Source organism: Phalangium opilio, unplaced genomic scaffold (genome assembly GCF_054372755.1).
Source record: "Phalangium opilio isolate 3A_F unplaced genomic scaffold, DU_Popi_V2 ptg000077l_1, whole genome shotgun sequence".
In the NCBI taxonomy this organism is placed as follows: domain Eukaryota; kingdom Metazoa; phylum Arthropoda; class Arachnida; order Opiliones; family Phalangiidae; genus Phalangium; species Phalangium opilio.
In genome coordinates, this window is record NW_028324185.1 from 1,735,942 (window position 1) to 1,808,030 (window position 72,089).

A 72,089-nucleotide genomic window follows, 5' to 3' on the forward strand; every position below is an offset into this window, starting at 1 on the left:
TGAGCTCTGATTGATCACAACGCATTTCATGAATTTGAAATTGAAACATCCATTGTTAATCTTAACAAGTAAATAATTTTCCTTAGCCCTATCGGCGTCGGAGAGATCATTTTGTGTTTTTAATAATCGTAGATTACATGCTGAAATTAGCGACTCTTTAGCGCCACCCAAAACGCTCATTGATAAAAACAAAATTCCGCCACTCAATAATGGTAATATATTGTCCAATATAATTATTAATTCTGTCACTACATCAGAGAATCGCATTTCTTCTAAAATTAGCGGTATATGCAAACAGAAAACGGATATCCATTCAATCAGCCACAGAAACAGGACATATTTCAACGTGAAGTTTAATCCTTCCAATGCAACCAAAATCTCTGTATGCTTTTGACTAAATACATGAACATCATGAATATTAACCAAATCCAGCGACAAATATTTAACCCTCATTCGAATACACTCGACCGTAAAAGATAAAGCTCCTTTAGCAACCAGGGTTAATAATAAGTTAAAGTTCCATAAGAGAATATCTAAATTAATTATTAAATAGGTCAGAAACCAAGAGGGTTTTAAGTATTCCAAATTCTGCAAACACTGTTCAACGTAAAAGATGACAAATGGTTGACTGATCCATGCATTCATGAATTGCATTATTGTAAAAGAAATGAAGCCTACTATTTCCAACGCGAAAACAATGCTGATTAAATTTGGCAACTTCATTTCGACATTGCAACAGAGTTGAATTACATTTAACCATTTTAAGATTAATGTTTTGCCAAAAAAGCATGCATTGACAAAATAAGTTATGGTGTATAGTCTCATTTCGTTTCCTAAAGGGCAGAGAAAGTATTTTAATATACCATTGTTACATAGTTTGAAAGCGGCAACGAGACATAGGTACGTTTGAAAGCCGCAATAAGTGTAGAGCACTAATAAGGTGATGCATTTTATCACACTTAACTGTTGATTTAGTTTTAATAATCCGAATATATTAAGGTACTTGAAGGCTAAATTGAACCAAAAGTTGTTATTCACAACTTCTAAGCGTCCTCTTGTTTGGTGAAACTTCCTTTCAGGCTTAAGTTTATTCTTGATTTTGGTCAACATTGTATATTAAATTTATTTTATTTCCATCCACGGTCGAACACCAAGAAAGCGCGTAAAAATATCATTCAAATTTGAGCATTTAGGAGAAAATGAAGGTAACAATCTGATAAAAATATTCAGTACGTGGCTTGAACGTAATTACTGCCTCCCACCTTAATGTTCTATTGAGTGCACGTGCACTTGTTGTATATTCGATATTGCATCACATCTGCTCCATTTCTGTGCACTGTAGTATCATGAGTAAAACTATGCAAAAGTATGACCTTTTCAATATATTGTTTCACCGCAAAACATGATGGACCTGTTCCAAGAAACTCTAAAAACTACATTAAAAAATAGTATTTACGCCTACTGATCGTCTACATCACCAGTCCAGCGGTAACTTCTTTAGGCCTAAACGTTTTAATAAGTTGAAAGTATGCAGATGGATATCATGTTTAAGTAGGAACAAACCTTCATTAACGTGTTTGAGTTTTATACGTTTTTCTATAATGTTACTTTTGATGTTAGATATAATTATTTCTCTCGACAAGTGTTTTACTGAGAACGCCTTTCCCGGCTGGTTCAGAATCTCACGGTATGCCTTTACTAAAATATTGAATTTGTAATTATGTAGATACTGGAGGTCGAATCGATTTTCCGAATTTCTAGGCATGGTACAAAGCAATCATAGAGCATATGTTTCACAATAGTCGATTATAAATGCTTACCATAATTGGGTCTTTTTACTTAACCAAGAATGTGTAAATAATAGAGCGTAAAATTGGATATCATGGCTCAAACCTTTCAAATGAAGGATCGAAGAACGACTGGACTGGAGCAATGTCAGACGATCATGAAAATTTAAGTTTAACACATACGAAAATGTCACAAATTAAAACCCCGATATCTTGAAGCTAGGATCTCTTTTACTACAGTCATTGCTGCCTGTTACTAGTATCAATAAATTAATAACCTAACCAATTAAACCAGACTCTGTGCAAACTAATGATACACCGACACTCTATTCCAATATTACCGGTACATTATACCAATTATACCGGGCGTCTATATTACCAATTTTTGTGGTAACTGAAGCTTCTAACTCCCACTATTCTATGGAACCAGTTCTTTATTGTCTCGGCCAATCGGATTATCCGTTTCATCGAGACGACAGGACTCAGCGCAGTCTAGCCAGCTCGGGGTGCACAATATACCTTTGGTATCGGTGCTTGACATGGTGACGCGTCACCATTTTCAACATTAACATTAACATGAAATCCCACTTTAAAATATACATCTGAAATGTCAATAAAGTAAAAGTACTGCATTTTACTCAAAACACTTTACAGGGTCGTAACAAAATGTTTTTGGTCCATCAATTCAGGTATTCTCAAACAGAATTCGAAGAGAAATGTTATTATAAACACGAAGGTAACCTAATAATATGAATATCGGCAGTAAAAATTTTTTTGGGTCATTTATATCTGTAACACAGGAAATATAGAACAGAATATTATTTAAAACCAACTCTTGTAGGATCATCTCACGAAACGACAGAAACTAGTAATAACATGTTGTAAATTGATGGTGAATTAAAAAATATGCATAAAGCCTTAACGCGTTTGTTAGCAAAGTGCTTTCTACTTCCATGGAATAGATCTAGCCAGGCAATAATTTATTTTTCAAAATCCTAATAAGTATAATCAAAAGTAAAACATTGATGAAATATTGTTCCCACCATATTGTAGAAAAGCCAAGAAACCAGATTTACACGCAAGAAAAATACAATTTTCACCCTTGAAATTAATATAATAATATATTTTCAGCATTTCGATTAAGGTACCGATTCAAAATTTAGTATCATTTTACACAGGTGTAGTGAACATGTAAAAGTTGTTTTTAATTTTTTTGTTGCTATATAATTAATTTTATTTTAGTCTGACTTTATCCCGTAAATCATAATTAAAATAAACCCGTGATTAATCAGATTTTTTAGAAACTGTGAAATGTGATTTCTTCTGAAAACAAGATGCAAAATTTCCAATTGTTAACACTATGTTATAGTAAAATGGCCCCACAATCAAATTCACAACAAAGAAGATGACGATTTTCGCCAATGAAAAATAGTCATACTTCAGATACAATGAAAATATCCCAGCGTAAAGATCGTAAGCTAATATAACGCCCATTAAAGTTATCCCCTTGAAATATAAAATCAGCAAATAAGGTAATAAATAATGATAATAGATAAAGCACATGCCCTTGAACGAATGTTCGAGATAATTGAAACATTATCCAGTACTTTCCGCGAAAAATGTGATTCTTCTCCAAGCAAGTGAACCCCATACTTGCTCTGACCTTTTGATTTTGAAAATCTTTGACATCAGTTAGAGTACCCTGTTCGAGAATTTTACCTTCAACCCATCATTTTCGGTAACCCTTAATGTGAGTGTTAAAAATAAAATATATGAATTCTATAATGGAAGAAGATGGTCCTCCATCGAAGGAAATTTCTTTTTCAACGCCATTGTTACAAACAACGAACGAACCCTTACCCGCAGAAGGTAGCACGTTTAAAATTTTAGAAAATATTCTTACATGACATATACCCTATATCACCCTATTAGCTACGAGCATTTGCGCTAAAGTTTCGCTTAAATTGTCCGGATCGTACAATATAGCCCCTTCTCCAACGAAATAATTCCCGTCGTGAATGAAATTGACGATTCCTTTCAGAGCTTCGGAAGTTAGAATACTGACCTCATCCAATGCACAATCCAGTCTTCGGCCGTAAGACAACTGACACCTTCTTCTAAGCAGTATTGAAGATTCCGACCTAGATTTGGATAAAAGTTTAATAATGTTGAATTTTATCAAAATAATCTATATTAAAACAAAAGGTCTTGATCAAGCAGGCGAAAGGGTGCCAGATCATACCAGTTTCCCTCATTTCCTATCCCTTTTAAGTCGTCCTACTTCGAATCGTAAGAGTGCTACGCCATGGGTAAAACCAGGATAGTCGACTTAATGCTTTTGCCTATGTCATCCAATTTTCGATGGCGGCCGTGGTGCCCCTTATTTTCGTAAGGAAAAAAAGGGGGATATTAAGATTGGGAAACTAAACCTTTACCCCATACATCTAATTATGTTCCGTAAGAATACTAGAGGTCGCTAGAAACACTAGTTTCTGCAACGCTTCTGCAATGCCTCTACCGGACGGTAACGGAATTTGCCAGAGTCGACTCTCCTGGGCCACGTTCAGCAGGGCTAAGCGTTGAGTCAGCGCTGTTAGTCATGTCCTACTAAACGGGATTTTGTTTTGGATTTTGACGTCACGCAGCTCAGCGCTGAGCCAGCGCAGTCACCAAGAAAGGGTTGGTTTTTGGGATCGCGTGACGTAAAACGCTTAGTTCTCAGCTTGGTGAAAAAAGATCATGGAGGAATTATTACAAATAGCTGTTGCTGAATCTGATGGGACTACCTATTTAATTGCCGTGAACCCAGTTGATCAGGCGAGAATTTTGAGAGATATGTTAGTGTTTCAAATTTTAATTATTAAAGTTGTTCTTATTTATCTCTATAAATATGTTTTCATACACGTTTTGTTAAGCCCTGGTATGTTGCACACTTTATTGCGCTACCGTCATTTTTAAAACACCGATAACTGGAAAAAAGTGTTCAACAAAGCTATGATGACATAGCTCATCGGTCAAAGTTTTCCAAAATTCGCTGTTTTGCTTGGTGAGCTCTGCTGAACGCAGCCCTGGTTTGAAGATTAGGCCTAGTTACTGTACCGGCGGTGTCTCGTATTTCGCTCATACTAATGAGGAAAGTGGTAACATTTTCGCCAATATGTAGAGAAAGACCGAGCCAAAAATTACGGAACCTTTGGACTGACTGCATTCCGAACATCTTTGACAGTGGAGGCATTCCTCGGCGATGTCCTCGGGGATACTGCGGGAATACGTCTCGAGTTGAATTGCTCTGAGAGTTTGCTGAACGCCCCTGTTCTTCGAAGCGCGCCAGAATTCAGCGAGCGAGATCAAAATGGCAAGCATGGTCGAAGCGGCGAACACCAGAAACATGACGCTGACGTCGTGGAAGGAAGTCTTTGAAAATTCCATCACTCGTTTTTGATTCAGATATTTTGAACATGCTTTCTTGTTAATGAGATCATTTGCTAGGATTTTATGTCCAGTCTCCCAAAAATTCATAATCCTACAAAAATAATGCCTTGAACTTCACGATTTTTTTACAGATTGATCTGACTTGAAATCTAGATTTAGAATTGTTTGTTAAAAATTTTAACAGGCGGTCATTGTTATTTTTCTTTTCTATAAAAAATTTTGTTTCATTTTTCAAATTTTAAATTGAATATGAATAATGAGATACCTGCAGATATATTGTTTGACAATATTAAAATTTATGTTATTATATAAAAAAGTGGCATTTGTCATGGCCCCTTACTGAAAGCCACTGTCCACTCAACGAAACTTTTCTGGCTACGGGCCTGATACCGACTCTATCCTTGTTCTTTAACACACTAAATTGAGTCAAAATGTAATTTTTACTAGAGGTAATATAGTAAAATTTTTCAAGTATTGCTTTTGTGGGTAATTAACGCTAAAGCTTACCCTACAGGCTCAAATATTTGTGCAATAAACGTGGGGTCCGTTGTTTCAGTTACAAAGTATAAAAAACCTTCTCCAGACTAAAATTTTTGCAAATTTCAAATTTAATGAAAAAATATGGTTTAATAAAATGGGACATCGTTCATTTGTGGTAAATTGTGGCGCAGTTTTGCGTGAAACAGTATAAATATATATTGAATGAGGTTTTATTCCAGAAACTTATATTTAAACAATTGAAACATATTTTAACGTTTAGCGTCAGCAATTAATTATGAGGGTGTTGCGTACAAAGTGCGCTATTTTTATTTCCAGTTAACGTAGTGCCAGAGGAATTGGTTCTTTTTTTAAATATTTTAAATTATAGAAATTTACAACACCTGGCACTTGTGTGGTGGAATTCAGCTCTGAGCACTTGGACCATTATTACGCGTATATTGTTCGGGAAAACAGTAACTAGGACATTATTATACCGGGGGGAAACAGATTTTTATGTACTCACAGCTTCAAGAATAGATGGAAAAGACTTTACTACATTGAACCACAAAATAGCTAACAGAGTTTCAATACCATGTTTCTAGATAACTTCTCTCTCTCGGTTGTGAAACGTCATGCCCTGTCAAAGATTTTTGGAGCCAATTGGAAAATGTTTTCAACAAGAAAGTAGAGACAATAAAAATTTACAATGAAAAATTTAAAGATTGGGTAGATGATGATATAAATAAAGGCTTTCCTCCTTCATTGTTAAAACTTTTCATGGTTTTTAAAGAAAAAAGTTGAAAAGAAACGCCTTTGTAAGTAATATTGTGTATTTAGTTCATTTTTAGGTAATGCATGTAATTTTTAGGTCTAGTAGTAGTGCTGTTACGTCGTCCCAATCGGATTCGTCTGAACCCGATTTATTTGAAACAACCGAAGTGGCGGAAAGTACTAAATCAGCTTCGACTTCAAGGCAAATGCCGCTAGTGTACAAGGTGCCGGATCTTCCGCCAAAGTAATGAAATTAATTCATGGAAAAGACAATGCCGTGTTTCGAAAAACTTTCCTCAACAATTCAAAACACGCTATTTGAGGATATGCTACAGTGAATTTTTTTATTAAGAATATTACTAATATTAAATGAAAAAAGAGGTTTAATGAGCAGAATAATGACTCAAGTGTTGTATTAGTGAGATTTTACAGTTTGATTTTACAAAATTTGTTTCGTCCTTTATGTTTAGGTAGTTTAATTTAAAACAAAGAAATAAAAAGAGGTTTCAGAATAAAATATTTCAAAAATTCTTGCAAATAATTTACATTATTATAGTTCTTCATTCTTTAAATTTCTCTATTATTTTTCATTTTCAATTTTTCAATTTTAGCACGCATACTTTCAATATATCTAAACTGCTAAAATGTTTATTAAAATTTTCAGTCACTCTATTTCTTGGCGTATATTTTGTTGGAACGGTTTGCTGAAACTAATTCTTTGGTTAGGTGCATAAAATTTGCTTTTTCCCAGAAGTTCGCTGCAGTCAATTTTGTTTATTATTAATTTGTGGAGGAATATTATGTCCATTTAATATGTATGATTTCCATTGTTTACAGAATTAATTCTTAGCGATCTCCAACATGTTTTCTTAATTTTCGACATACCAACGTAGCTCTTGTAGTTTGAGTTTGGGTTTTTTTAAAGGTGTTTATATTACGTGTTTAATTAAATGACATAAATTTTCTTTAATGTTAAATATGTAGCACACTGTTCAATGGTTCTGCTAATAAGCCTTCCCTAAAAAGTCAAAGTTTATAAAATTATTGGGAATAAATGAACCCTAGACGCAAGGTTCTGAAATTATCAGAGCTAAATATCCAAGACACGAATTAAATTTCTCTTTTCAACATAATTGCAACCGTATAGATCCATTCATTTAATAACATTTTTCTATATTAATTATTTAAATTCAAAGAGCTGTTTTAAGTGTTAATGAACAAAACCATTGCTTTTCATTGTATTTCTAACATAATTTTCTAGTTTTGAAAACGAACAACGAAAATAGCTCTGGTTGTTTGAGGTTGCGTTTTTTTTAAAGACATTTATAACACTAATTTGTTTGATAAAATGATATAATTTTGGGGTAGGTTAAATATGTATTGCACTGTTTAGTGTTGCCTTCTCAAACAAGACAAATGTTTTGAAAATTAGCGTAAATAAATATCAGAGCGACTTTCAATCTTGGGTCGTGGTTCTGGTTTTTAAAGGGATCACATTCTTGAGCTTTTTGTTTGTTAAGCTTTTTGGGTTAAAATAATTAGAATGAATTTTGGGAAAATAAGTAACACACATCATTATTAAATTTCTGAAAAGACGAAAAAAAAAATAAGTTGAAATATTTTTTTTTTTTAATTTTAAAAACAAATATGGTTTAGAAAAAACTAGCGACAAAACTATGTCTTATAAAGTGTTCACAAGATTCGTTCATTAATCTCCATAATTACTTCGTGTTTTACAGTAATAAAAATTTGATTTAAGTCAGCTGAATTGTCTGAAGCTGCTCAGCTAAAATGATCAGCCTTAGAGAAAACAAATACCGGGCTGCCAGGCTGTCTCTTAAGGCTCATTTACACAAGCGCGAGGTTCTCAAGCTAAAGCGGAAAGTATGTTCCGAAGTATGAAGTCGTATCTCGCGAAAAAAAATCGGTTTCGGCGTAAGCTTGTTCTCTACGCGAGGCCTATCGTTTACGTAAGCGCTTCAAGTAAGCGCGTTGTTGGATACTCTTGCGAGAAGCCGAAAAGGTAAACATTCAAAATGGCGACGGGACTAGTTACGACGTTATCATTTAATATAATATTAATTACCTGTAAATTTGATTTCCCTGGCAATGGCTTTCCTTTGTAAGTTTTGCAAGTCCCTTTCTCAATAATTAATGTTGGACTTGTCCCAAATCTCCGAGTAATCGCGAATCATATTTATTAAATGTTCCTTTCTATCCGTGTACTTTTTCTTTTGATGGCTTTTACAATTTTTTCGTGTTCTTTTTTTTTCATTCAAACACATCGTTCTTTTTATTCTGTCAAATTTTACTCTCAAAATCAAGAGTGAATGTCTAGCAGACGAAGACAAATTAACCACCAACCATGCGCCGACTATGTGTTTGTCATTGGATAGCAAAATTCACATGACATTCCGATTAAGCTGAACTCGTGCGAGAAAATCTACCTTGGCAGATCGCGAGCTTATTCGGAAAATCAGTTTCATCTCTAGGCAAAAGCTCGTTCAAGTGATATTCTTGCGGGCATGTGAATGGTCACTCGAGAAACAGAAACACGGGTCAGCTTCATCTCTCATCTTTAAGCTTCATATTGTCGCGCTTGTGTAAACGAGCCTTTACACAACAAAGTTGGCCATTCTCGCTTATAAGAAATGTTTCCTTGTCATATACATCTATCCTTTGGTCGACGTCATTGATAACGTAGGTTTGCACAGGCATAGCTTGACTAAGTCTACTAAAGGCCCGTTCACAAAAGCGCTTTTAGCTCAAGCATGCTGAGAGAGTAGGCGGAATTTGCTCTCGGCGACTTCCATGACTGTTCTCAAAAGAGCTTAGTCGGATTTCATAAGGGCGTACGAAGGTAGCAGAGGCTGATTGTCGGAGTCAGCCTCGATCTATCACTGCTAGATATATAGCTGGTCAGCGTTATTTTTTTCGTCTGCTAAAACGCACAGAAGCGAACTTTTCGTGCTTGTGCGGGTAACGTATGTCTCTAAAATAAAACAAGGGTCCCAAGAGGGCCATTACAATTTTGCGCCACATCTCGTATAAATTAAGCACATATTATAAGTCCTATCTCCTATTATAATAAATCAATAAATATGAAATAAAATTAAAAATTAGGTTATCTCGCTGGATTAATTAATGTAGAAATAGCATTAAGTGAGATGGAGTCTCATGGAGAAACCGCTTTATATAGCCAGTTCAGGGCCGGAATTAAGAACAGGACACGGGACATTGTCCGATAAAAAATCCTTATTTCCAAGGCTGTCTGAGCTTGGTCTGAGAGACTGAGACTCGATTCTCGCCAAAAACGGACCTTTTCGCCGCAAAGTGGAAACACTGGCGACATCTCGTATATTTTAGCGAAATCAACACCTGGCATTTTCCAAAATATATTTAAAATTATATTTCAAATGCATTTTCCAAAATATATTTAAAATTATATTTCAAATGCATTTTCCAAAATATATTTAAAATTATATTTCAAATGCATTTTCCAAAATATATTTAAAATTATATTTCAAATTACTATTTAAAATATTATTTTTTCATATTATTTAAAATAAATAATTTATATAATTTAAAATAAATAATTTATATAATTTAAAATAAATAATTTATATAATTTAAAATAAATAATTTATATAATTTAAAATAAATAATTTATATAATTTAAAATAATATTTTGTAAATGAATTAAATAGCTTAAAATTTCAAGGTAGGCTCGAACGCGCGGCCCTCGGTTTTAAAGCAATCCACGAGGAAAAAACAGTCAAGCGTTTTACCACTGGGCTACGACTAGCTCTGCGATTTACCTTCTGTTTGCGTACTGTATACATATTCTAAAGCTAGATTTGACTGACAGCTGAGGGTGAAAATTGAGGCGGGGTTTTCGACGCCGTCCAATAAGCGGTGTGACGAAGACGAAACGAAGGAGGAGCTAAACTTTCCGTTTATGCTCCCCAATATTTTGCGCTCATCGTTAGATGGCGCAAAATAAAAAGAAGCCGAAAAGGCTTTAAAACATGAACAGAGAGCGATAATTTTGGTTTATTTTATTCCTTTTTCACAATAAAAGCAAAATTTAGCTCGATTTCCATCTTCTCACAATTCCTATTCAAATCTTATATTTTTGATCATGTCCTATGTTATCCTATAAATACATGAAACGTACTTTATATCCGATATTTTTGACTTTTTTGAAGATTTCCTATGGTTTAGCATCAAATTTATAAATATTTAGCTCTTTTATCGCGATGACATTTGTCAAGACACCGAAGTTGGGGAGCTTTCTTTGTTTGCCTAAATTTTTTTTAAAATTATATTTTAATAGCTCTTTCAATAAATTTCTCTCTTCGTGGTTTCCCCCCGACACGAGAGAAGAGGGGAAACTTTGATAGAAAATTTCTGGCATAGCGCACCCGACCACGCGCTTCACGAGGCAAGCTGCTCGCGCCACCGACGGTTAAAAAATCGGTCGCGCCATGCCAAAAATCCTGTTTTTAACGGGTTCTTCTTTGGGAAAACGATGAAAACTTATATTTTTATTTGAAAATGTGTAGCTATTGCATTCGGGAATGCGACAGGTATTTCCCCTAACACGGTTGCACTGCTTGAGTCTGCGCTTGAAGTAAACATATTTCAAGTTTTTTTTCAATATCTCACTCCAGAATGAGTAGCATACGACGCGTTCTTCAAAAGCACAAACATAAATATGTTGTCTATTCTGCCGCGAAGCTGCATCTCCTGTCGTCGCGTTAGATTATTACTCCTACTTGAAACTTTGATAGAAAATTTATTGAAGCAGCTATTACGTTCCTCCTTTCAAGGTATAGTATTTTTTCTTAGGAGATTTTTCCACATAATGTACGCGAAAATAATATTATATATAAGCATTTTTATTCCAATAGTGCCTATAAAAAGACAGGTTTTCTCCTATAAAATCCTATTTTTCATGTAAGGAATTTACAAGTTTTTGCTGCGCTGCCTGTGTTCGTCCTCTATTTTCTTGACGCCAGTGATTAGATTCAAGAATCAGCGCGACCAAACAAGCGTTTATGTGAACGAATTCGCGGAAGCTGAAGCTGAAGCTGACGGCGTAAAGCAGACGCTTATCGAGTAAATTGGGAGCGGGATCTGCATTCTGTTCAATCAGCAATCAGCTTGAGCTAAAAGCGCCTTTGCGAACGGGCCTTTAACCAGAACTATTCACACAAGCCTAACAGAAATATTATAAGTTAATTTTCTTTTTTCTGGAGTTCCAACCACCGAGAATTTTTAACCAAATACCCATTAGCGTAGCCCACTCGATCACGCCCACATTTTTACCGGCTACATATTTTGAAGAGAGCACTTTTTAGGCGTTTTAAGAATCTTGAATGATCTGGATTTTTGGGGTAGAACTGATAATTTTGTGTTTAAGAAGTTTTTTAGCTTAATATCAATTAGACGTTAGTTAATGTTACAAAAAAGCTTGAAATAGACAATCTAGGATCGTCTTTATTAAGTTTTAAGGGTATACGAATTTCATATTGGGCTTACGGAAATTTTGAGCTAAATGACAAACGGACATACATTAGAATTTTTAAAAATTGTGTACAATTTTCAATTTGGTACTGTTTGTGGATTTTTAAGGGGAGCGCTTCGCGTTTTAATAAAAGTTTGTAAAAAAATTTATTTTGTTCATTATAATAAGAATAGAAAGTTTTAGAGATAAACCATTTTTTTGAAGTGTCATTATAAATAAATGTCTGATTGGGCAAAAGTTACGGTTCCCTTTATATATGTTTCTGTTTAGTGCAGATTTTGAAAGTGCAACAGTTTCTTATCAATCTTAAGTAAAATGAAGACTGAAGGAACCGATATTAATAAAAAAAGACTTAGTGGACAAAGACAACAAAAAGGTAAACGATAAGAGAAGAAAATAGAATGACCGAAGTCCAGATATTATTTTTTTTATTTTCAAGACATGATTATAAAACATCAAGTATTTGAAAAACACATATCTTCGTTTTTTCACCAAAAGGACAATAGCACAAAATATTTTATCGTGAAATTTTGTATTCTTTTAGAAATGGTTCTTGTCAAAGCTTTACTATGTAACAAATACATGGAACATAGTATATTTTTACAGCTCGATTTCCAGTGGAGTCCTTCAAAGAAAAGGTTCCTCGTTAGTGATATTTAAAAGGACAGTAACGTTTAATTTCAACTAAAATACGTTTCAATAGGGGAAAGTAAGCCTAATAGTGAAATAGATACACCACCATTTACGTTGTCCATTTGCGTGTTCCATGATTTACGTTTGCTCTACATTGTGTTCCTCATAAAACAGAAGTCGACGTCATACAAAATTACTTCAACCGCAACTTTTAAAATAGTTCTCAAAAAAAGCAAATTTTTTTCTTAATGATATCTCGCATCGGTTTCACCTTTTGAATTTAATATTGGCCGATATTTTTGGGGAATTCCAGCATGTTAGTCAACCCTAGTAGTATTAGTATCGAATGAGAATAGCGTAGAAATGTTTTCGAGCAATAGCACCGAATGGAAGTGAATCGAAAGAGAGTAGGGGTGACCCTATAAAACCCCAAAAAATTACCCTCCTTCACGGATTTACTCGTCTTCATCTTTTGGAGCGGAATCAATACTTTGTATAATGTTACCCAAGGAGTGACAGACGAGTTTCGATCCCCAGCCACGAAACATATTGCGCTATATTGTTTAAAAATTACTTTAAAAAAATATTATTAACATTAAGAAAGAATTAAAAAAATGTAACGCCAAAGAATAAGAAACATACATAAAAATAAAATAAGAAAAACGATTAAGGAAAAAATTAGACCATGTAAATAGCGTTTCATGTGGCTGGGTAAAAAAAGGGTGGTATTTTGTGATCCTATGATCTTTTCCGCTATCCAATTATCAAAATTCCTCGGCATAACCATTATTTTGCGGTTGGCAGTAGAGGAATTTGCAAGTGCCTTTTAAGCCAACGCCATAGCACCAGACTGTAAAAGAGCGCTAGGCTAGGTAAGGCCACTTTTAGATTTCGCCTAGTTTAATTGGTTCTTCCGTTTCGCAAGGTTCAATTTCTGGGTAATCCATTTGCGTCAATGCAGGCCTCTGTTCTTTAAAATATAAAATTTAATCCAATTTTAAATTTCTTTTGTTAATGTTTGAAAGTATCCAGCCATGAGTATTTATAAAAATCTTTCACCAGTTACCATTTGTTTGATGGTCACGTTGTACTTTCATATTCCTAGTTTGAGTAAATTTTCTAATTCATAGGAATAATTTTCAATTGCTACATTTCCCTCTTCTTGTAATTATTTAAAAAAAATTCAGCCTTTCAATTTATATTTGATCTTCTGGTATAATTGGGGCGCGCTGCTTATATTTCTCAACCATGTGATAGATCCACCTACGGCCCTTGTTACTTTCTATATTGCGCCATTTTTCTACCGGTTCCCTTTTCAAAATGTAATAAAAATATGCTAGTACATACAAACCGCAATCCCAGCTGTTATTCTGAAGGGGCAGTATTTCATGAATGTATTTTTCTTTTCTATAAGCCTCGTTTAAAAAATCTCTTTTGCGAGACCCAGGTACATTATGTTTTTTAAGGAAATGAAAAACGAGATTGTCGTCTTCTTGAATATCTGGTAAAAACATATACTGATAAATAGTGGATGTTACAAGTACATAGTCATCTTCTCTACCCATGAATCTCAGTAAAACAAACATTGATTTGGCTAAGTAGCCACCGTCTATGTATTTCTGAGGTAAAAGAGTTTCCAAAAAATAATTGCTTTTGAAGTTATCCTGGCAAATTGATTCACATTCAAATAATTCAAAATCAATAGTCTCATTTTGACAGTAAACAAGGAAACAGTTTTTTTCTTCCTTATTTCTATTCTCCTTTAAATTTGATTTGATAACATTAGTTGTGATCTCGTAATAATCTTTACTTTCCCGGTCAACTTTTATATCTGCATCCTTCAAACAGCAATCTGTTAAAGAGTCTTCAAAAGTAAAATTTTCTAGATTAGAATTTTTAACTGGAGTTGACTGCATGCATGTTTTTTTTTTCTTTTTACAAGAAATGTTGCAGTTTTTTGTTCTCTGACCGTTTCCTTTTTCGAATCAATTCGTTCAGGTTGTAATGAACATTTTTTTCCTCTATTGTTTCGCAACGATTCCTATTTTCATCTTGAAAGAGTTCCGCAGCTCTCAAGTGATAGCAACTTGGCGAGTGATTGCGCGTACAATAATCTTGTTCCAAGTTCACTAAGTACACCTTATCACCGATGGGATTACGTATCAAATAGCATTTGCTAACTCCTTCATAGCTAACTGTATTGTTTTCAATGCAGAGCAAGGCCATATCGTCAGCTGTTGTATTTTCTTTTAGGTTTTTAACAGCTCTGAAAAGTTTAGGATATTTTCCAGAGACCACGAAGTCCACTATATTTTCACTTGGAAAACTATCATACTGGGGAAGATTTAGTGATTGTTTGGCCTGTCCCAACTTCGCATAACCTTTATTAAATGTAATCATTATATCTATTTGAAAAATTATGCAACTCAAGATAATACCGTCAAATCTAAGAGTTTTTACAGAACTCTGCAAATCATTTTTTAAAATTGGCGTTCAATTCATAAGAGTCAAAGTCTTGATTCTTGCGCTGTTCTATTTTTATACCTTCGCAAATGGCCGGCATGCAGTCAGATAAGCCGTTTCTACAGTGAACTATTGTAAATTTTTTCCAAACGCTTTTTAGACCCAACAAAGGTATAACAAAATTTTCGAGAAAAAGTTTGTCAGCCTCGATGCATGACCTTTGATGGAGCATAAATAACACCGGGAACTGAGGGTTTCTTGGCAATTCTGTGTTTCTCATGGAAATACCTGATATTACGAAATCTTCCATCTTACACATTGTACTAAGGACAATTTGATTTATAATTGAAGAACTTGTAGTTCTATGCAATGTTTTGGCTTTATCATGAGCACCCAAAAATTATCATAAGTTGTCCTTTATAATATGTAACTTTTTTAATAAAGTCCTTTAATGGTCCCATAGCTAAGCCAATGACATTGGCAAAACAATTGGCAGAAACAGCACTTGTACGCGCTCTTCCTGTAGAACTAGTGCTATTTACCATGGACAAAACATCTTCATTCATTTCTTGAACTTCACTTTGCATTTTCAGCGAACAAACTTCATTCTCTGGGAAATGAGTAACATCTGTTGTTGATTCTGGCGCTGTAATATTGTTACTGACTTTTACTTCGTGCTTTTTGCGTGGGACTAATTTTTCATCTCCAGCATAATGCACCGCAATAGCCGCAAATTCTTTAATAGAAGAGTTGTTTAACTCATAAGTGGTCTTGGAAAACTTACGATCGTATTTTAAACCTTTCCCAGGCCTCAGATAATAATAACATCTGTTTATCTCTTCGTTACCTTTTTTGGTTTTGAGAATTTTCTCCACATAATCCTGTCTGATCGTATAACTTCGTTTACTTTGTCCTTTTCCACTTTAAAGATAAAAAGGTCCCCTCCTTTTGGTTCTACATTTAGTGGGAACGAAGTTGTGTAAACATTACCGTCTAATTGTCCACAAAGAGCAGACTCAAGAATTTCTGTTAATTCATTGTTGTCCAGTTTACTGCAAAAATTTGTTCGATAAGCACCACGGTTATTTATGGATTATTTTGAATCTGAGTCAAAAAACTTGAAAAGTTCATCCAGTTTCTTGTTATCATTTCTAATTACCATTTGTATGCTAGACTCTTTATTGCTATCAGTTTCACAAACAGATTCCACTGATTTTATGGTATCACAATGATCTACTCCCAATGTTTCCTTAGAAATATTTTCACCTAGTAAAACCACTTCAGTTCCACCACTTCCTTCCTTTTCAGAAGAGTTGTATTTGTTAGCTGTAACCTGTGGTAATATTTTAATTTTTGGGAAATAATGAGTAATTAAGGCCTTTTTTTGGCCCTCTGGTAAGCTTTCATCAGATGCTATTAAATTGCTGACAATAACTTTTTCATGAAGATTTTTACCAGGCCAAAGTTTTTTTACTGTAGTGGTTACTTTTTGTATTCCATCTGTGCCTTTAGAGGTACCCATTTTTTCAATGGGTCCTTGGGATTTTGAGACTGTGGTCTCAATAAGTGGTGTGGTTACTTTTTGTATACCACCCATGGCTTTTGTGCCATTAGAGGTACCCATTTTATCAATGGGTCCTTCAGATTCTGAGACTCTGTGCACAATGTTTTGTGGAGTGGTAAGAATGTCATTTAACTCTACTTTCTTCAGCTTACCATGGTAATTTCTACGGTATATACCACAATCTGGTGCAGCATTCCCAATGACTTCATTTTCACCGATCTGGGATACAATGATACATTTATCTTGTGTAGCATTTTCAAAAGCTCTATTTTCATAGATCTGGGTAGATCGTAATATTTTACGTTTTTCCATGTATTGCCGTTTCATTTCTTTGGCTTTATCTTTAGCTTCAATCGTATCATACCTTTGTTCATTTGTAATAAATCTAGTGGCAAACGAAATTAGTGTTTCGTTATAAGCAAAGTTATTGAAATACAATGGATCTAACACTATTTGTGTTTCGGCCCCAAATCTTTCAGACAAAATGTCGTAAAATGCAACAGCAACTCTAGAAATATTATTGTCTTGATTTGGTACGAATATTCTAGAATTGCGCCACTTTCTCATTATCGCGACATTAGCAAACACGTCTGGTCCGTACATATCCAAAGTCTCTTGGACATTTAGTTTCAGCAACCATGAAGTGAAGGTTGATTCTGCAATACTATCTACGTCGTATAACTGAAATTTAGAATTGAAATTTTGTTCCTTCAATATTGTAAGATTTGTCTTTTTGTCGGTCGTTTTCCCGAATTCATGTTTATTATTACTCAAAGTTACCGCTTCCTTGTCCATAATTTCAAACAACTCTCTTTGAAAACCTTGTGTTTTATTTCTATATTTATTTGAATTATATTCACAATTCTTACTGAGATATTTAGAGACGATTGAAATCAAAACATCGTTATGTGCAAATTTTTTAACGTGGTCAGAATCCAATAATACTTTGGTTTTTGCATGAAATAGCGGAATTAAAAAGTCGAATATCAATCGCATAATTTCAACAATTTTTGGATCAACGCCAACAACTGTATTAACAGGGCTATCAGTTTTAAAATGTTTTTGTTTCTGAAGAACCTCAGTATCGTAAATATCACATCCAAATGCTTCTAGGAATAGTTTCACGTCCAATTCTTCCAAAAACTTTTTAAACAGCTGCACAAAGAATTTATCTAATAACGGCACTTTATATTCCAGTGAATCCAGAAATCTTGATCCTTCAGATTCTATCATTGGCCTCTTAAATAAGTTTTCATAGTCAATATCTATTACAATGGTATCAGATGGGTGGGAAAGTGTTTCTTCAGTAGCCTGTTTATTAGTTTTCATATAAATTTGGCGCAAAATTTTATCACTGATTATACGTTTTTTTTTCCATTCTTTCGACATCAATTCATGCTTTATTTCAGAAGCTCTATGATTAATGTCATATTCGCGAAGTGGAGCTCCCGGCTTTTTACGGTGTGCATAAGGTGTCTTTAAAACATTCCAAGTATCGTTTTCACTTGATCCTTTATTTTCAGGGATAACTGCGCTCGAATCGGATTTTTTCAATGAATCATAATTTTTTCAATGTTTTGTATGAATGTGCCATTTTCGTGGCTAGTGGTCGTTTGTTCCGTACCAATCTCATTGTCAGTATGTGAAGTTGCCTTATGAATCACATGACTATTTCGATGAACCGTGCCCATATTCTCTATGGGTCGGACAGTTGTCGGGTCTGTGTTCGTTTGTTCCTTACCACGCCCATTGGCAGTGTTTTTGACGGTTGGCTTGACCATTCCGTCGTAGTCCTGTTGAACTATACCCATATTTTCTATGGGTTGGACAGTTGTCGGGTCTGTGGTCGTTTGTTCCGTACCACGCCCATTACCAGTCTTTACGACTGTTGGCTTGACCATTCCTTCGTAGTTCTGATGAACCATACCCATATTTTCTATGGGTTGGACAGTTGTCGGGTCTGTGGTCGTTTGTTTCGTACCACGCCCATTGGCAGTGCTTTGGACGGCTTGCTTGACCATTCCGTCGTAGTTCTGATGAACCATACCCATATTTTCTAAGGGTTGGACATAGGGGGGCTGAGGCGCAGTTCTTCGGACCAGAGCCTGCGGTTCCCATCCCCCATGGCATCATTCGCCATAGGATTCACTGCCGGATGTCTGCACTTCAACTGCAGCTCTGGCTTGACATGGATGGACAGAGACAGGCCAAGGAGTTTGTCCCGGGTCCTTCTATCACTAGGGCAAAGGAACTGCTTGCCCTCACCAAAAACAAAATTAGGCTGGTCACCAGTCTCCTCACTGGACACTGCCGGCTGAATAGACACCTGCACTTATTGGGCATCGTTGATGACCCACTCTGTAGGTTCTGCCGGGAGGTAGAGGAAACCTCCTCCCATATCCTCTGTAGCTGCGACTACCTCGCGGCCATGAGGTTCGAGCACTTCGACATGCATACTATGGAACCTCACCAGTTCTCTACTGTCTCGGCCAATCGGATTCTCCGATTCATCGAGGCGACAGGACTCTTCGTAGTCTAACAAGCTCGGGGCGCACAATATACCCTTGGTATCGGTGCTCGGCGCGGCGACGCGCCACCCCCTTCAACAATAACAATAACAAGGGTTGGACATTTGTCGGGTCTGTAGTCGGTTGTTCCGTACCACGCCCATTACAAGTCTTTACGACTGATGGCTTGACGATTACGTCGTAATTATGATGAGCCATACCCATATTTTCTATGGGTTGGACAGTTGTGGGATAAGTGATCGGTTCTTCCGTACCACTCCCATTTTGAAAGTTCAAGACGGTTGGCTTGGCCATTCCGTCATACTTTTGGTCCTCCATTCTATTAGTTGATGAAATAGCGGAGAACCTGTTACAAAAATACAAAATAATACTTAAATGTACAAGTACCAATTCTATCGAAAAACCATTCCTGTATTTTGCTCAATTTTAAAAAAAATATACATAGGCCAAACCAGACGTATATAATACTTCTCTTCGAGAGAAGTGTACCACAAAGCGGGGCAATTGTAACGTCATTCTTCCCAACATCGGAGCATTTAGAGCAAGGTTACTAAACCGAATCACATACACAATAAATAGTTCCCTCATCATTACTCTATTAGCGTTTAAATATTTGGCAAGACCCGCTTGTAAATTTTTGTCCCTCGTCAAGACGAGGTTCGTGGGATGATTGCTGATGATTTAATGCCAAACAATTATAGAATTCACCTTACGGTGCGACGAAATTTTTCCCCAACTGAAATAGCTCTATAGGACAAACCTTCAAATTCACAGTAATAGTGTGCTACCGCGAAGCTGGGGGGAGGAGGAAACTGTGACGTCAATATTGGGTCCCGAATTTGTATTGCCCAAGCTGACGACGTCTCGAGACTTCCAATATGGTCGCCTGAAAATAAGGTAAGAGATAAGAGCATGTGACGTCACTACAAAGTTCGTGGTAACACACTATGGACCCTAGATACTGAAATTCTATTAATTAACAAAATATTTCCGAGGGCTTCGGGGTTTTCAATCGACTTATTTAACTTCAAATTAGATTGTATAATAAATTGAGGTACGTGGTGTGAACATTCTTCATGGATAGTTTTAATTTATTACTATTTAGGCCTACCAAAAACCTATGGGGTACAGATGGGGTAAAAATTAATAATTAAAATTTTGAACAAGAATAGAATAATTACCAAAAAAATTCATTCCTGCTGGAAAAACCACTGAAATTGCTTCAGGAATAAGGTTAAAAGTAAATAATAAAGTAAGAAGATAATTAAAGCGAGCTAGAACAAAAAAGAAAACGAAGCATCAACGTGGAAGGCGTTGCAGAATGCAGAGTAAAAAACTCCACCAGGCCGCCTGGAAGTAAAAACTAACACGAAGAAAAACAGCTATAGACGCTCAAAATCCATACTAAAAGAAACAACTATTTTTAAAATAAATTTATTTTGTTGACTAAAATTGACACTAATTAATTAGCAAGTTGTTAAAACATTTTATTACGTGAAATTACACAAAGTTTTTTTTTAATTTTGCTTCTGCATATTTTCGTCTTTACCCTTTTTGAATTTCCTTCTCAAAGGATCACGTAACGTCTTATTCCTCGGCTGTGCGCGGAGGTAGGTGCGCGTGAGAGCCATGGTGCCCGGCCATTATAGCTTGCCTCACCCCCCTCTATCTTTGACTCTCCTCTATTTTTGTGCTCCCTGGGAGATAACAATGGGGTTGCTCCAGTGCCATGTGTGCGCACTCTCAGCTCCAAAACGTCTACAGCGTGAGAGCCATGGTGCCCGGCCATTATAGCTTTCCTCACCCCTTCTATCTTTGACTCTCCTCTATTTTTGTGCTCCCTGGGAGATAATAAGGGGGTTGCTCCAGTGCCATGTGTGCGCACTCTCAGCTCCAAAACGTCTACAGCGCAGGCGCTAAAATGCGAAATGGAAGGCAGAGTTTTACAATTACTAATTTTAAAAATAATTCGAAAAAATCATTGAAATTAGTTTAAAAAAAATTATTTGAATTTTATTTTAAAAAAAATTCTTTGAGTTTCGTTTAAAAAAATTATTTGAATTTCATTTAAAAAAATTATTTGAATTTCATTTAAAAAAATTCTTTGAATTTCATTTAAAAAAAATTCTTTGAATTTCATTTAAAAAATTCCTTGAATTTCATTTCAAAATAAAATTTTTTGAATTTCATTTTAAAAAAAATTCTTTGAATTTAATTAAAAAATTCTTTGAATTTAATTAAAAAAAATTCTTTGAATTTAATTAAAAAAATTCTTTGAATTTAATTAAAAAAAATTCTTTGAATTCCATGAAAGAGAAACATTAGAACTTTGCACATCTCATAAAAATGTCAACGGATTTGAGCCAATATTTTCAAAATTAGGGCCAAAAAAAACTGTGTTAGTCCCGAGGGGGCCGTCACTCCTTCAAATCTCATAGACGTAGGTTTTCAAATCATTCAAATCACTTCCCAAATCTAGCAAATCACTAAAATCGCTATGAAATCAATCAAATCGTTCAAATCGCGGCAAAAATTAGTGAAATCTCTTTAAAAATCAGTGAAATCACTATACAAAGCAGTCAAATCAAGAAATCATCAAATCGTTAAAATCAAGAAATCATCAAATCGGTTCGTCCTATAGACGGCCATGCTAAAAGCTGACTGATTTTAGATTCAAAATGTGTATTTCGCTTATATAGCCTATGAATTAGCCAAAGCGTGATCGAGTGGACTGTGCGTCAACGAAATACTCCCTTAATTTTTTTTCAGCATTAGTAAAAAATAAAGGAGCAGTTTAATATTGTATACGCGGGGGTCACTGGTCCCGAGGACTAGTTTAAAAAAATTCAGCACCCTCATCGAGCCTCTGTTCCCCACTAATAGAATATACTTATTTACAGCTCTGCTAACGTCCTTTGGTTTTTAAGGTACTGTTGAACCCCCGTAGATCCATTCTGTTGCGCAGCTTTGTGAAACTTGACTCAAGACGGCAGTCACCGTGACTCAGTTCATTTCATTCCTTTGTTCGCTTTGTTCTAACTACGCTTTTCATTTGGTCGAAATTTTTAAAATTAAAATTAAAATTTAATTAATATGTCGTCGAGATATAGAAAGAGGAGGCGGTCTAATTCAAGACAAAGGAGGCGCTCTAATTCCAGAGAGAGGAGGCGAGAACATTATAGAGATAGGAGACAAGATAATTCTAGAGATAGGAGACAAGATAATTCTAGAGATAGGAGACAAGATAATTCTAGAGATAGGAGACAAGATAATTCTAGAGATAGGAGACAAGATAATTCTAGAGAAAGAAGTACTTCGCCTTCGAAGGAAAACGATAGTGAGTTCATTGAAAATTTCGTTGGGCCTTTGCATTGAGATCGTGTGACTGTTGGGGTTGGGCTTGGGCTGCATGCACGTGGGTCGCCAAACCTCCAAAAGTGATTATCCGTCAAATTAAGCTTATTTATTTTAATTAAAGTAATCTTTCGAATGCCCTAATTCGAATTAATTGATACCGACTTATTCTAAAATATTTTTTATGTAAATCCAGATCTCTGGGGTATACTGCCACGTATTTTCTCTAAAGATAGATGGTTTTCACACGTGGAGGACTCATACCATTTACAGCAGGAAGCCGGGCTATCTGTAGGAAAAAAGCAGACGGGTTGTTGTCCGCCAGATAGCCGGGCCTCCCGATGTAAATGGTATGAATCCTCCACGTGTGAAAACTACCTATAGTATTTGTTTGCTTCAGTGTCAGTAATATCCGTTGTGGTTTGCTTTAAACTGGGGTTTAGACCCATAAAAATACCGTATCTCTAGCGACAAAGAATGAGTGGCAACTTTTTCGCTAAAATGAAAATAAAAGGGCGCTAATAGTGTAAATATGACAATGAACAAGATAATAATCGATTATTTGTTTCGCCAATAAGCAAGAGGGTTTCAGATTAGATCCCCTTACGCCATTTGTTAAATAAGTGTTTCTCTTTGGTCTTACCTGGTTAATCTTTTTTATACAATACTATTTGAGGTTTACACAGAGGGGCAACACATCACTAATACATCTACGCAATAAATGAGCCACAGTATTAGTACGTATATCCCTTAGTAGAAAAATTGGTGACTTGGCGCATATGTTGGTTTTAACTGACACTACAACAATATTGGTTAAAACGAAGTTTCACAGAACCACATGACATTTTGGAGTTGAATTTATGATGCAGAGAAGGTGCTTTGTTATTTTAAAGTTCGTCATGTAATCTGTTTTGGGGAAGAAGAGTGACGTTTGGACTAATTAAGTTTGAACTTTAACGCCTAAGTTCGTCTGAAAATGTTTAGTTATGTAATTCTGCTTAGTGATGTATCGGTTTAGAAGGGCTCAAGTTTGTTGTATTTTAAATGTATCACTTAAAATAAGCCTGTGACCACTTAATAAGAGAGTAAGGCCTACTGTCGGCTTTTGTGTCACTATTTTCATAAATAGTCATACATTGATTTAAAAATATGGGCCTAAAAAGTTACAAGGAGTAATGATTATGGAAATAAATAGTAGGAACTGTGGACATGACGTTCGTTTAAAGCCATTCCAATTTTGTTTTTGAAACTTTTAATGAATGCATAGTTTACACGCAAGGAGGATTCATACCATTTGCACAAGTAGACCAGGCAACTTAAGTGTGTAAAATCGTCTGCCTTGTGTTAATGTCAGGAATCCTACATGCCTGTAAACTATGTATATACTTTCGAGGAGTAACGTTGGATATATTTTTGAAAAGATGGTTTACTCGCATGGAAAATTCATATGATTAGCAGCGTGAAGCCTGGCTAACTAGAGGACAAAAGCCGGTCTGCTATTGTCCTCCAGGGAGCCCGACCTTCAAGTGTAAATGTTTTGAATCCTCCATGTCTGTAAACGACCTATACTAATAATTCAATTTCTATGAATTTTTGAAGGAAATGTTTAAAAAAAAATTAACAAAATGAAATGGAAAGCGCAAGTAAGAATTATTGTCTCTTTTTCATCATGCAGCAGCATGTATTAAATTTAATATAACGAGGCGTAATTTGCCTTTGCAAGCTTCTTAGTTTGATGGGCATGGGACCATGAAAGATTGAAATTATTTACTCTCATTGAAAAATGGCAGATTTTGTGTAGATATTGGAGATATCAGAGTCGTGGGTTTTAAATACATGTTCAGTAAGAAATGTACTGTTATCATTGAAGCTAATTTTTAGTACTTAGAGATGAAGGGCTGATACCGTGTGACTTTTTCACTAAAAAGTAAAACCCCACGACCCCGATTCCAACCTTGATTTTTATGTTAGGTTTTTTTTTCACGTGAAAGTCACTTATACGTAAAGTACTTACTATTTATCGCTATAGATTGTTTTTTTTCCTCAACAACAACGTATTATATTTCTATCACTAAGCTGCCGGACGGTTTTAACGCAAAAATAGTGACATCACATTTGATCAAACCCAAAAAATAGTGAACACAACTTTGCTCTATAAATTTTTTTTTTAAGATTTCATTTCGTAATAATTAGATTGAAACGAATTGTTTGTTTTTGCATTCGGATTCGAGATTCTTAAAGAAGTTTATGCATGTAAAGAACAATTATGAAATCTGTTTCATGTCTGAAAAAATTGTATTCGTCAAGGACATTTCTTTTTTTTTGTCACTTTAAGCTTGCTTTTTATAAATTATAAATTTGAGTGTTATGAAACAACAGAGAAATTGTACATATTTGAGCAAGAGGTAAACAATAATATTGACATGCTTGCATTCATTTTTGATTATTTAGGTGACATTCCAAATTTCCTGGGGTTTGTGGTGGTGGGAGACTACATATCCCTTGGATTGCTCAAGTGTCTGGGCTATAAAGAAAGTAAATAGTTTTGAGTAGAAAACCATTTCTTTATTTAAAAATGCATGAGTAAGCTGTAGTTCAAGGGGGTAATAGCGTAACAATCGTCCGTTAGCATTCTGGAAATAAATAAAAAAAAATAAAAGTAACATTTTACATAATGTTTGACTATATGCTGAAGGAAACGACACAGTTATGATGTCTCGTTGTTGCTTTAGTAATAGCATTGCATGATAAGCACCCTATTGGGCCTTGAAGCACAGCCTCTTGCTATCGCGATATTTTTTTTCCCCTTCGGAACCCCTTTCGTTTTTCTGAAATGTTCAATGGCATTCCAAATGTTAGAAAGTGGTATAAGTGCGGGTTACCACGCACTTATAAACAAAATGAAGTCGATATTCTTGTTCTGCAACTTCAAATTAATGTTTTAGCTATTTAAAAATTATGAAAAGTTAACCCTGGGCTTAATTTACATTTTTTTTTTAATTGTCTTGAACACGAATATATACTTATTTGAACTTTTACAAGCGCCGGGTAATCTGAACTTGTTCCTAGAAAATTTAAAAGTAAATCGATGGTGCAACAAGCACAATTTAGATAGTTTTGAGAGAGCAGTGCTTAGAGCTTTCAGGCTTATAATTGGTTCGTGTCATTCGCAAGGTAAAATTATTGTGTAGATAATTAACCAGCATGTTAAGGACCACTAAGAAGCCGCACTAGTTTTTATCATTGTAAAATTAAAGTTGGAAACTTAATAACTAACAAGATATAAAGGTTAATATGGAAAATTTTTAAATATAATTATTATTTATGAAGCTGTACACACCAACCGTGGTGGAATTATTACAAATGAAATAATTGGATACGCCAGAAAACACTCGAAATTGGAAGAATTGTCTCGAGTGATTGGCCAAATACCCGGAAAAAGAATAATTCTCTCTGTCGGGAACATAGAGTTAGAAAAGGTAGACATTGTTCCAAGTGTTGCTAATGAAACTTATATATATATACAATAGAATGTGGAAATTTTTACAGTACGCTCGAACAAATAAATCCACAATTCTAACAAACCTGAAAATGTATTGCCTTCCGCTCCTCACAAACCTTCAACAAAGAGAAGTTATTCTACTCATGCCTTTGCCATCTACTGGTCAAAATGTGTTAATCAATTTCATAAAACAGACTGTAGAGGGTTTTCCCTGTAAGTATGAAGCGCTTCGATAAGAATCCAATTTATGGGTGCTTGGTCAAGAGTTTCATTTGTGTGTGCTAATATAATTGAATTGGTTTTTGTTTTAATTTTAGCATTTCACATGATTTCTATAGATGAAATTATAAAAAAGTAAGTAACAAGGGTAAGACTTATTCGACTGCCCATTTAAGAGAGATAAATGGACATATATGGGTTATCGAACCAACCATTCCCAGAGGCCAAAAATTATAAGAGCAGGCAGTCGAAATTGCCTTTCTCATTGAACACCGTACACTACACTAACTTCAAGCATGTTATATTAACCATTCCAAACATTTCTTTAGAAACGGTGATCCGGATTATAACGAGCTGCCAAAAATAATAACGAAATTTTTATCGAATCGTTTACAGCCAATTAAAAAAACGAATATTCGAAAAAAGAAAAAATTATTACACTCAACCACTTGAAGGCGGGACTAGAAAAAATTAACATACAAGACATAGAAGAAGGTAATTGAAGAGATAAATTTTTAAGCAAAGAAATACTTTGAGAGTAAAGTTGAAATTTTGGCAGCATATTCACAAAGAATTCACTCATTCATAAAGGCAGTATCTATAATTTCATGTTTTATTGATAAAACAGACAAACTTCTTTCCGATGAACCAAGTGGTTCTTGTGTCTCAGAAAAAGAAACAACTTCCAAGGAGTCTGCTTCCAATGAACCTTTGGCACTTTCGAAAACGCAAAATACAATATAAAGGAGAGCAACATACGAACTGGATAAGGAGAGTAGTGCTAAATCTAAACCCAAGCTTCACGGAGGAAGGATACCCTAAAATAGTTGACAACGTAAGATCATTTTTATTTATTATTATAATATTTTGAGAGAATTAGGAAAGTAATTCGAAACTTAACTTCTTAGGAAAGAACATCAATGCATGTTAGATTCACTGAATATCGGAAAAAGACAGATTTTGATTAAAAAGGCAAAAAATAAAATTAACTTTTACATTTAATTGAAATTAAAAAAATTGAAATTTAAAAAAATAATTAAATTAAAAAAAATTCCTTCAAGTGGAAAGGAAAAAAATGTTGAGTTGATCTTGATGTAAGTAAATTTGAATAATTTTAAAACAATTTGTAAAAATACTAAACTTCAATTTATTACCTTTGTAGAGCCACGTTAGGTGTTCTGAAAAACTTAAAAAAATTTAAAGGGTAAAAACTTTGCTAAAACTAATTTCCGTTCTAATTCTAATAAATTTGTAAATCTAGCGATCAACAAGAAGAAATTGCAACCTTGTAAGGACCAAATGCGTTTCCTCAATTCCATTGTACATCGATAAGTTATTAACGTGGCTTCATTAAAAACTGAATCAAGTAGTGCCATAGTGCAAGTTCTTCTGTTAGTTGCATCTGAAAGTTTCACAAAAATGTGGCAGAAAATCATGAAAAAGATCGCGAAAAAAGCCTTAGTCTCAAAGCTACCAAGAATACCTCACCTTTCTTAAGCAAATCAAAACCTCTCAAATTAGAAGAGAATAATTCAAGAGTTCTTCCACCTATCTCAAGAAAAATGAAGGCCGTTTAACCAGACAAAACCCAACCCACCTTTTTTAAAAGTAAGGCAACCCAAGAAAACTCTAGCAAAGAAAACCCCAAAGACTTGACCTCCTCCCAATCTGGCTCAATAGAACCAGAACCTAGTTTTCCCATAAGTGCCTCAAGTAGAGGAAGAATTCAAAAAACCAATTTTAAAGGATTTCCTTTATTAGGCCTACAGTACCTGCAATCGTTATATATGTTCCTAGCTTCAATAGAAGTATTCAAAACCAAATACTTCAATTTAAGGCAACAAAAATATTTTTAATAGGTAAGTCATTTGAAATGTGATAAACTTTGATTCTTGCGATATTGTAAAATACTAAGATTATTTCAAATGCGTCAAGAAATTTTTGATATGCAATTAAACATATCAGTCAAAAATTATCAGTCTCTTCAATAAAATATATCTATTATGACTAATAAGCCTACTCAATACTTCATTGACCTTCGCTAGTCAAATCTAATATAGACGACACATTTAAGTCGATGTTTCTATAATCATTCTCGCCAGTTTTCACTACATTTTTCACGGGGCTTTTCATGTCAGTATTTATAAGAAGGGATCGTCGAGCGGTTTTGTAATTAATGCTAGTAAGTTTGCTAGCTGTTACAAAACGTAACAGGCTGAAAAAGGACTCTACAACACTACCATTTACTTTGACGGCATAGATATAAAAATTAGAATTTCTTTGATGAAAGTCTCTAATAAATCCGAGGAATCCAAATACCATCACACGTGAGAGATCCCAAGTTTGCCACGCTAAGAAAAAATTTCCTTCTATTCCTGACAAGGGTTTCCCACTTTTAATAGTTTATGCCGCCCAGTTTTCAAAATATTTGAAATCTTTCAAAATGTTTTGGGCTGGTTCACTTTCAACGGAATACACCTTTTTTTGCGAAAGAAAGCCAGCTTCAAATAAGTAAGGGCATGCTTGCAGAAAGTCGTAGCATGCCAAGACTTCCTTCCAATCATGGGGTGGCTCTACTACGATCTTATCATCCGAATTAGCCTCAACGGACAGAAAAGTTCCATTTGAGTGAGTATAGTTGAAAAGTTCATTTAAAAATGGTAGTTGTTGAAGTATTTTAGCAGGTGTGTTATTTAACTTTGGTCATGCGTCCCTCTCAATATAAGCGTCGTGTAAACCTTTTACTTGACCCAGTTCAAAGTTTTTCTTCTTTTCATCTTCCCTGGCCTACACGTCTTCGATTTTTTTCCAGCCAAAGTCAATGTCCTCCTTTTTAAATGCTGTTGTACCACCATCTTTAGATGACTAAGCCCATTTATGAGATTTTTCAACTGGTGACTAGGGCATATGATCCAATAGATCCAGCATTCCGGTAATAACGGGTTTCGAAATCGTGGTTGAACTTCAAAATTGTAAGTTCCATCTAGCACCATCGCAAACAATAGTTGATATAATAAATCCAACAGATTAGAAAGCGAATACGCACTTCTGTGTCAGTGCTGTTAATTCTTCATGGGTGAAGGGAACGTGGTTGGGAAAAGAAGCTCCAATGACATCGAATTTTTGTCCGGCACATCTCCAAATAAATTGGAGAACATACTGAGTAGATAGGCACTAATATAGGTATAAAACACGGCAGATTAGTGATTACACTGATTAGCCTCTATGTGCAAATCTACATTATGGCCATGACCAAGGCTTAGCTCGCCTTAATGTTTTTATTACTAATGAATGTATAAAAAAAAGACTCTTACCTTCAGAAAATGGTGGTATTTCCTCGAAAGTAAGTAGAAATACAAGTTCCAAGTGTTTTTTAAAAGATTTTACAGGTGTAAAATTTATAAAATACGTTTTTTCGCTCTTAGCTCGTATAAAATGGAGTAATGGCATCTCCGAGGGTTTGACTTATTATGCCCTATAGGGAGTTAACATAGAGTGCCACTCATCCTTATGATAGTTCCAATTTTGGCCGCTAATTTGTCCCCGATAGATGGCGTTTTATACGGCTACCCCCAGAAAATAGCGGCTGTCTGCTCGTTGCCCCTTCCGCGTCGACCTCCCATTGAATTGTGTATCTACCCTTTTAATATATCTATGGTCCTTCCATGTTGAGGAAAGATAGAGATGGTTTCTTGGTAATTTTTGGGATTGAAGAGACGATAAAGGGGGACATTGAGTCGAAAACGGTTGTGATTCCCCATTTTATCTCCGGAGAATACAATTTTCCGACTTGCACAGGAAAAAAACATCAAGTCCACTGTCTACCAACAAGATAAAAAAAATCTCTCACTCCTTTTATTAATAAATTTAAAATTAAAGAAGGAAAAGCCATTCCTAACTATTAGGTCTATATATCTATTAGTTAACGAGATGTTACATTTACGCGGTTGTTGCTAAGATGGTGACTCATTTCTAGATGATAATTTAGTGATACTTCTAATCTAGAGTTTGGTCTCTTAAAGTCGAAACTTTACCTCGTTATACTTCAATTGATATCTCTATAGAGTTATCTCACTAAGCTCCTCCTTACTCAGTGCACATTCTAGTCATATTTCACGAATCCTTGTTCAAATTTTATCGACTTTCATTTGGAAGCAATGTGTCAGGTGCAGAAATATTTCAAATTACCTTTGGTGAATCACACCGATTTCGGAAAGATTGGATCTCATCCGTAGGTACGGGAACCAAACCGATACTTCGAATAAAATAATTATGTTATTTAATCAACTTCCTATGGCAAAGTAGTGCATAATTTTACCTGATGTTATACCTTTTACTGTAAAACTCCTTTCACTGTAAAACTCCGATAACAAAGCGTACAGCGTTATCGCTGCGGTTAGCGCTTTCGCCTCGCAGCAAGAGGATCCCTGGTTCGATCCCGGACTGTGGCACCGGGTGAAAATCTGGAACAAATCCTTCTGCGTAGAGTTTGCAAGTTCTCTCCCCGCTTGTTAAAAGGAGTTTTCCTCCGCGGTCTAACCTGGTTTCTCCTTTCCATCAAAACTTGCAGATGTTAACGGTAATAGTTAGTATAGGGCGCTGTAGGTTAGCTGTGGCATAGGGGCTAGCCACCACCCCTCTATGCAATGTAAAGGGACCCACCTGTAAATAAGCCACAGGCTTAGTGTGGAAATCCCTTCATAGCCAAAGCTTAGATTATTATTATTATTATCGGCGATTTCGAAACCCTGAGCTTCCTTTGAAAAAAGTTTAATCGCGTTCAAAGATTCGTCGAGATTATGGTGCAGTTAAAATTGAAGCCGAAACATTCTTACCTCAACTATTCCCATCCAAATACGGTTCATGTTGACTTATTTGTAATTTAGAATTTGGAATAGAAGGGCGTGGAGCGAGTACAATTATCGGGCGATTAGTGGGATGAACTAAGATCAATTGCTCTATTCTAAATGCCTAAATCCAAGGGACACTTCACTTGGACCCTTGTAGATCGCTGTTTTCGTTGAGAGACGCCAGTATTTCAGACATTTCTTTTTATCAAAGTTCGAAGTAATAATAACTTTATTTGCCGCATTGCGGACGAGATAAACGCATTCGTGAGTTAAGCATAAAAAATTCAAAATTAATCGAGCCCGGATCTTGCGAAACCAGCAGCTGTTAAAGTTTGCCGTAATACCATTTATATTTTTAATGTGTTATTGACTTCACTTGAAGAAACAAACCTACGGTACCTAAATCTGGGTGCACGGCAGTGCACCCGCCAAGTTGTCGTGCACTACCAGCAATCCTTTACCCAAAATATTTCAGCCTCATTTTCACCCCCTCGTAACTCGGTACTGGGGAATAGTACACCACTCATATTTGCACCTCAAGGGCACAGTGTTAATCCTAGGAAGTCCTCCAACTTCCAGCTTTCTAACTCATTTGGTTTCTGTGATAATCCTATGTGAAAATGACACATTATGAGACTGACTGACTGACACATCATCAAAACCTCTAGGGCATTTCCGGTGGTGCTAGAATGATGAAATTTGGCATACTTGTACCACTAAGCATACAAGCAAAGGGAAAAGTCCCAAAAGCGGGAGTTTTCCCCTTTTAGCCCCTGAAATGGAGGTTAAGAATTAGAGTCATCATCTAAACCTCTAGGGTACTTCCGGTGTTGCGGGAATGATAAAATTTGGCATACAAGTAGGACTTAGCATAAAAAGAAAGGAAAAAGTCCCAAAAGCGGGAATTTTCCCCTGTTAGCCCCTGAAATGGGGGTTTTATAATTTGGATCCCCTCGTAATAGGACATTATAATCAGTAAGAAAAACATTCTTGAGAAGTTTTAAGTCGAATAAAATGTTGGTTCACCTGAAGATAATAACTTGGCCCTATTTTAGATCTCACTTCTTTTTACGGCCAAACAACTTGGCATATTTTTACAGAGATGTTTTTTTTGGGATTGACCCGACTCCATGCCATAATATATTCAAAAACCGACGTACAATTCCACACAAAAGCAAACAAAACACGGATGGAAAAAACTATACAGATATATCTAAAATTTTATTTTCTTAAAGCGAAGTCTTTATTTTTCACAATTTTATTTTCATTTAAGCAAAAGGATTTACATCCTCAAATTTGTTTTTTTAAGCTTATCGTGAATGGCCATAAAACAGATAATTAATATGAACTCTATGAGAAAGCCGTTTTGTGACTTCTCTTGTGGTTCTCAACTTTTTGAAATACAGCATTAGGAACAAAACAATTTCAAGTATCAAAGCCAATGCCGCGATGGCGTTCCCCACGTAAAACAGAGAAAGAAGGCTTTGGATTTCCTTCACGGATATCGTTGAAAAATCGTCCGCTGGCTGTTTCCATTTTATGAGATCGATCGCGTATCGTGCTTTATACAAAAGAGCAAATAAAAGGTCGTTTTCCGCGCACAACTCTATTCTGAAACGGAAACTGACGTGTTAAAATTTACAAAATCATTTTCGATTCTTTTGTCTTACATCAGGTTCACTTTCTCCATGAGCTCTGATTGCGAGAAATTCAATGAAACGACCCAAACCAAAAGGGTATCTTCAATGGACGGCGAAAAGTAGTATTTGTTCGCAATTGTACTGGTCTCCGAAAATCCCGTCTGCAATTGCGAGAATTGAAGTTTCGGGGATGGGCACTTCGACCTAGTTACGATATTTCTCGTTCTAGTTATTTGAGGAGGGATTAAAGTAGCGATCGATTTATTTATTTCTGCACTTACCTTTCTGCGAAAAGAAGTTAATTCCTCACTGGTATCCCAGAACCAGACATTTTTGAAACCCTTTTTGACGAGTTGATCGACGGTGTCCACAGTATCGTATTTCTTCTCGGTGAAATCCGACTTCAGGTTGCCTGATATTTCGAAGTAAATGAAAGTGGTCGCGATCAACCAGGATATGTACACCACACGCCACGTCATCGCTTTTTCGACACGGCTATTCGCTGTGACCACAAGTACGATTCTGTTTTGTAGTATGGATTTATTACAACTTTTGATAACGAAATAACTTACGTTCGTAGAAAAAAATTAGGAAATTTTTCCAGATCATTTTGACGAAAGTAAAGACGAACGGTCGGCCATTTTGATTTTTGGGCGTAGCCATAGCCAAGAGGAACGACACTGCCAATAGACTCACCATCCAAAATAACGCAAACTACAGTTAATGTTGGGAAAAAGTGTTGTTATATTCCTCAGGAACATATTGAAAAAGTTCATGTTACTTGCCCTTCCATATTGAGGAAAGACAGAGATGGTTTCTTTATCATTTTCAGAACTGAAGAGATAATGAAGGTTGAACCTGAGTCATAAACTCTCGTCATTCGAATTTTCATCTCAAATGTAAAGAAACTATCGACTTGTGAAGGAAAAAGAAGTACGTCCATTGTCTGCCAAAAGGATACGTTTAAAATTGAAGCAGTATATGTAAATTTAACGTGTGTTGGAGCATCGCTTTTTGCCATAGGCCTAGTGCCCTATGGTTTGGGCGTTGTGACTTCTCATTTAGATTCGCGGTGCCTAGTCTGAAGAATCCCAAAAAATCACTTGTATTACCTGTGGTAATTCACTGCGGTTCCGAATAGTGTTAACGTCATCCAGAGGTATTGGCACAAAACCCAGACTTGAATGAAGAATAAATATTATTTAGACATCACTTTAAAAAGAAGTGTAACAGAGTTTTACCTAATGTTAAACCTTTTACAAAAAAACTCCAATAAGGAAGAGCAGAGATTGTCAACGATGTCAAAACCCACAGTTTCCTTTGAGAAAAAAAATTTAGACAATATCGAAATTGGCCAATGAAAATCGCTTGAATATTCTGTTTTTCGATATTAAACCGTGGAGAAAGATACATTTTAGATTATGGAACTGCCCAAATATTCTTACCTCGATTACTCCCATTCGAACATCAAACATGTTGTATTATGATTTGTTATTCAGACTACTGAAGACTGCGTTTTTCCAGCGACCGCGTTAGAAATTTCTACTAACAAATGGTATTATGGAGGGATAACTTGGACAAGAATTTAGAGGTTCTTCTAGATATATGGCAACATTATTTTAATGAATAACCCAAATAACTAAAATCATTATAATATATTCAAATAACTATTGTATTTTGTTCTAGGCCTATCCCAGACACATTAAACAGGATGAGACGCGTTGAATTTCACAACACCCTGGAAAGGGAAGCATGGTGTATTTTCAACGAACCAAGACAGTAGTGAGAAAAGGGGGGTTCTAGACCAGGAACCACCATGTTAAACCTATGGAGTTTTTCACAGTACCACCATGTTATTTCCCATAGGGAACCCATAGGGAACCCATACTAGGTTCTAGACCAGGAACCACCATGTTAAACCTATGGAGTTTTCCAGAGTACCACCATGTTATTTCCCATAGGGAACCCATACTATGTATTTTCTATGACGTCCCCGTTTTTTTTTATGACGTAAAGATCGGGGGGGGGGGGTAAAATGGACACGTTTGATTTCCTGACCTATAAAAACCAAAATGTGGGTTATTTAAGTATTAGAGGAGGGAGGGGATGTGATTTAAAAAGAAAAAACCCCTCTATGAATATAATACGGTTATGAGAATCCAATGTATAGGGTACCCACGTTTGTGTAAACTTTAAGGTTTTTTACGATGTAATGATCGGGGGGTGGTGTTAGCGGTAAAAAAATTAGTCGAATATATCGTGTCTGGACAGTTCGATTTCCTGACCTATAAAAACTAAAATGCGGATTATTTTTTAAAGTATTAGAGGAAGAGGGGATGTGATTTAAAAAGAAAAACCCTCTGAGAATATAAGACATAAGAATATTTATCTCACGATTATGTATAAATACCATCCTACTCGAGAAAAGACCCGCACTTTAAGTTTCAGTCATCATCATGAATTTCATCTGTCCGGATTGTAATCGAGAGTTTAGTTATAAGAAAACGTTAAATAGACATATACGCGAAGTTCATCAAAGAAACAAATTAACTTGTAAAGTTTGTGGCGCGACATTTTCCCGCTGTTACAGATTAGAAAAACATTTTACCATTCATAAACGATTAAAACAACTGAGAAAGAATTACCCCGATCGAGGGAAGGATGACGCGGACCCATCTAGCAAAACTAATCAACCGAGTACTTCACGTGATAATTTGAATCAACCTAGTACTTCACGTGCTAACACATCGAGTGAAAGGAATTTAAATCAATCAGGAGTTAATGACTTAGAGTCGAATGAAGTTCCGATTTTACGTAACGCTCTAGTAACGACACGGATAGAGGCGAATGAAAATGAGGTTGATATTTTAACGTTTACTAGTAGACATAGAGAAGCGATATATGTGTATTTGAAGAAACATTTGACTGAAAGACGAGGTATTAAATGGTACATTGTGGTTAATGTCCAGTTTAGTCGACAATTAGTTAATTCAACGCAGGAAGTCTTAGAGTTTCCCTTCTTTCGTGGTTATACAAATACAACTTTAAGCGAGGATGAGATTTATGAACAAATAGAGAGAGGTGTTCAGAAAATTATGAACTCTTTGGAACAATTCCAGAAAGGTGGTAGCAACTGGGTTTTGAACAAAATTCTGTTTTTACAAGTAAATATCGTATCATATCATCCGCTAAGACCAGCGTCATATTTCGAGCTACCACCGTTTTTGAAATCAAAAAAAGCGTTGCTAAATATTCGAAATAAGGATGAGAGATGTTTCGAATACTCTATTCTAGCAAAATTACATCCTGCTAAATTACACATTGAAAGAGTTAGTAACTACGCGAGATATTTAGATGAAATAGACATGGGAAATATTAAAAGTCCATTCAAAGTGTCACCGAGTGAGCTAATTTCCTTCGAAAAGCGTAACAATTTAAGTATCAATATTTTCGGATTCGAAAAGTTTGTCTACCCTTTGTTCATCAGTGAAAACGAATGTGAAGAACGGCGTCAAATAGACCTGTTGCTAATTTCTAAAGGAAGAAAGAAACATTTCTGTCTGATTAAAAGTTTATCGAGACTTCTTTCTAATTTAACTAAAAAGAAAGCCGCGGCATTTTATTGTCGGAGATGTCTACACAGATTTTCGAAACAAACATTAAGGGATAAACACATCGACGGCTGTAAAAAACACGCGCCGACATTAATAGAAATGCCGGAAGAACAAGAATTTACTTTTAAGAATTATGAAATGAGGGAAAAAATACCTAGATACGTTGTCGCCGATTTCGAATCTATTCTATCTCCGATTGCAGGCCCCGAACAAGATAACAAAGTTTCGCACACGCATAAAATTAATCAGCATATCACCTGCGGTTTTGCATACATCGTTATGAATAGCGATGGTACAACATCAAAACCGTTTGTTTACAGGTACATTTTTTAATTTCCAATTACTTTTAACCGGTTCTAATTGAAGCCCCCTTTAAACAGAGGATTGGACGCTGTTAGTGTTTTTCTCGAACGAATGCTAATAGAGGCTGACATTAATAGTTTCATGCTCTCTATAAATATTCCACTAATTATGACGGATAAACAGGAGAAAGAGTTTCAATTTTCAAGTCACTGTAGGGTCTGTAAGAAGAATTTCGCTGATGATGATGATGATGACCGGCCAGTACGTGATCATTGTCATTTAACTGGTCAGTTTCGTGGAGCGGCGCATTCGTCATGTAATTTGAAAATCAAACCCCCTAAATATCTACCATGTATTTTTCATAATCTCTCCAAGTAATAGTTTGAATATGAAATTCTAAAATAGGATTAAAAACATAACACTATTTTTTCAGCTATGATTTACATTTAATTCTTCAAAAGGCCGGATCTTTCAAAAATGAAAAACTGTCCTGCATCCCCTCAAACACGGAACGTTACATTTCGTTTACGTTTAGTAATATCCGATTTATTGACTCATTTAGGTAAGATATTTCATTATTTTACTCCGGTAAAAGTGATTATAGTAATTGTTTTTAGATTTCTAAACACTTCATTATCCAATCTCGTGATGAATTTGGGTAAAGAAGGGGCGGAAAAATTTAAGGTTCTTAATAACCTATTTGAAGAGGACAAAGCGAAATTGCTATTAAAAAAATTACCGTATCCATACGAATACGTAACTTCCTTGAAGGTTTTCGATGAGACAGCGCTTCCGGATAAAGAAGCGTTTTTCAGTACTCTATCGGATAAAAGTATTGATGAAGAGGATTATGAACACGTGAAATTAATTTGGAATACATTCCAATTGAAAAATATGGGTATTAGCTTTTTATTTCTAACAAGAAAATCCAAAGGTTGAAGTTTTTAAAGGATTCATTTAAATATCTAGGTGACCTCCATGATCTATACGTGCTTACCGACTGTGTTCAATTATGTGATGTTTTTAACGAGTTTAGAGACAAATGTTTTCAATTTTACAACCTCGATGTTCTACATTCGTTCACACGTAAGGTGTTGTTAATGTAGTTCTTAAATACTAGAAAGTAATATTTTCAACAGTACCAGGTTACGCCTGGCAAGCGATGTTTTTCAAAACTGGGGTGAAACTAGAGTTATTATTAGACATCGACCAGTATCTCTTCCTAGAATCGGAAATCCGTGGAGGAGTTTCTATGATAACGCACCGATACGCCGCTGCCAATAACCCGCTTATTCCTCAAACATATGTTAATGATAAACCAACGAGTTACATTCTCTATCTGGATTGTAATAACCTGTGAGTTACTTGTCGATTTTTAAAAATAATTACAAGGGTTAATGTTAGTCTATCATTTCAGATATGGAACAAGTTTAAGCGATTATTTACCAATTGATGGTTTTAAGTGGGTCCCCGAATCGGAATTAAATAGTTTAATGACAAAAATCCCCAAAATACCTAATGATAATAATCTAGGATACATCATCGAATGCGACCTTCTTTACCCCCCGGAAATTCATGCTTTTACATCGGATTTCCCTTTGGCTCCTGAAAGGTTGAGCGTTCAGGTTTCCCAACTTTCACCATATTGTCAAGATGTGTTAGCAGAATTTAACATACCTCCTAAAGAATCAAACCCAAAATTAATTCCCAACCAAATGTCTAAAACGAAGTATGTTCTCCATTATAGAAATCTAAAACTTTACTTACAACAAGGTATGGTCTTAACTAAAATACATAGAGCGTTAGAATTCAGACAAGAGCGTTGGCTTAGACCTTTTATCGAATTCAATACCGAACAGCGGAAGCTAGCGCCCGACGAATTTACACAATCATTGTTCAAGCTAATTGTCAATTCGTTATTTGGTAAATCAATGGAAAATTTAAGGAAAAGAATAGTATTTCATTTAGCTCACACGAAAAAAACATTGTTAAAGAAAGTTAGTCAACCCTCGTTTAAAAGTGTGACGGTATTTAACAAAGATTTAGTGGGTGTTTCCATGCGCCCCAAAAAAATTACTTTAAATAGACCAATTTACATAGGGTTTTCTGTTCTTGAATTATCAAAACATCTCATGTTCGATTTTTACTTCAATTTCTTAAAGCAAGTATATAATGATCGTGTGAAATTGTTATTCACCGACACTGATTCATTCTGTATTGAAGTTCAAACGGAAAACGTGTATAAAGATTTAGAAAGACACGGTGATAAATTTGACTTTAGCAATTATCCTAAGAACCATTTTCTCTACAATGAGGTCAATAAAAAGGCGTTGGGGAAGTTCAAAGATGAAACTTCGGGGAAGCCCATTCACGAATACGTGGGGCTCCGTAGTAAAATTTATAGTCTTTTGTTGAGTGAAACGGAAGAAAAAAAAACGTTGAAAGGGATTTGTAAAACTGTTGTGAAAAACAAAATAAGACACGAGGACTATAAAAATTGCCTTTTCAAAAGGAAACGTACGTCGGAGACCATGTATCGATTCCAGTCTGAGAATCATGAACTTTATACCTTGAAAGTTCAGAAAGCCGCGTTATCGTGTTATGATGATAAACGGTATATTTTGGAAGATGGTGTTACTTCATTACCTTACGGGAATAAGGATATAGCGGTAGAATAACCCTATTTTGTAATGTGTGATAATAAAAAAAATATTACTAAGATGTCTATTATTCCTAGTTGCGTTATTTTCCTATAAATAACAAGTGTATGGATAAACCATACTCATTCAGAATTTGGATCCATGATGTTACGTAAGAGAATTATAATAGTCCCGTCTAAGGTTTCGCGGAAACTTCTATCAGGTAGGAGGGTAGTTAGACGGGGGAAAAGGTTTTGGAATGCGAATAAACATTTGAGAAAGACAGTAAAGAGAGTGAATAGACCAAGAAAGGTGAAAGTTTAGGCGGCGATTTTTTTTTTTAGGTTGTGAAAAGGATACGAGATGAAAAAGCGTAGAGCAGAGGAGACACGAAACAAGGGGAAAGATTGGGGGAAAATTCGAAGCATTTATTATAATAGTAAAAGCCCAGGTTCCTACGCTAGTGTCGCTGCTCTCTTTAGGGAAGCGAGGAAGTTTGGTTATAGGGTACGGGATGTTAAAGAATTTCTCAAACAACAAAATGTTTATACTCTACACAGACCAGCTAGAATTAATTATTTGAGACCGCGAGTTATTTCATTTGGTATTGATCAAATTTGGGGTTTGGATTTAATTGATATGCAAAGCTTAAAAAGGTATAATAAAGGGGTCAGATATATTTTAGCTTGCGTGGATTATTTTTCAAAATGGGGTTCGTTAGTTCCGATTAAAAATAAGAGGGTGGAGACGGTGATTCAAGCTTTTAAACATATCCTATTAAAAAGCAATCGACACAAACCTAAATTAGTTACTAGCGATAGAGGTTCGGAATTCGGTCCTCGTTTCCAGATATATTTAAAAAGTAAGGGTATAAAATATTATACAACGTTTTCGGAAATGAAATCGTCCATATGCGAAAGGTGAGGCTTTTTATTAAATGGAAGGAAGCGTCTAACTTGGGTTTTTTATATAGATTTATACAAACTATGAAACATCGAATTTACCAGTATATGACAGCGAATAACACGTTTAACTACAATAATGTATTACCGAATTTGGTAAAGGCTTATAACGACAGTTTCCATAGAACAATCGGAATGAATCCCAATGAAGTCAACAGCGAAAACTCGGCAGAAGTTTGGTATAGAATGTTTGGTAAAATCGATTTCAGCCCCCCTTTAGATTCAGAAGATATATACGTGGGAAACATTATTAGAATTTCCAAACAAACAAACGTGTTTAATAAAAAATTCAAGCCAAGATGGAGTGATGAACTATTTAGAGTGCTCAAGGTTTTGAATACGCAACCGAGGACCTATAAGATTGAAGATCTGAATTCTCGGTTGATCGAGGGCACTTTCCTTCAACCGGAAATGCAAATCGTGGGGAAAGATTTGAATGATTGCGTTTTCCGTATTGAAAAAATTTTAAAAACGCGTAAAAAATCCGATGGTACTAAAGAACATTACGTTAAATGGTATTCGTATGACGAATCCTTCAACTCGTGGATTAGCGAAATCGATTTAATAAAGAAAAAATAATAATCATGTATAAATATCAGACACGGAACACCATTCCATCCATTGTTAAAAATGAACTCGTGCTATCTGAAGTTTCGTCACCCTAGCAACTACGCTATTTACGGACCCAGTTTATCAGGTTACATCAATTTCGTTGTTTTTATATTTAATACGATAGTTATTAACTTTAAAACTTTATTTCAGGTAAAAGCACGTTTGTTTTTAAATTACTACGTAATCACGAGTTTTGCATAACTCCGAAAATACAGAGAATAATTTATATGTACGGTTCGTATCAAACCGAGTTTGAAAAGTTACTAAAGGAACTTCCAATTTTGGAATTTGTTAAGGGAATCCCCGATGATCTTGAAAATTTACTAGACTGTAATGTAAATAACTTGATTATTATCGATGACCTTCTAAACGAATTGAAAGACAATAAAACTGTCGGAAATTTATTCATTAAAAATGCGCACCATAAAAACGCCAGCTGCATATTATTAAGTCAAAATATGTACAAGCAAGGTTGTGTATGGATTTTATTTGCATATATTTTATTACCGTACTTTGAATATGTCTAATTTTTAAAGGTTCTGTAATGAGAGATATCAGCCTGAACACGCATTATTTAATTTTGAAGCGAATGATGCGTGATAAGAATCAGATTGCTACGCTTTCGAGACAGGTCTTTCCCAAAAAACCCAATAAATTACTGTTGGCGTATGAGGATGCGACTAGTTTATCGCCGTACGCGTATCTAATTCTGGATCTCAGAGTGGATTGCCCCGATGATTTGAGGTTAAGAGGACACGGAATTTTGGAAGATCTACCGATGATATTTTATAAATAGCTATATTTAACAATTAATTTCATCATTATGTCGAGAACTTCGAGGAGATTTAGTAGTCTAAACGGCCTTCCTCTAAGAGGGGTAAATTGTGTAAACGATCCGCAACTTAAATTCATATGCCAACTATCAAGCAACTTAAAAAAAGGAAATGTTATCATAGATAATAAAACAAGGAGAAAATTAGTCAAGTACAGGAATTTGATACGTAAACTAGCTGATAAAAATATTTCGTTAAAAAGAAAGAAGTCTCTTCTGAAATTGAAACAACACGGGGGTTTTTTCCCGTTAATTTCCACGCTTCTCCCGAGCATTATCAGTGGTATTTCAACATTACTCGGACAATGAATACTCTTCAAAAATTAATTCTCGTCCCATATGATCAAATTCGATCAAATCAAGATCTAATTAACAATGAAATGACGGACCTTGACCGGGAAATGTTCGCGGTAATTCGAACAAAAGGTCTTACATCGAGGGAAAAAACTCGACGGTATCAAGAATTGCTTCAAAAGAATCAGTTTTCTAAAAAACACATTGTTCCGAAAACGGTTAGCGTTAGCAATCTACCATCAACCCCACCGAATACACAATCGTCACCTATAATTATCCATTCTAACCCTTCCACCTATACACCCCCTCCAACTCCTCCTCCTCCCCTTCAAACCCCAACATTTCAAACTAACACAGTTCAAACCCCCGCAGCTTCGACTTTTACTCCCACTAACACGAAACCAATCGTAAAAAAATCACGAAAATATAACATCTCGGGTAAAGTGAACAGAAATACCGGTCAAGAACCGATTATAACTAGAAGCCAGACGGAGTTATTGGAAAAGAAGAAACCCCCGACTATGGTTAATAAGAAAACCAGAAAAAACTTGTACTATCTTCGCCTCCAATTTTAATTGATTGGGACGATGAAGATTTTTAAAAATAAAATGTTGTAAAAAAAAATAGAGACTTTTCATTGCTTGTTTAGTATATAATTTTCATTTATTTATTTATTCCCATTTTTTTTCAATTTTTATTTATACGATTATAATATATATATATATATATATATTTTTTTTTTTTTTTTTTTTTTTTTTTTTAATTTCCGTTGCTTTTGCCCTGATTTTCAAAATAGTCTTTAAAAATAAACGACTTGGCCCGTTCGTGCGGCAGAATGAATGTCTCCAACTTCCTCACCTAGTGAAGAAATAAAGGAAACATGGAATAATGATGTAATTAAGCGAGAGAGAGAGAGAGAGAAAACATACCTTTATGATGCTATTTTAACCCCCAATTCTTCTAACGAGCCGGTCCAGGTTCGGGTGATAGGAGACGGAGACATCAACGGATGATATCTCCGGCCTAAGGTCAAACTTGATGACAAATCCAACGTGTATGGAGCGCACCAGGATCTTAAACAAATGAATAAAAACGTCGTTGTGATATTTAATTTTTAACATAAAAATGAATCAAGTTGTTAAATTCTTACCTCTAAATCCCTGAACGTGAATTCAGGGAGGTCGTCTCTCAAGGGGATCGGGCCTAAGGTGGCCGTGTACCGCAGAATCGCCTTGATTTCTTCACCAACAAAAATAGGAGTCACAGTCATTTTCTATCTCAAATGTTGCTATCTCTATAAATACTATTCGAGAATGATGGTTCTAGAAGGAAGGACCGATACTTTTATACCCACTGGAACGAATAAATTAGTATAGTATAATACATATACAATCTGAAAGAATTCAAACTCACCTAACTAGTTTCATACGTGGTCAAATAGGATATTTAAAAATACCATAAACTCATGTTTTCTACGATAAATCACGTAGGACTTATTTCCGTAAAATATCCGATATACATTAAAAACCGAAGAAATGACTATCCACTATTAATTCACCCGCAACGCTTAATCCGATACTTATAATCCTTATTGATGTATTTTAACGTTTTTTTTTAACTAGCTAATCCCACCTCGAACTAGTTTCGTATGTGGGTCAAATAGGATATTTAGTTTCTATGGTAGATCATTTAGGACTTGTCTTCATAAAATATCTGATATACATTAAAAACCAAAGAAATAACTATCCATTATTAATTCAAACACAACGATTAATCCGAAAACACGTCCTCGCATGTAGTTTCGACGTTTATTAAAATGAAAAAAGTTCGTTTCGACAATATATCCGTAATATATTATATTGAACGTGAAAATAGAATAAACTATTTCTTATACAATGTCATAAGATTTAAGCATCTTATTTCCGTCATGAATTCGAAATTGGGTCCGATTTTAAAAAAAAAAAGTTTGAGAGTCCAGGAAATCGGAACTAAAATCACATAAGAGGAAAGGTTGAGGTTAGAAGCTTTCATTCTTCTTCAATTAGTCAACGCGTGAACAACGCTAAGAATGGCCCAAGAATCACTATTTTGGTAATTGGATGTTTTTCATTTTACCGAATATTCTGTTATATTTATATAGCTTTATATAGTGTTAATGATTTGCTTCCAATTACAGCCTGGATCTTATACAATGTTGTAAGATTTAAGCAGCTTATTTCCACCACGAATTCGAAGTTGGGTCCGATTTTTTTTAAAAAAAAAAGGTTTGAGAGTCCAGTAAATCAAAACTAAAATCACATAAGAGGAAAGGTTGCAGTTGGAAGCTTTCAGTCTTCTACAATTATCCAACGTGCGAACAACGCTAAAAATGGCTCAAGACTCTCTAATTTGGTAATTGGATGTTTTTTCATTTTACCGAATAATCTGTTATATTTAAATAGCTTTTTATAGTGTTAATGATTTGACGTCCAATTACAGCCCCGATTTTTACAACATGGACGTAGCCGATCCCGTGTTTCATGACAATAAAAGTGGCTTTGACATATTGTTTAAAGCGCCATTAGGATCAACATATAGAAAGAAAGATGGAACTTTGGTCAAATACGCTACTATTTCCAGACAAAACAACAATGGGAATATGTTCTTAAACATACGCTCTTTCCGTTATTCGTCCGAAATCGGAAGATGGTTACCAACACATGATGGTGTAGTTTTGACCGACACACACATCGTGAAACTTAATGAAGCGAAAGAAAATATCAGACTTTCTATATCATTTAGAGGTCATAACAATTTACTTTTGACACCCGCTCAATTAATATACCCACTGTCGGACCATAATAATGATGGAGCGTGGTTAACTGTTTTAAACGCGGGTGTTGAACATAATGTCGCTATAACACGTCAGAAAAAAAATCATGTAGTATAACCGGGATAATGATGACCCCTGACGAATGGAATTATTTAAAATATTTAATTCCAACTATACATTTCATATTTTTCCCACCTAAATTGACGGGGGACTTTGAAGCCCAACAAACGTTGACTTATCTCCTCATAAGGGAAATAAATAAAATAGCGGAGAGTTCGTGTGTTGGTTGTCAAAACTCATACGAAAACCAACTGGGTCATCAGTGTGTGACCCTAGATTGGAGTGATAGGGTTTCTTCGTTCTATGATCAGGCTGTTCAAAATTTACAGATGAGTGAAGTATTAAATTATGTTAACTTTTACCAAGGAGTTTTAAGACGCGCCCCCGGAAACGCTCAAGAAACTATCGACATTATTAATAGTTTGTTAAAGTTAGAAGACTTTAAAACCGACCTCATGAATCAAAAAAATAAACAAGTTAAAATTTCTTCTCGCTTCTTCACTAGTTATGAAACTGAAATTAAGTATTAACAAGTTGGGAAAACCAAAATATTACCTCTCCGTGTCAAGAGGTCTACTACTACAAACGTATTTACCTAGATATGGAATTATTTCACTTTTTTGAAGTAAAAATTTACGAAATATTGAAGCATTATTCCAAACATAGCGAATGTACAGTAAAGCAGACGACATTTTACATCCAATAAGGATAAATCTTGGAGACATGGAAATAAGTCAATGGGGAAAAGAACAGGAAATGAAGTCTACGCTTCAGCTGTTTACCCTATATTCTGAAAGCTACATTCACAACTGGTTTGCAGTGTAAACACTATCGTCTCGTCTCACCGCAACAATATTCTTAGTTTGCCAACATGAATGTTAACATTAAATAACAACAAAGCTAAATTGTAGCTAGACGCACTAATAGTCAATGCGCACCATAAAGAGAATAATAAGTCTGTAGTTAATACCCGTTTACCATTAGCCCTTTTACTAACCTTATTATTATTATTTAAGAGTGTATTTAACTTTCGGCTCACTCTGAACCGTTGATGTCTCTTCATTTCAGACACGAAAATCAGAGCCAAGAGTTTACTTCAGTAACTTCACCTCAGGCCTCAATTATTTACTCTTTGTTTCACTAAGCCTATTGCGGATAATACTTGTTATACGCGCCGGAATCTAGGTCTTAGTTTTCTTCATGAAATCACTAAACCAAGGATTATTCTATATACAGATGTAGTATAGCTTAAGCAATATATAAACAGCCATTTCAAATAACAATTTTAAAAAAAATCTTTGGAATATCAAAATGAAACAGAGCTTTAAAGCTACAAAAGTACTAAATGCATCATAATTACGAAAAATACTTCCACATATTCACTTTATATTATGGAAAAAGGGAATATTAAGGTTCTGTATGATTTCTTAACACATCAACACAAGGCTAACTGCTAACGCGACGCACTAGTGTAACAATGGACGGACACACACAGACAACAAGAGTAACAAGGAGTATAAACCCATTAGTGGAAGCAGTATTTTTTTTCCGAAACAATCTCGCTTATGTTTATCCTCTCTAGACTTCGCTAAAACCGTATTACTACTACGTAAAATATTAATAGACAGGCAAGGATTGATACCATTAAAGAAGGAGCGCAATATTATCCATATTTTCATTTCATATACAGAGAAAAGAAATTATTATGTTTCTGAGAGGAGCTTCCCATTTAGGTTGTTGTTTTGAAAAATATATCGCAATGCACGGGCCTTGATAGATAGGAGGCAATGAATGAAATATATCGCATGCACGGGCCTTGGCAGATATAGGAGGCGATGATAATCTCTCTCTTTGCACGAGAGGTTTATCTTTAATATTTAAATAAATATAATTATTTTTAATTATTTTAATCTTCAATAATTAACATTAATAATAGTTAAATCGTTTAAAATAAAGTTATACCTATTATCATCTCAAACTTTGCTAATATTGACGTTTAAAGTGAAGGGTACCCCTCTTGCCCACTTTCTTCAAATTATGGGGTATATATACGATTCGTTTCCATTATAATAGTAAGGAAAAAGCGCAATTGCGAAAACCTTTGGTGGCGATCCCACCTTAGGGAGGCTAGACGTTTCTCGTAACCCTAGCTGATCGCCGCGTATATCCTAAAACCAAACGATGATAATGGAGTAGAAGCCAATGATACAGATTGGTGTCTATGTGGAATAGACGGAAGACCAGTGGATGGTGGTGTTAGAAGCCAATGATACAGATTGGTGTCTATGTGGAGTTGACGGAAGACCAGTGGATGGTGGTGTTTAGGAGCCAGTATGTACAAACTGGTGTCCAAGTGGAATGGACGAAGACCAGAAGATGGTGGTGATTAGAAGCCAGTATGTACAGACTGGTGTCCATGTGGGATGGACGAAGACCAGTAGATGGTGGTGATTAGAAGCCAGTATGTACAGACTGGTGACCATGAGGGATGGACGAAGACCAAACATGGTGGTGTGAGAACTCAAGTATAGAGTAGCCAACGGAGAGAAATACAATTTTCTAAATTTCTGTGACCTGTCAATGCGGTCCGGAAATTGGGAACACGTTTGCTCCGATACGCAAACTGCGAACGCGGTCACGTGGGTGTAACAACGGACAGACACACAGACACACACACACACACAGACACACACACAGACACGGCCGTTACAGAACCTCTCCTGGACTACGTCACACGGAGAGGTAATTACCATTTTAAATTTTTAATTGTGTTTTGTAAGTTTGTTGGTTTTATAACAACGTAATTATATTTTTGATATTACATTTGCAATTCGGGGAAAAATATCGGTTTTTATTTAGGTTTTTTAATCATGATTCCCCTTGTGGAAAAATTTTGGTGTGTCTGTTTTATATCAATAAACATATTAGAATCTATATATGACGACTCTTTTTATTTATCCTGATCATAAGATGATACGACTCACATCATAATGGACGCGTTTTATATTCATTGTATATCAACCGCGTCTTTGGATGTTTTCAATGACAATTCTAGTAGTAAGTTTAAGATTTTATTACCAAAAGAAATACATTTACACGGGAACTACGAATGTGGGTTGAAAGAGTTGATAATGCCTTTGCAATATGAAAATGTCCCGGATGACTGTACCCATTTTCACTTAGTTTCATCTGAAAAAGTTATTGAAAATTCCTCAACACACGTCATGGACTGGGAAAAATTTGGTAAAGGTAAACGGTCCGCGGGGGTTACGAATTATACAGACTTTTAGAGGAATGGCTTCACAATCTCGGCTACAGTAATTCCGATGGACGATTCAATTTTAGACTTTTTGAAAGTAAAAGATTTACGACGGATTCGAATTCTATAGTGATTAAAACTATAATGAAAATGTACGCTGAAATTGAAGTTTCAAATGGGATTTTGGTTAAATTTAGTCCTGATTTGGCTAAATTATTATGGTTTAAAAGTAAAGAGGATAATGAGGGTTGGGTCGTGTTTCGGGGGATAGTTAGGTATGATGAATTACCACATGTTGAGGACATGGAACCGGGGGTAATTATAAACTCCGAAACGTCATTAATTTGCGAAACGCAGAAAATTCCCCACATCGACGAATCTCTTGAACTTAATTTCACACCTGGCTACTATGTTAGTATAGAAGAGATTTATAACTCCATGATCCAGGTAATTCCCCGTGAATTTAGAAATAAAGTAACAATATCTAAATCGTATGATGTGAAAACACGGATAGCTACTAGCGAACCCGTCTCTATAAAATTCCCCGAATCACACCCTAATTTGGCGTACATTTTAGGTTTCAGTTCGGATCAGATTAACGTGAAACTCTAAGGTCTAATTCGATCAAACCAGGTACACGATGTACGATCCGGTATTCAAAATATCCTAATTTACTCATCTCTAGTCGAGAAAACTTATACGCATCGACAATGGCTCCTATTTTACGAACCGTCCCCGTCCCGGGAAATCTCGAAAGGGAGGAGGTTTTAGTGAAAAGTTACGATTTCCCCCATTATTATCCCTTAAAATGCAATTCTTTCGAAGCTATAGAAATCAATATTAGAAATAGTTACGGTGACTTTCTAAAATTCTTAAAAGGAAAAACCATTCTCAAACTCCACATTAGAAAAAAACCTTCCTCTTGAATATAAAAAACCTTGTCTTTCCATAAACTTATTTAATTCTTGAATGGCTCATAGTGTGTTCGGTACATAAAAATGGTAATGGATTCTAGCAACAATCCGTATATAATATATTTTTCACGATACCATAACGATAACAACCAGACTGGAGGGGATTTGCCGTATTTTAGTTCCGTACAATATTATCAACACGGTGGTTCGTTCGGTTCGGTTTTTCGATCACTATTTTCATTTTTAAAACCCATATACAAACCTATGGGTCAAGTTTTAAAAAATGAGGCGCTACGTGTTATTTCGAATGTGTTAGGTGATTTGGCTGAGGGCGCTAACTTGAAAGAAGCCGCTTTTAAACGATTGAAAGAATCAGGGATGAATGTTATAAATAATCTTCAATCCGGGAAGGGCGTATATAAAAGAAAAAAACGTCGTAGCACCACATCTAATCCTAAGAGAAAAAGAACCAGACGTCTTCCAGACTACTTCTATTAGAAAACAATAATGGCCAATAATACCACGTTATTCATGAGCTCGCTCGATTTTTTTTCCGAACCGGCTATAAATAATTGTTTGGACGTGAGTGAATGCGTTTTAATAAAACCATTGAGTAAGTCATTTAACGCTGGAGTTCCGTTAGAATTCTTCGTTCATGGTTCAGACGATCACTATCTAAAATTAGACGATACTTTTTTATCAGTAAGCTTTAAGGTAGTTAAAGCCGACGGCGATAACCTTCCTAACGATGCTAAAGTGGTTACTGTTAACAATTGTCTATCCGCTTTATTTTCTAATTTAGATGTAGCCTTGAATGAGGTCAGTTTGAGTAGCGGTCTACCGACGTATAGTTATAAAGGGTATATAACAGATCATCTCAATTTCAATAGAGAAAGCAAACGAACTCAAATGTCGACTAGATTATATACGCATGAAAATGAAGGTTTAGATATTGACAACCTTTTTAACTCTACCACCTCAAACGGTTTAAAAAGGAGAATGCAAACTATATCTCAGTCGAAAATTATAACTGTCTTTGGTCCAATTTACCATGAACTGTTCAATATGAATATAGCCCTATTAAATGGGGTTTTGCTTCGATTAAAATTTAATCGAAACCCCGATGAGTTTGTTTTAATGACACCCTCGACCAATAACGATCAATATAAAATCGAAATAGTTAAAAAATGGAAATTAAACCCCGATTTGGTTCTCGGACACATGTTATTGTTAGAACATAGACCGGCTGTCTATAACCTAAACCGCAGTGAGGTCAAATTTTTCACTCTACCTCAGGGTACTATCGAAACATACAGAGACATGGTGTATAATTGTACACTACCCAACAGATTAATTTTCGCTGGATAACACATGATATAGTTGTTTTAAACCCTTGAATTACCGGTGGTTGCCTTTCACAGTCAAATTGAAGCTCATCGAGCCATTTTAATTTTTCTTTCAAAAATTCCAAATGCTTAGATTTCTTCGTTACTGCAGTTCTGCATTCTTTGGCGTCATATTTTGAGTTGGAGTTTAGACAGTCAAAGATCTTGTCGAATTCCGAGATAAAGTTTGCTGTCTCTTGCGCTTCCATGGGCAGCAAATTTTTTACAACATAAAATATCAATCCCATAGCAACACTATGGCTAAGAGTAAGAACCTGTGTCGCTAGTTTCACTTTCATTTTGGAAAATGGTGTCAAGTTTATGTGGCGCAAAGTGAGCTTGGGAACAATTTTTAAAGGTTCTTTTGAATCTAGAAAATGAAGTCTTTCTATAAGGTCCCAAGAGGCTCTGGTCGATCCAATTAAAGCATTGTGATTTTTTTAATTTTTACGAGTACCTTTAATCAAATGTGAAGGGTCATGCATGAAAAATATTTTTCGGTTATCTATATAAACATATGGGGTTTTTTCATTGATATTCAACCTTTTATAAACGCTTTGATTGTTTGTGTCTTGGTTGCAACAACATTCTTAACGTTTAATTTAATTGAAATTAGCCTATGAAGTATGTCTAAAAGGATGTCATGGAGGTCTTCCTTTTTCATGGCACCGCGTGTTACATAGCATTATTATTATTATTATTATTATTGAGGAGGGTACGCGCCCTAGCACCGATGCCAAAGGCATATTGTGCATCCTCGTATTCAGGCCTTGAAAAGGCCCGTAGCTGCAGCGTAGCGAAGAATTCGCTCCACCGTAATAGAGGAGACCCTCGAGGGCTCCACAGTGTGTGAATCAAAATGTTCTAGTCTAAGCGAGGCGAAGCAGTCGCACTCGCAAAGTACGTGAGCGGATGTTTCAACCTTCTCCCGGCACGACCTGCAGAGAGGGTCGTCAGCAAGACCCATCAGATGGAGGTGTCTATTAAGCCGACAGTGTCGGGTCAGAAGACCGGTGGCCAGCCTAATATCCCATCTGCTGAGCGAAATTAGGTCTCTAGCACGAGACCTGCAGGGGCCAATGACTAACAGTTTTGTCTGTCTCTGGCCCTCCATGTTATGCCAGAGCTGGTTTTGTATGACAGTCAACCTGTCATGCAGACACCGTTTGACGTGCCTGTAGGGGATGGGGACGGCCGGCTCCGGCCCCGAGAGCTTGGCCTTCGCACCCCTTTTCGCAAATCTATCGGCTTGCTCATTGCCATGATATCCGCTATGCCCTGGCACCCAGTACAACAGAACCCTGTTGCAGGATGCCAGTCGCGCTAGCAGATCAAGGCAGCTGCGCACCAGTTGAGAGGTAATCTGACACTGGTTCAGCGCGTTCAGGGCGGCCTGACTGTCAGAATAAATTCTCACAGTCCGTCCGGAATACCCTTTGTAAATACAGTAATCTGCGCAATAACAGATCGCGGCAATTTCCGCCTGGAACACACTAGCGAAGGTGCCCAAACAAGCAGAAAAGCCGACCCTTGTGGTTTCGCAGTAATAGCCGGCGCCAGCGCCGGAATCAGTCTTGGAACCATCGGTGAACCAAATAGTTTCACCCCCAGTGGCAAGAGGCAGCAGATTAGTCCACTCTGCCCGACTGGGGAAGTGGATGCTGAATGAAATCAAAACTGGTAACGGTTTTGTCAGAGCACATCGTTAGCGACGGCTCAAGTGCGGCGTACTTCCGAAAGATCTTCGTATGGCTGTAATCCCAAAGTCTTGGAACCCAGTAGCCACTAATGTTGAGCCTGTAGGCCCCCATGACAGCCTCCTCCTCAATGAAGAGATGAAGAGGAAGCATGTCAAGGAGCACCTCCAGGGAAGCAGTTGGGGTCGATCTCATGGCCCCCGTAACACCAATGCAGGCAAGCCTTTGAAGCTTGCGCAGGGCAGCCTTAACCGTCTTAAGCCGGACCCTTGTCCACCAGACAAGTGCCCCGTAAGATAGTATGGGTCTGATGATCCCAGTATAGAGCCAGTGTACAGTCTTTAGGTTGAGGCCCCAAGTCTGGCCGACAGAGCTCTTGGTCCTCCAGAAGAGCATCTTGGCCTTTTTAATACACCGATCAAGATGCGGCTTCCATGTGAGTCTGCAATCAAAGGTCACCCCCAGGTATTTCACCTCGGAGGACTTTGTCAGGACCTGGCCAAAGAAAGAGATATCATTGAACAGATCCTTAGTATTCTTCCTCCTAAAAGGAACAAGGACAGTTTTATCAGGATTAACGGTGAGGTTAACCGCCTGACACCATTGCTCCACGCTAGAGAGAGCAGATCTCATAAGCGCGGTAACAGTATCCGGGAACTTCCCGGTAATGACTATCGCTACATCGTCCGCATACCCGAAGCAGCTACAGCCCCCAGAACCCCCGAGCCTCCCCAAGAGTTCGTCCACCACCAGGCACCACAACAGGGGGGAGAGCACTTCACCCTGAGGGCAGCCCCTGCAATAATAATTCAGAAGTCCTAGGAATGAACGGAGTTCCTCTATGTTTCTGGGTTCTGGAACGTTGGAGATTGCGGCGGTTTTAGTTGGTAATGGGTGATGATGTCCCAAGAAGTCTATGGATGGTTTCGCGAATTTACATTTTTCTTTACGCAATTTCAAACCGGCGTCTTTTATGACACGTAGTAACGAGTCTAATCTTCTCAAGTGATCGACTTCATCGGTACCTCCCAACAGAACGTAGACACTGGCTCCACATTTACGCTAATCCCTGGCGAGGAAGCTGTTGGACTAATCCAGGCGGAAAACATAAAGACTTCCGAAGTTCGATTGACGTCATTCTCAGGTCACAACATATACCCATGTCGGAACTTCCAGATGTTCATCTCTTTAAGCGTTCCCGACATCAATCCCCTTATGGGTTAATACTACGTAATTCTCTCTCGGCGATCCAGTGGTCGAAGCGCTTTGCGCGTTCCCGACGTCAGACCTTGTCTTGCATATCACAATGAGGACCTCTTTTAGCGTTCACGGCAATGCACATATTAGTGATTGCCTAATGTCAGACCGTATTTAGAGTTTCTGGATACTGACCATGCTACTCGTTAACACTTTGCGAAGATGTTTGACATACTCGATGTCAGATATTTTGTTGTCTTCCCTGCTCTTAGTGGCTTATGGGGTGCTATTTGCAAGAATAATGTTAGTCAAGCTTCATTTGCAATGTTTACAGCATGCGTAACTGAAGCCCCTCTTGGATCGACTTTTTTGCGCCTTCGATTAGCAGCCTTATCGCTGCGACGTCGCGGCGATGGTTACTTTCAAGACCTCTGAAAGCGGTCTGCGGCTTAATGTGCCATAGACGATATTATAAGGACATGCAGTGGATGTATTATATGCCGAAGTAAAGGGAACGTCCGAACGTACACTACATGGAGGGTCTTAAATGCAAGACCTCCAAATGAGCCCATCATTGCAGACATCTAAAGACATGTCTGCGGTAGCAGTTAGCCCAGATCACTTAAATGACACGTCTGATAAGACCGGTAACTAAGACCACCGTTTGACCTACATGAGCTTCCTCCCGTACCGACACAGGATTATTGCGAGGCTTCCTCGTGACATCTAAGACAGTCTCAATAGTTAAGGATAAGCAAAACAGTTTTAAATGTAAGAGGTGATGGTTTTCGGTAAGGGTGTAATTCAAACCAAATCTGGCTAATTGAATAAGAACCAGCAATTAGATAAATATTTATGAACTAATTAATTAGCCAATTAGAAATTAGACTTAGAAACTAATTAATTTCAATTGGAAATTATGCATCAATTTCTCAAACTAATTATTTAGAATTACTAATTTCTAATTGATCTGTTCTCTAATTAAGGTAGAAAAGAAACCATAAATAAACATTAAAATATGAAAGAACCCATGGATTTCCTACTTTGGTAAGGCAAAATTGAATGTTTTAATGCCTTCAAAAAGCGGGTGCGGAAGCCGTAAATTATTCTCGGAAAGTGAGACAAGCCTCGAGCCTTCCGTCATGTTAAAATTTGACATTTTCGACCACAAGAAGTCGCTATATACAAAGTTTGTGGGTGGAGCCAAAATATATGCAGACGACGTTTCTCAATGTAGTATGCGAGGATGGGACTAGAGGCTAAAACTATGATCCGACTATAATATTACATTAATCCGTTTTTGCAACTGTTCTGTATCACACTCTGAAAATAACAATTACCGAGCATTTATGAGTGCCTGAATGTCTTGAGGAAAACCTAGGAAGGTTAGCTGCTAGGACGTTTGCAGAAAGGTTTCCGAACCGACCACATCCGGGGCATCAAGTAATTTTAAACGCAATAACCTGATTTCTTGAAAGAGGCACGGTGATTCGACGTAATGCACCAGTGCGACATCAACATAATCCGCCAGTTGTACAAGGAAGTGGACACGGGGCGCGCAGACGAAACGAAAAAGTAAGGCGTATCGTAGACAATCACCACACCAGTTCACGGGCAATCGGAGCGGAGTTAAATTGTTCTCATACAACGGTCTTAAACATTCTTACCTTATTGTGAAGTATTTTTTAGAATGTAGTTTTAACCATTTTCAAAAAGTATCAATAAAAATTACACTTATTAAAGTAGATATTTTTTCATGTAACAAGTATTTTAACTTAAATAATTTCTTCCATTTCGAAAGAATATTGCTAAGGTAGTGAGAATTTGAGGGGTTCGGAAGGTACATAACTTCAATTTCCGATATCTTCCTTGTAACAAATCTTAAATGGAAAAGTCGGAAAATTTATGTAACATCTTTTATTTACAGAATGTTTAAAAGGACTACAAATAATCTTTCATAGATGCCGCCTCGGATGAGTTAAACTATTTTTGTTGCATATATATATACTAATAACTAACCTATCCCACAACTAGGAGAATTATAAATTGCAATTAGAATTTGATTAATAATAATATCATGGTTCTCTATTTCCAAAAGTAAAATAATATTGTCTACCACAGCTCAGATAAATCCGTTATTTTAGAGGATATCATCAGAAGTTTATGACTTCTTATCCTGGGAAGTATTGGACTCTAACCATGTCCGGAACCATCTCTGTTAGCCAAATTCTTATTAGGTCCGATCATCGCGCCACCTACGGCGCTTCTCTCATTTTGAGCTTGCAGGCTGATTTGCACGCCAGCAGCGGGCAAGTTACGAAACTTTAAGGTGTATCCTGTGGTTTGAGGTAACGAATCAGAAACGGTGACAAGAACAGCTATTTGCTAGAAATTAAGTTAAAACTGGTGTGGGGTCCTAGGCCCACGGGTTGTAATAGATTTTCAAAGAGTTCTAGACAGAAGGTTATTCAACGATTGGTGCTGAAGAAGTTTTGAACACGCCCCACAGTTTGAGAGCCACAGCCTTTCGGCGTGGGATTTATTTTCAGTAGACTAGACCGGGGAGGAAACTTTCGACCCTCTTATTGATTGCCATAGGCAATTTTGCCCAACAGGGATGGATACTATATAAAGCCTTAGTGTCCTATACTTCCCAGGATAAGAAGTCATTAACTTCTGATATCATCAAGAAGGCAGGACGAACCGAACGGTAAGGACAATTTCAACGACATAATTATCATCAGGATTCAGTAAGTTTATTATTTCCTAGAAAATGTCTTCAAGTTCAAAAAAAATACCTTATTCGTTAAAGAGCCAATGAAAAACAAAGGAGTTCAATGTTTACCAGGCATAGATCAAGTAATAGGGACCCGAGTACAAGAATACGGAAATGAGAAGGTTTGGTCTTCAAAAATTTTAAAATTCACTGATCTTCTGAATTGTTGTTTCCGTTATTTACGAAAAAAGGCTTTCGTAGTATTTGGACAGTATCTCCTACTAAGAAAATCTAAGGAACGTTTTGTTGCATGGATTGCCTTGTTAGCCCACGCAAACAAGAAACAAGCGAGAGATACTTGGAAAGCTTTGGATGAGTTTTATCAAAACCACTGTTAAAAATTACATATTAGTAATTGCAATTAATTTTCTTTAAACCATTATATTTTCAGAACGATGTAACTGGAAAATAAAAAGTGATGTTTGATTATAACTGATTGGTTTACAATGTTTGATTTCTCGCATATATTCTTAATCTTTACCAGTCCCCGACCAATAGATAAAATAATCTTGAAGTTAATGATATTAAATCAGAAAAACACTTAGACCTGCTACGTAAGCAATTACTTTCATCACCAACCTATAACCACCATTTTCATGCACCATTTACAACCTAACAACTTAGAACCTTTTTTACATTGAGCCTTAAAAACACTTATACAAGCCTCAAATACAAACTGCTCGCGGCAAAATTTGTAATTAAGTTGCAAGCCGTGTAATATAAGGAAGTTTGACACTATCTAATATCCATACTATTTACGTTATTAATTCACGATTAAGCTCATAATCACTCCTCTCAATAATTTAGCATCAATAATTTGGCCATCCGCGTTCGTACCGATCAGACGTCTACGTTTTTTTTCCCGTATTGACTAAGGCTTAACAACCTAAAACATTTTTATCGACTTTTAATGACTTTCAATTACAACCGGGATTAATGCTTGTAAATCCTCGAAAAATTTTATAACTATCAACTATAATTGAATTCTACAGCGTAAACAATTCTTTTAATTAAAAAAAACAAGGGAGACAACGACAGCGAAACGACCCCGCAGACCACGCAACACTGCATTAACTCTGGATGCCTTTACAACCGTAAAGACGAGAAAAGGAGCCAAGTAACTATGGTAGCCTGCGACATATGTCTGACATATTATCACCTAAATTGCCTTGGACTAAAACTAGCGTATGTTAAACGTTTTTTCTGCTGCAATAAGTGCAGAAACCTGATGAAATCTTTACGTAATGACGGCCGAATAAGAACCAAACTGGCAAAACTGACGAAAGAGGTTTGCCATATTAAAGCAACAAGCTAACGACTGGAAAATAACATCAAAACCAGCAACGAACAGCTACGTCTTGGACTAGATGACCTAAATTGGAAACTAACTTTGCTAAAAACAGAAAACATCGACCACCTAAACTCCATAAAAGCCCTTACTGACGAAATTTTAAGCCTCAAGAACTTAACAGGCGAACTGGAAACTATCACCACATACTACAAAAAGTTCACGGACTTCAAGGAGAACTACCTAGAACACCGTGCGGAGGCTACACAGCCTAGTACTGCTAATTTGATCCCAGGAAGGGCATTCCACATAACATTAGATTCATCAGTAAACATGCCATCCTATTCGGATACTACTAACCCACTCGTCGACAAGCGAATGATGGGGGTCAGAAATAGATCCATACTCTACCAACAATACCCCGTGGAAATCTCACTGATCAACTTAACAGCATTCCTAAGCCTAAGGATAGAACACAAAAATCCGGTGCTGTTAGTCTTCCGATAATTAAGAAAACAAGGACCATTAAAAATTATGGGGCCATGCCACAAGAGAAACTACCATCATCATGAATTCTTCATTGGCAACTGCGCTAAAACAACTACAGTAGAGAGAATTAAAGAACAGCTTGAATCCTATTGCAGTATCACAGTTAGTGGGATAGGTACCACACTGAAATCCCAAGCTTCTGATAGAGTAAAAAAATTTTCATACTAAGGTCCCCCATAAACAGTTTCGGACATACTCAACCCTGAGAAATGGCCGGTGAGGGTCTCGTGCCACAAGTTCAACTCGGATATTTCAGAAACCCCCCAAAGAATATGGGGTACAAACGAAGATTCAAAAGTTAAAATACTATCGGCTTCTCCTCAATCAGTATATTTGTTGTCAAACTGTAGCCCGGAAATAACAGCTGATAACATCAGGAACCATCTTGGAGAACTCGACATCGCTAATGTGGAAGTCACTCTTGCGAACGAAGGTAGAAACTGGAAAAACTCATTCACACTAAAATGCAGTAACAAATTCGACAAAACTATAAAGAACCTCGAAAACTGGCCACGTACGCTATGCATACAAAGACAGCGAACAACGACAAGACAACACCAGAAATGACAGATAAACTTAAATCCCCTAGCATCGCCTTTTATTCCCAGCTGTCATATACCTATTAAACCCACAACAACCAATAGCTCTGTACTTCCACGCGGATTAAGACTTGGCAACCAAAATGTAAAGAGCCTACGCTGATTAAGACTTGGCAACCAAAATGTAAAGAGCCTACGCGGATTAAGACTTGGCAACCAAAATGTAAGGAGCCTAAAGAAAAACAACCTCCAACCAATAATGGAAATTGAAGTGATACTGAACACTTATAGTCTAGACCTACTTGCTATTTGCGAAACGTGGCTACAAATGACATCCCGGACGCCCTGTTTAACATACCCGGATACAAATTCCTACGGAAAGACCGCATGTTGAAGGGAGGCGGTGGGTTAGGAATCTACTGTAGCGATAAACTTAAAATAACATTACTAGACTAATCAAAATTCCTGGTAAAAGCAAACTCGTCTCTTGAGATCCAATGGATAACAATTCATGAAACCAACCCTAAACCACTATACTTCTCAACGTGTTATATACCCCTAATCTGAAAGATGCAGTCTCAACTTTTGACGATCTAGAGAAGCAAGTTGACAGCCTTATATCTGACGTATACACCGAAGTTATAGTCATGGGCGATTTTAATTGTGACCTGCTGGCCACAAAAAGGTCGCTACGTACGCTACTCGCGAAATTTTCTCTGTGTGGACAGGCGATTTTCTCGGGGTTCTTGGCGAGCGAAGCGAATATTTTACCCTATTGCGGACATAGCTTAAAGAAGAAAAAACACCAGTGATTCAGAAAACCATCCAATGCGTGCGTAATTTCAGTAACTTTGATCCTGATATTTTTATGCGTAATATACAAATTACCCTAGCATCTATTATGACGTTCAACAACCCCGACACAGGCCTGAACATGCCATACACGACAACTTTTGTCAATCTCAACAAACTAGCGCCTAAGAAACTGAAAAGAACTCCGGTTATATTACCTCTATGGCTCACACCAGAAATCAAACACAACATGCATTACAGAGATATTTTTCTGAAAAAAGTCGGAAAAACCAAGCATATCGTCCAGAATACCAGAGGCTCAGAAACCTAGTCAACAGAATGCTAGTTAAAGCAAAAAGGGTAACCCTCGGAAAACACAAAATGAACTCAGTCAGAAACTAACAGTTTGTGGAAAACGCTAAAACACCATCTGAAACCTGTTAAACAAACAGTTACATGTCTTAAAACCAAGGATAAGTAGTTAAAAATGAACTGAAGATGGCGGAAGACCTGATCAAGTATCACACAACCATTAACGTTACCTTGTGGACAGCAACACACCTCGATTTGCCTGAGGGAACGAAATGTACCTTTAATTTCTCAGAGGTTACAGAAGCATCTGTATTGAAGCACCTCTCAAGTATTAACCCAAGTAACGCGACTGGCCTTGATGAACTGTCTCCTACATTGGTGAAAGCCCTCTCGCATATAATCTGCCCAGTTCTTACGAAGATTATCAACCATTCCATTACAAGTGGGATCTTTCCTCCCGTATGGAAAGAAGGGAAAGTTGTACCCATACCTAAAACAAAGGACGCTAAAACCCCTACAGATCTTAGGCCAATAACTATATTGCCCTGCCTTTCTAAAGTGATTGAACGACTTGCCTATGACCAATTATACCAACATTTCATGGCAAACCACATAATCTGCAAAGACAGTCTGGATTATGGGAAGGTCACTCGACTATTACATGTGTAATTGACTTGATTGAAACAATAATTGATAGGCTCAATAAAGGACACTATGTCGGGCTAGTGTTTGTTGACCTGTCTAAAGCATTTGACACCATAAATCAGCCAAAACTCGTAAAGCTCTTTGAGCTCTATGGAATCAGAGGTGCCAGCCATGACTGGCTTAAATCATACCTGACCAACAGTCGCCAAAGAGTAAGTCTCGGAGGAATAACATCATCGGGGTTGGAGGTCTCAGGCGGGGTACCACAAGGTAGCGTCCTTGGACCATTGCTCTTCAGCGTATACACAAGTGACATACACAACTACTCTGGTTTCATGCAGATCTCACGAATATGCCGATGACAACGCCCTCCTAAACTCGACGCCATCGATAACTGAACTACTCACCTCCCTTGAAATTGACGTACAAAAACTAAAAACAAAGTTCTCCCTACGTAACCTACAACTCAATGAACAGAAAACCAAATTTATGATTATCAGTCCTGATCTAAAGTCTCCCGACCCCACTATACTAACCCTGAGAAAACTAGGTACTCAACGTGTTAAATCGTTCACTTATCTGGGAATTATAATAACTGAGACCCTCTCGTGGAAGGAAAACATCGGACAATGAATAAAGAAATCACGTGCTGCTCTATGGCTACTTCGACCACTCCAAAAGTATCTTCCAACTGGAACTTTAAACACACTGTGCAAAACTCTAATCCAACCTGTTGCTAGAGTAACAAAATAGTTTTTTTAAAAAGGTTGACTTCTCAAAATTATTTTAAAATTAAAAATGACACTGTGGCGCTAATAGGGCGTTAGCCATATCGGAAATAGTAATGCCCCCCTCCGATTATGACGTTACGAAATAATGATTAAAATGGATCAACTATGGTAACATTGCACGCGTCTAGTCACGTATAATCCAAAACTGTTTTCAAACTGTAATTCAGTTCACAAAATCAAACTTTATGACAAAAAACATAACGATCAAAACATTGACAAATAAGCCTAACGACTATTTATTTCTTCTATATCAACTTCGCTCAGTAGTAAAACATTACGATCAGAAAAAGAGGATGTTCAAGCCATATCATAGTTTTACTCTGAAATTATAGAAATGAGGTTTTAAGAATTACGTTCAGTGATTTGGAGATTTATTAGTTAATTGCCAGTAGGGTCTCGATTTTGAAAGGACAATAGACCTTTTCGCAAATTTATGCGCGCATGCACTTGTCGTGCGTCGTGGATAAAATAGCAGACGACGCCATCGGCCTACGGAGAAATAGCTGGGATTGTATATAACGGAGTAAATTTGAATCTTAACTGTGATAAACTAAAAATATTGAAACTTGAAGAAGTTTGTAAAAATATTGGAATTATATTTAAATCCTACTGGCGAAAACACATGCACATTGAAGCTTTAAAAAATGATAATATCGAAAATATTTCCCTTAAAAACCAAGGCTTAGTGTCGGTTTCATAAATAATGTCGGTATCCAAGCAGGGCCGGGCAAAACCACGAGAGAAACCCCGTAAAAAAAAGAGCGCTTTCCCCGCGACATCCGACGATTCCCGACCTGGGTCCGATACCCATTGACGGAATTCATATTACATATCCCCGTCTTTGGAGTTCCAACATTTTCGATTTATAACTCTTTCTCCTTTTCACAACAATTCTGTGAACTTTAATTTCCACTGTTTTACCATCCCTCTTTACTATATACGACTGATTCTTGCATCCCACCCAGCACCCACTACCACAACACAGCGTCCAGGCATAGTGCAATGGCTTAAGAATCATATTAAAAAAAAATTGAACAATCCTACAAAATTGAACTAACTAAAAAACCACTGGCTTAAATGAATTTTATTACACTTATTTCCAAATTTCTAAAAATAAAATCCAGAAAACGTACCGAAAATGATCAAATTTAATGGCAAACCACCACAGTTCCAACTGTCGGATAAATGTCGGTTACTAAACGGACTAAGAATAACTTTGCTTTTAATTTTACTCTTCTTAATCGTCACAATACCGACTAGCGCGAGGGAGTTGGTAATCAATTTGCAAAAAATGTGTTGGAATTTTCTTGACGATAGGCAAGCCTACTTTAAACCATCTCAGTTCCAACTGTCGGATAAATGTCGGTTACTAAACGGCCTAAGCATAACTTTGCTTTTAATTTTACTCTTCTTAAACGTCACAATACCGACTAGCGCGAAAGAGTCGGTAATCAATTGGCAAAAAATAAGTTGGAATTTTCTAGACGGTGGGCAAGCCTACTTTAAACCATCTCAGTTCCAACTGTCGGATAAATGTCGGTTACTAAACGGCCTAAGCATAACTTTGCTTTTAATTTTACTCTTCTTAAACGTCACAACACCGACTAGCGCGAAAGAGTCGGTAATCAATTGGCAAAAAATAAGTTGGAATTTTCTAGACGGTAGGCAAGCCTACTTTAAACCATCTCAGTTCCAACTGTCGGATAAATGTCGGTTACTAAACAGACTAAGCATAACTTTGCTTTTAATTTTACTCTTCTTAAACTTCACAATACCGACTAGCGCGAAAGAGTCGGTAATCAATTGGCAAAAAAATAAGTTGGAATTTTCTAGACGGTAGGCAAGCCTACTTTAAACCATCTCAGTTCCAACTGTCAGACAGATGTCGGCATTGCCAACTAAAAGAAGTAGTCGGCTCCATGAGTCGGAAAAGTGTCGGAATAAGCACGGTACAGCCGACTGGACCGTAAACCGACTATTCGACCTTTAACCGACTATTATGCGGAAGGCTTGTGCTACTGGGGAACTTAATTTCCAGTAATTGCTCGTCTGGTAACTTAATTACCAGTAATCGGTCGTCTGGTAACTTAATTACCAGTAATCGGTCGTCTGGTAACCTTATTACGAGTAATCTGTCTTCTGATAACTTAATTACGAGTAATCGGTCGTCTGGAAACTTAATTACCAGTAATCGGTCGTTTAGTAACTTAATTACCAGTCAACACGATTCAGACCTAGACGCCCTACTCGACAATTATGCTGATTTTTTCACGCCTGGACTAGGTATTGTAAAAGGCTTTACGGCGAAACTCCACCTTAAGAATCAATTTACACTGAAGTTCTGCAAGGCACGAACGATCCCTTACGCCAGACAAAAGGCCGTCGCCGCAGAGATCCGCCGGATGGAGAAAGAGGGCATAATCACAAGAGTAAACTACTCCGATTTTGCCTCTCCCATTGTGATTGTACAGAAACCCCAGGGTGGAATTCGCATCTGTGCTGACTACAAAACAACTTTAAACCCTCAATTAACATCGATAAGTACCCGCTACCAAGACCCGGAGACATTTTTGCCAAGCTGACTGGGAGTAAATTCTTTTCAAAACTAGACCTAAGGGAGGCCTACAATCAAATAGAGCTCGATGAAGACTCAAAGATGTATACGGTGATAAGCACACCTCTCGGTCTATTCAAGTTCAACCGCTTACCATTTGGCGTCGCCTCGGCATCAGCCATCTTCCAGCGTATAATGGAAGTAATATTATCAGAGGTCAGCCAAGTCACACCGTTCCAGGACGACACTCTAGTTCGCGGCTGCTCCAACCAAGATCATTTGTCTATCCTGGATACCGTTTCTGCCAAATTCAAAGAGTATGGTCTGAAGCTACGAAGAGAAAAATGTAAATTTCTACAGCCAGTCATTGAATTCTTAGGCCACAGGCTGGACGGAGAGGCGATACATCCCCAGGAGCAGCAGATACTTGCAATAATGAACGCACCGACGCCGGATAATATAGAGACCATACGCTCGTTTCTCGGCTTGGTAAATTATAAAGCACGATTCTTGCCTAACAACGCCATGAAGCTTGCTCCTCTTTATGATCTTCTCCATAAAAACACCCTATGAACGTGGGGACCTAAACAGCACGCAGCCTTTCAGGAAGCCAAGAATGCTTTTAAGACGTCTAACCTACTCGTACATTATGACCCTAAAAAGCCAATAACTCTTGCCTGCGACGCTTCGCCGGTCGGTATTGGAGCTGTTCTTTTTCACCAGATGGACGGCCACGAAAGACCAATTGCCTTCGCTTCACGGACCCTGTCTCATGCTGAAAAAAATTATCCTCAGCTCGACAAGGAAGCCTTGGCCATTATCTTTGCGGTGAAGAAATTCAACGATTACTTGTATGGCACTCACTTCACTTAACACGGACCACCAACCCTTGGTCACGCTGATGGCAGCCAACAAATCAGTCCCGCCAACGGCCGCGTAATGCCCATCGCTCGTATCCAGCGATGGGCATTACTTCTTGGAGCTTATTCGTACACCCTGAAGTTCCGGAAAGGCACGGCCACCGCAAACGCAGACGCAATGAGTCGGCTACCTTTGCCTATCACCAATACCGAAGTACCTGTACCTGCGGAGTATGTGTTCGTTGTACGAGAACTGGAAAACAACACTCCCATCACGGCAAAACAACTTGACGCAGCGACTAAACAAGACGACACTTTGCAATCACTGGGGAAATTCCTGCGACTGGGTTGGCCAAATCAAGATAAGGTTCCTCCCGGCCTTTTACCATACTTTCGAAGACGCAGCGACAAATCAAACTTTAATGGGCTATGCCTGATGAACAACCGCGTGGTAATTCCTGAGTCATACCAACGAAAGATGCTTGACGAACTCCACACTACCCACATTGGCACTGTCCGCATGAAAGCCATCGACCATTCGCGACTTTGGTGGCCTGGAACCGACTACGATATAGAAGAAGTATCTCATAAGTGCGGTACCTGTAACGAACATGCCGCATCCCCAAATAAGACGTTCCACCCAGGGCCAGAAACAAACGCGCCTTGGAGTCGGGTCCATGCCGATTTTGCCGGTCCCATCGATGACAAGTACCTACTGATAGTCGTCGACAGTCACACAAAGTGGATGGAAGTCTTTCCAACGAATCACCAAACATCACAAGCAGTCATATCTCGCATGCGTGAGCTTGTATGCCGTTTTGGCATAATCAGGTTGCTTGTGACCGATAACGCAACTTGCTTTACCAGCCAAGAATTTGTGGATTTCATAAGAAGCAACGGCATTCAACACACCACAACTGCCCCTTATCACCCGGCCTCCAACGGTCAAGCGGAGAGAGGGGTACGGACGGTTGAAGATGTCCTTAGAAAAATAGCTGGTCAATTTGGTTCCCTGGACGAACGAATCGCACGCATTTTAATACAGTATCGTCGGGCTCCCACCAGTTCCGGAAAGTCACCAGCAGAATTAATGCACGGAAGACAGATCACGACACACTTAGATTTATACCATCCAGTGATCTTTGCCAAAGACGCCAAACCCCGCCACGAGCCGTTATATGAAATAGGGGACTCCGGCTATGTTCACAACTACGGAAGAGGAAATAGGTTGCTCCACGGAGTCGTCACCGCACACGTAGGTCAGATGATGTATGTCATAGCAACTGACCCTGGAGAAATTCGCCGTCATCAGTACCAAATGAGGATCCGTTGAACCGAGGACGTATCTAAGCCCATAGCTGTGCCGGACGACGATTACTTACTATGAGAAAACACACTCAGAGACCCTCTTCCGGCGCATTGCACACCCGTTGAGCCTCTCGAAGCCGTTCCTGCACTCAGACCTCAACGCCAGAGGAAACCTCCGGAACGATACGGAATCTACTAGTTTAACGAACGTCATACGAACGAGATAACTCAAATTTAGGCTTAGCGTAATCATGAAAATAAATTATGGGATTTTAAAATTTTAATGTCATGAAAAATGTAAATTACGTTTTGGATTTTAAAATTATAATGTAAGAAAATTTATGCATTTCGATTCCTTAGAGATATGTAATGTAATTGGAAAAAGGTTTTACGGGAGAGTAATGTTACGTACATAAAACAAATAGACCAAATGTTTTAATAGGCAACCTGATAAGAAAAACAATGTAGTCTATTTTACATCTACTAGATATCTATCGTTAACTCCCACCAACCGAGTCAACCTGGAGATTGCCCCTCGGATCGATAGGCCTTCCAGTTCCACTCCTCGGCCCGAACACAACTATTGTACGCGAATACTGTCTCGAATATTCAAACAATAAACTGTTAGTTTTAGTTAAATCTGTTGGTTCATTTATTACACAAGAACTCAACAAGTGGGAAAGAGTACGGCAAACCGGGAAAGGTCCCGGTTTGTCCTATTATTTATTTCTTTCAAAGAAAAGGTCTTTGGTACCCTCGTGCTGACAGGCAACACCAACTTTAAAAATTCTTCAGGGTGTGGCTGGGCCTAAACTCAAGTCCACTTCCCAAGAAATATCCCTAAACCAAAATATAAAACAGCGACCATGGTGCCAACGATTATTTCATCACCAAAAAATGGTTTTCCGTGAATAAATCATTAAGAAATAAATGAAACTCTATAGTTTTTGTTGCAAGAAACGAATGTATTTAGACTAGGTAATTTTAAATTTTAGTTTTGAAAATTGCTTCACTTGAAACGAAATTAAATGGGAACTGAGTCTCCTTTTTTATAGTTAATATAATAATTTTAACTAATTAACTGAACCAAGTCCAATTCTCAATTTTATATTGGGAACAGGCTAAGGTTTCACTAAAAATTATCGAGGTAACGGTTTGTCGATAGCTTCTTTACTTTTGAAATAAAATGGGAACTAGTTTGCTCACTTTTGGAGTACAATCGGGAACTTCTATCTTAAGGCCTTTTAACGGGAACGAGGGCTTATGAAATTTCTGAATCAAAAGTAACCGCGTTTGATTGTATGTAAATTTAATTTGATTTTTGAATTGAGATGGTTATACGATTTTAACGAATTCATATTGTATAGTCTTATGTTCAAAAAATGAACAGCAATAAATAGACTTGGAACAAAAATAGACAACGTTTGATTAATAGGAATGATTTGACATAAATATGAAAAGTTTGAACAATAATATGAAACATTTGAGCCATAATATGAAACGTTTGAATAAAAATATGAAAAGTATGAACAGTGATATAAAACGTTAGAACAGCAATATGAAAAAATCAGAAATGACAAAAGTTTGAACAGTAATATGAAAAGTACAGATGTAAGAAAAGTTTCAACATCAGTGTGAAGAGTCAAGAAATTACATAAGTTTGGTCAGAAATAAGAAATCTTTCAGAAGAAATGAGAACGGTTCGAACAGTAATTAAGAAACATTTCAAATTGTAAAAGTTCGAGCTATAATAATAAAATTAAGAAGAAATAGCAAACGTTGGAACAATAATAATAGAAGTTGGAGCATAATACCAAATTTTGAGTAGTAGTAGGAAATTGTTGTACAATAACAACAAACTTCTCAACAATCATTGCAATAATTTGCACTTTAATTAGGAAAATGTTGTACAAAAATATCAGAGGTTTATACAGAAATAGTAAAATTTTGAACATGAATTAGAAATGATTGCACCAAAGTGGGAAAAGTTAAAAAAATTATGAAAGTTTCAACAGAAATAAAAAAATTTGGAAAATAATAGACCTTGAACAAAAATAAGAAAAGTTTTTATAATAATAGACTTTGAACAAAAATAAGAAAAGTTTTTATAATAAGAGACTGAACAAAAATAAGAAAAATTTTAACAGTAATATGAAATGAAGAGCTTTAACATTGACATGGGAAGTTTCAGCCGGACTAAAAATAAGAAACGACTCGGTAGAAAATGGAAACGACTCGGCAGAAATAAGATACGTTTCTGCAGAAATAAGATACGTTTCTGCAGAAATAAGATACGTTTCAGCAGAAATAAGATACGATTCAGTTCAAAATAAGAAACGATTCAGCACAAAATAAGAAACGTTTCAGCAGGAAAGAGAAAAGTTTCATCAGAATAAAGAAACGATTCAGCAGAAATAAGATCATAAGTGCTTCCAATTTCTGTACCGAGTTCAAGGCTTACAGAAATTTAGAAAATCTATATCGCAAAATGTTAGCTATCTCACCTAAGTCCAAGGCATACATTTTCTGACCATTATACCTTCATTAGTATAGTTTTCCCTCCAATCCACATAGACGAAAATCAGTATTTTTTATCCTCGAATATTTACCCACGAAGTTGTAATAGTCAGTTATAAAAAATCTTTTCACTGAAGGCAAACCTTGAAGCACATTCAAATCTCCATCTTAGCATTTTAACAATAACAGACCACAAAACAAAGCTGCATTCCCACGACCAAATTGAAATCAAAATTTTCGCAAACCGTTTTTTCATAATATTCGTCCAGCTGACAATCAAAATATACAACAACCCAGTTCAGAAGCTAACTGGTAACTTCTCATTTCTGATATTGGAGGGTGGAACTTAAATTTTCCTTGTTTAAATATAATTATTCCTCTCCATGTGGCAATGTCGTCAGGGAGAGGCACGCTGGACGTGTTTGTGTCACCGCGTTCGCGGAATTTCTTTACGCCTGACCAACACGGTTTTTTGATGAAACGGTCGTGTTTCACAAACTTGTTGAGCACCCTTAGAACGCCTCCCGTTGCCTCGATTCGGGAGCCTCGGTAGACTTAATCTACCTTGATTTGCGCAAGGCTTTTGATACGGTCCCGCATTCGTTATTACTTCGGAAACTGGAATGGCTTGGCGTGCCCTTCACGCTTGTGACCTGGATTGCGGCCTTTCTCCGAAATCGGCTTCAGCGCGTGGCACTTCGGGGTGTTTACTCCTCGTGGTGTGAAGTGGCCAGTGGTGTGCCTCAGGGTTCGGTACTGGGGCCCACGCTCTTTATTGTCTACATCAACGACCTCCCGCGTGCTATCCGACACTCGTTTGTGAGCCTGTTTGCGGACGATTCCAAGGTTGGGCGCGGCATTCGCACGCCCGCTGACTCTCTCGCACTGCAGCGGGACGTGGATGCTCTCGAGGTGTGGGCCAGCTCAAACGGCATGAGCTTCAACCCCACCAAATCCGTGGTCCTGCATTGCGGTAAAGATAACCGTCGCTTTCAGTACCGTTTGGCGGGTAGGCCTATTGAGGCTCAGTCTGTTGTGAGGGACCTCGGGGTTATGTTGGCTGGTGGAATGCTGCACTGTTAAAAAATATTGTCCAAAATTGGATGTAAATGGATCCAAACGGCTGACTCTGAGACAGCACAGTTTTTCGTCTATTTTTGGATAACGTAATTTGTGTTCAAAAGGGAACGGTAAAATGATAAGCCAGAATTGGAGTCTCATCCAAAATTGGATCCAGAATCATCTATTAAGGGATCAATTATAACCCAGAAATGTTCAGGATGTTATCCAATTTTTACGCAAGTGGGCAAAAATGTACTAGTATCCTCCCAAAATGGGACTACTATCAAGCCACTATTGGACTTATATCAAGCCAATATTGGACTAGTATCAAGCCACTATTGGACTAATATCAAGCCAATATTGAACTAATATCAAGCCATTATTGGACTAATATCAAGCCATTATTGGACTTATATCAAGCCAATATTGGACTAATATCGAGCTCATATTGGACTAATATCGAGCTCATATTGGACTAATATCGAGCCCATATTGGACTACTATAGAGCCCATATTGGACTAATATCGAGCCCATATTGGACTAATATCGAGCCCATATTGGACTAATATCGAGCCCATATTGGACTAATATCGAGCCCATATTGGACTAATATCGAGCCCATTTTGGACTAATATCGAGCCCATATTGGTGTAATACCTAACCTACATTGGACAAATGTCGAACAACGGAATTGTGGAATATTGGAAAACTGTATAACCGCAGATACACTGACCACTATTCTCTTTTCTGTCATCTCTAATCTAACTACACCATTTTCTGATCTTTTAGACACTCGCGAAAGAGGCATATTCTAGGAGTCAAACGTTAATAATAGCTAGGTTCAAATGATAATAGGGAAAACCTCTCTTAATAACGATACAACTAAAAGTATGATAAGTAACTCTCGATAAAAATAAATAATATCAAATAATTTTAATAAAATATTTGTGAAAAACCTATCTTAACCAAAACATCTATAGTCAAAGTTTATATAGGACGAGTAAGGAAGATTGGGTCACTGGATACATTTCAAAGTTTATATAAAGCGAGTAATTAAGACATGATGTTCTTTCCAAAGTTAATGTACGACGAGTAATGATATCGTTAGTCAAAAAAACAGAATAGAGAAGTCGTTTTGAGGTAAATGACCAAAAGATGTTTCTAGCGTGACTAACTGAAATATTGTAGGGGGAGTGGATTTTTACCTCTCTGGGGAGAGGCTTTGTATCTACGTGTCTGTATTTTGTTTTAACTTTTGCAATTGCTTATCAATAAAGAGAAATGACTGATGTGAAATAGGTAAATATTTATGAAGGTGATCCTCAAATATCATTTCGCTCCCCCTTTTTACCTTCACCCATTTATATTACACTAACCCCTCTTTGTTCGAGTCTAGGGTGTTTATGTTGAGATATGGATGAGTTTCGCACCAAGAATCGAAGGCATGCATTTTTGGATTAAAGCTACCATTTTTGGAACCTTACATCACTTCCCATCCAAATTTGGACTACTTGTGCAATTTTGGATAGTTTTAGCACCAAGAATCGAAAGCATCCAATTTTGGATTAAAGCCACCATTTTTGGACCCTTACATCACTTGCCATCCAAATTTGGATTACTTTGTGCAAATTTGGACAGTCATTGGACTCATTTTTCTAACAGTGTGGGGGATACCCATAGTAGGGTGGCGGCGGCCCGTGGCTCTCGTGCTCTTTACATTTTAAAGCGCTCCTTTTCGCATTTTAGCGTCAGGTCATTTGGCGTCCTGTATAGAACTTTCATCCGCCCTCATCTTGACTACTGTTCAAGCATATGGTCTCCCCACCTCGTCAGGGACATTGAGAATGTTGAGCGGGTCCAGCGCAGGGCCACAAAACTTGTTTCTGGCCTACGAACTTTGCCCTATCCGGAGCGCCTCAGACGGCTGGGCCTTATGTCCCTAGCCGATAGGCGGCTGCGTCAGGATTTGGTGGAAACCTTCAAATTGGTCCATGGCCACTACGACGTGGATCCCACCGCTTTTTTTACCGTTCGCTGGACTGGGAGGAGGGCGCCCACTCTTTCCAAGTTCCGCTGTACGTCCCTGCCTCGGCGTGTCTTTTTCACGCAACGGGTTATTAACTCGTGGAATGGTCTTCCTAGTGAGGTGAAGAGGGCCTCGTCCGTCCATGCGTTCAAGGCTCGGTTGGACAAATTCGTCCATTGAGTTGCGTCATTGCTTTTTTGTGTTTCGTTTTCTTGTTTTATTTTGTTCTGTTTTTTTATGGTTTTTGTTTTGTTTTTAAATTTAATTTGGTTTTTTTTATTATTATTATTATTATTTCATTTGTTTAACCCATTTGCTCCGTTCTAATTTATTATTATTATTATTATTATTATTATTATTATTATTATTATTATTATTATTATTATTTTTCCAATTTGTTTGTACCTGAGTCGGGCCACAATAAGCCTCTGGCTTTCTTTTTTACCCGTCAATAAACTTTATTATTATATAGTTGGCCAATCGGAGTTAACATCCTCACAATTTCTGTACCGCGCTCGCAATTCGAAAATTCTATTTCATTATGTCATCTATTTCATATCAGTTCCGCTCGTTAACTAGCCATTATCCCTTCATCGGCAAACTATCCGCCAAATCTTTCAAAATTTTCCATCTATACCACATGCATACCAATGTGCGCATACTGGCTTCTAACAACAGGATCATGCAATAGTCTTTCGTGCATACCACATATACATTAATCTGTATTTATTGACTT

The 72,089-nt window shown here is 37.0% G+C and overlaps 5 protein-coding genes across 5 annotated transcripts; all 5 read left to right on the forward strand.

Moving 5' to 3' along the window:
• Positions 1 to 35,209: 35,209 nt before the first annotated feature.
• Positions 35,210 to 39,348, forward strand: LOC149656722 (uncharacterized). The gene is made up of 7 exons (XM_089844602.1): positions 35,210 to 36,687; positions 36,748 to 37,044; positions 37,104 to 37,232; positions 37,288 to 37,568; positions 37,640 to 37,756; positions 37,810 to 38,026; positions 38,088 to 39,348. Exons 1-7 carry the CDS (start codon positions 35,210 to 35,212, stop codon positions 39,346 to 39,348), a joined length of 3,780 nt encoding a protein of 1,259 aa, XP_089700728.1.
• Positions 39,349 to 39,672: 324 nt separating this feature from the next.
• LOC149656723 (uncharacterized) lies at positions 39,673 to 40,850 on the forward strand. Its single transcript, XM_089844603.1, has 2 exons — positions 39,673 to 40,229; positions 40,283 to 40,850. The coding sequence occupies exons 1-2, from the start codon at positions 39,673 to 39,675 to the stop codon at positions 40,848 to 40,850; spliced, it is 1,125 nt and encodes a 374-aa protein (XP_089700729.1).
• On the forward strand, positions 40,845 to 42,140 carry LOC149656724 (uncharacterized). The gene is made up of 3 exons (XM_089844783.1): positions 40,845 to 40,968; positions 41,034 to 41,354; positions 41,420 to 42,140. Exons 1-3 carry the CDS (start codon positions 40,902 to 40,904, stop codon positions 41,677 to 41,679), a joined length of 648 nt encoding a protein of 215 aa, XP_089700909.1. The 5' UTR covers positions 40,845 to 40,901; the 3' UTR covers positions 41,680 to 42,140.
• Positions 42,141 to 44,370: 2,230 nt separating this feature from the next.
• Positions 44,371 to 44,938, forward strand: LOC149656725 (uncharacterized). The gene is made up of 2 exons (XM_089844604.1): positions 44,371 to 44,400; positions 44,488 to 44,938. Exons 1-2 carry the CDS (start codon positions 44,378 to 44,380, stop codon positions 44,936 to 44,938), a joined length of 474 nt encoding a protein of 157 aa, XP_089700730.1. The 5' UTR covers positions 44,371 to 44,377.
• Positions 44,939 to 49,561: 4,623 nt separating this feature from the next.
• On the forward strand, positions 49,562 to 50,422 carry LOC149656726 (uncharacterized). The gene has a single exon (XM_089844605.1). It carries the CDS (start codon positions 49,562 to 49,564, stop codon positions 50,420 to 50,422), a length of 861 nt encoding a protein of 286 aa, XP_089700731.1.
• Positions 50,423 to 72,089: the final 21,667 nt, after the last annotated feature.

Bases quoted from the DNA above. Each gene is read 5' to 3' on its own strand.
- LOC149656723 (XM_089844603.1), top strand. From the start codon at position 39,673: ATGAAAAAGCGTAGAGCAGAGGAGACACGAAACAAGGGGAAAGATTGG. The intron at 40,230-40,282 runs GTGAGGCTTTTT...TTTTTTATATAG, and splicing joins AAATCGTCCATATGCGAAAG to ATTTATACAAACTATGAAAC.
- LOC149656722 (XM_089844602.1), top strand. From the start codon at position 35,210: ATGAATTTCATCTGTCCGGATTGTAATCGAGAGTTTAGTTATAAGAAA. The intron at 37,045-37,103 runs GTAATAGTTTGA...CTATTTTTTCAG, and splicing joins ATTTTTCATAATCTCTCCAA to CTATGATTTACATTTAATTC. The intron at 37,233-37,287 runs GTAAGATATTTC...AATTGTTTTTAG, and splicing joins CGATTTATTGACTCATTTAG to ATTTCTAAACACTTCATTAT.
- LOC149656726 (XM_089844605.1), top strand. From the start codon at position 49,562: ATGGCCAATAATACCACGTTATTCATGAGCTCGCTCGATTTTTTTTCC.
- LOC149656724 (XM_089844783.1), top strand. From the start codon at position 40,902: ATGAACTCGTGCTATCTGAAGTTTCGTCACCCTAGCAACTACGCTATT. The intron at 40,969-41,033 runs GTTACATCAATT...ACTTTATTTCAG, and splicing joins TTACGGACCCAGTTTATCAG to GTAAAAGCACGTTTGTTTTT. The intron at 41,355-41,419 runs GTTGTGTATGGA...TAATTTTTAAAG, and splicing joins TCAAAATATGTACAAGCAAG to GTTCTGTAATGAGAGATATC.
- LOC149656725 (XM_089844604.1), top strand. From the start codon at position 44,378: ATGGCTCAAGACTCTCTAATTTG. The intron at 44,401-44,487 runs GTAATTGGATGT...GTCCAATTACAG, and splicing joins GCTCAAGACTCTCTAATTTG to CCCCGATTTTTACAACATGG.